The sequence below is a fragment of the Neopelma chrysocephalum genome, unplaced genomic scaffold, assembly GCF_003984885.1.
Source record: "Neopelma chrysocephalum unplaced genomic scaffold, ASM398488v2 Primary Assembly neopelma1_61b, whole genome shotgun sequence".
Taxonomy (NCBI): domain Eukaryota; kingdom Metazoa; phylum Chordata; class Aves; order Passeriformes; family Pipridae; genus Neopelma; species Neopelma chrysocephalum.
Window position 1 is genome coordinate 7,271,130 of NW_020897717.1, and position 72,089 is coordinate 7,343,218.

The 72,089-nt window shown below is 39.3% G+C and overlaps 2 protein-coding genes and 1 long non-coding RNA gene across 5 annotated transcripts; 2 read left to right on the forward strand and 1 right to left on the reverse strand.

The window, feature by feature from the left end:
* Positions 1–12,534: 12,534 nt before the first annotated feature.
* Positions 12,535–27,635, forward strand: KCNG3 (potassium voltage-gated channel modifier subfamily G member 3). 2 transcript variants are annotated; one of them, XM_027681849.1, is made up of 2 exons: positions 12,535–13,310; positions 21,858–27,635. In XM_027681849.1, exons 1-2 carry the CDS (start codon positions 12,655–12,657, stop codon positions 22,501–22,503), a joined length of 1,302 nt encoding a protein of 433 aa, XP_027537650.1. In that variant the 5' UTR covers positions 12,535–12,654; the 3' UTR covers positions 22,504–27,635. The 2 variants fall into 2 exon arrangements, with proteins under 2 accessions (XP_027537650.1, XP_027537651.1); XM_027681850.1 differs by having other exon boundaries at positions 12,535–13,277.
* On the reverse strand, positions 18,422–39,613 carry LOC113966803. The gene is made up of 3 exons (XR_003533963.1): positions 39,552–39,613; positions 20,603–20,694; positions 18,422–18,524 (listed from the first exon to the last, which is right to left on the reverse strand). It is a non-coding gene; the product is annotated as an uncharacterized LOC113966803 (long non-coding RNA).
* Positions 39,413–48,206, forward strand: LOC113966802 (cytochrome c oxidase subunit 7A-related protein, mitochondrial). Of its 2 annotated transcripts, XM_027681851.1 has the most exons (3): positions 39,413–39,769; positions 45,330–45,464; positions 46,363–48,206. In XM_027681851.1, the coding sequence occupies exons 1-3, from the start codon at positions 39,698–39,700 to the stop codon at positions 46,504–46,506; spliced, it is 351 nt and encodes a 116-aa protein (XP_027537652.1). In that variant the 5' UTR covers positions 39,413–39,697; the 3' UTR covers positions 46,507–48,206. The 2 variants fall into 2 exon arrangements, with proteins under 2 accessions (XP_027537652.1, XP_027537653.1); XM_027681852.1 differs by lacking the exon at positions 45,330–45,464 and having other exon boundaries at positions 39,430–39,769.
* Positions 48,207–72,089: the final 23,883 nt, after the last annotated feature.

Consider the following 72,089-nt stretch of genomic DNA (forward strand, 5'->3'; position numbering starts at 1 on the left):
AGACTAATAAACACACAGAATCAAAACTGTATGTTTTCATTTCCCCATCTTCCTCAAAGCTATCCAACCAACTACTCTGATATAGGGAATGGGGAGAAGTGCTAGGGTAAAAGGCCAGTTCTTGCTCTTCAGGAAGAATATGACCAAAGAAGCATCTTTTATAGTATGCTCTTTGAAAAATCCTAGATTCCTTGATCCAGTGGTTCTGCCATACAACTCTGAAAATATTTCAGGGTCCATCCTGCAAGTTCTGCTTTGGGACAGAATTTAAAAATTCCTAAAAAGAGACATGTGATAGAAAGCAGGAAGGAATCATGGGCTCACATGCACACAGTGTGCTTGTTTTCCTTTTCTTCTAAACACAAGAATAATTGATACTGGAATAACCCCCTTTTATACTGTTACAGCTACTTCCTCTTTGGGGATCTGTAAAAGTTTTTAAACTAATGCATACCCATAGAAATAAAAAACACACAACAACCCCCTCCAACAAAAAAATTTTAAAAACCCACCTAAAAAAATGCAAAAAAAACCCAAAAACAAACCAACAAAACCCCAAAACAAAACAAAACAAAGAAAAACAACCCCCAAAGAAACCCAAACCACACCAAACCAAAAAAAATCCATCCAAACAGACCACAATAAAAAAAGCCCAACCATAATTAGTCAGCAAGAAATCCAGGACTGTTTTCACTGAAGCCAGTTCCTGAACTTCACCGGAATAACCACCAGCAGCCAAATCAAAGTACAAACATTTGTGTATGTGCTATGCCCAGAAGACATCACAGAGAAAATAAACACAGCTCATACTACTAAATCACATATACTCTGAGACAGAAGAAGCCTGCTCATGCATGCTTCTCAGATCTGATTCCAGAAGTTCTGGATTTCTTCCCAAATGAAGACTCATATCCCTTTGAGGACTGTCTGGGTCCATAAATAAGTAGTGGTCAACATCCAAGCCATGACTGTAAGGCTCAGTTCTAACAAATACTGAATGCCATCTGCTTTCATGGACATCAACCAGATGATACATAACATACAGTAGAGGTAGAAGGCCTTCCAACTTTTCCATGCTGGAGACTACTGTAAAAGTTCTCATAATAATTATTCATAACATCAGTTCCCTAGGGACTTCTCCATTAAACCAGTTGAAAATAGTACACCCTGACAGGTAGGGGAAAATTGCAATAAAAATATCCTAGCCATAGTGACTGTCAAACCTTTCAGTATATAACATTTTTAATGAATATTTTAAGATTTCATGTTTTGATTGGGTCCTTTTGGGTAGTTATCCAACATTTTGGGATGAGGAAGGTTATTTATGATTGTTTGATGAATATTTTCTTCTGAACATGAGTTATTGTGTGTTTTGCTATCAATCTTTCCTGCTTAGAAAAGAAAATAACACATGACTGAATATAGCAGAGTGATCTGTTGTACCAAAGCCGGGGGAGAAGGTGCCTGGGCAGGGGCAGAGTGTTGCCTTGTGTAGGAGGGACTCCATGGACTTTACACTACTTAATCTGACATTTTACCTTAGCTCTTCTTAGCTCTTATCTTGCTCTTTAGCAAGCTTGATGCAATCTATAAAGCATTGAATATGTTATGTTAGTTCTACCTTTAAAATTTGAAGAGGTATGCTGCTTAACAGTAATCGTGACTTAAAGGACCCATCATTTGGAAAGGCCTTTTACACTTTTCCTCATACATTGAAACGTAAAAATGAGAATATTACATTGTAGTTTAAGACTTTTTTTTTAAATGGGACAAATTCTCATTCAGAGTATCTTTCTTATTCATCTACACCTTACTCACCTTTCTTATTCATGAAAATTATTTCCCCACCAAAGAAGACAAAAGTAACTACAGTTCTTCATGATCTTTCTGGTATTTTGTATTCACTTTCTGTTGGAGTCTGCTTTTCTGAATAGCAAAATGTAATGCTGCTTTTTCAGATACACCAGTTTTGCAATCCCCTCCAAGTGCAAAACTTCAAGGCACAGAGAAACTATCATGCCACCATTCATAACTCTAAAATTTTCTCCATCACTATTTCCATTACCAGCCCCTGTTCCAAGGTTTCTAACTTGGCAGTAAAAGTTCTTACTAGATTGAAATTTGCCCCGTGAGGTTTAAGGAACCCAAGAGCTATTTTCTTTTTTACTATGGAATTACTTCTCTGTTGTAGGAGACACAGAGGATTGCTTTTCCATCAACAAAACAGGCAAAGAACCTAATGCCTGCAGTTGTACCAAGCAACTTGCCCATAAGAAATAATTGTTCTGTTACTGAGAACATCTGTCTCTTGAGCCAGTTGACCTAAATTGTCACAATATCTGCAGCACATATTCCTTTCAATGCAATTTATTATCTAAAATTCCTTAAACAAAGAAAATACTGGAATATTAGACAGACCATCATTATTAGCAATACAAAAGTATTATTTTATTTGCCAACAGAGACTCAGGAATACTAAGCCATAATTAACTCTGTCACACCTCTGTAAATTGGGAAAAACTCTATTGGTACCGTTGAGTTAATTAATACACAGGAATCTCAGTCTTGGGGAAGGCAAGAGAACTTGGCTACATGATTACAAAATTCAGCAACAGGTTGACTCTTTAAGACCCAACCCTGTGAAAGGAAGACAGGAAGACTGTGCATCTCTGTTCTGCTCCCAGGATGGGATGGGAAACTGCATGCTTTAGACTGGGAACTGGTCTGCCAGACTGGTGGCGTGCTGGGAGGAGGAATAGTGATACATCTCAACAGGCTCACTCCCACAGAGCTCCCAAGAAGTGCAGGGTTAGAAATCACAGCTCCGCAGGCTTGTATTCCTCCTGGCTATTAAGGACTGCTCCTCAGGGAATAACAGAAGTGTAAGAGACTGCAAAAATAAGCTGTATGAGTAGACAATCCAACTATGTACTTGGCAGTGGCTGAGTATTTTTCACGTTCTATGAAGTCACTGAAATGCTGAATTTGAGAGATGAGGAGGTCATAAGGAACATTTTCCAAATAATCTCTGCAAATAATAAGAGAGAGCACCAGGCTTTGGTACATCCCTAATTTCTGATGGTACCCAGGCCATGGCAAGTGCACACATCTCAGAATCGTTGACCACAGCCTAGGCTGAGTGGGGAACTCCTCACCATCCTCTTTTTAGATCAGGGGATAAGATGCCTGGGGCTAAGAACAGTGAAGGAGAGCGGATGAAGGTATGACTTATTGAGAAGGACACTCAAAAGTAAGGCTCCTAGTACAGCTCCCGGAAAACAGAAGCATGAGATTTCAATCCAATGTTTTATTATCATTCTCAGTATTTGGGGGTTTTATTTTGTTCATTTTTTAGACTTTTACTTTTATTTTGTGTTGGTTTTTTTTCTAAAAAAGCTTATTTTCCCTATTCTTCTTCTCTTTTGAGGAAAAATGCAATTTTAATATATGAACTACAAAACAAGTTGGAAAGAAGACACAGAAAACCAGTGATAAAAATCAGTGATTTAAAGACAGATCTCTGAATTAAAGATTTAACTATAGGAGGAAAGAAAACAAATAAGGCACTGCAAATATGAGATGTTGGTTCCCAGTTTGAAGTCTGTTTCACAGTACAAATGTTTAAACAGATGAAATTTCTAAAAAGGAGAGAAGAAAGAGAGTGTCACATTTAAACCCGCTGAGGCAAAATTGTGTTAATGATCTGATAACAATAGTTTTCAGAAAATTTAGGAAGCAAAATGATCCTAAGGTCATGTTTTCCAGTCTTCTGCATAATACCAAAACACAAAATAAAATAAATAAATAAATAAAAATAATAAAAAGTCCAAACCTCCAAACAGAAAGAAGTTCCTCCAGCTGAATGCTGCGGTGTATAGGCAGACGCTGCTAAGGGCTTGGAGTCTTCTGAAATAAGCTTCTGTGATATTTACTATGATTTCCAACTTTTGAGAGCCAGGCCAATACAATATTCATTGAAGTGCAAGGCAGTGCATCTCATTAAATCATGTTAAGCTTTTCTAAAGAGACACATACAAATTTTTCCTTACTATGATTTCAAGATTACTGATGTCTCCTGCCTTGTTTGTCCAATAGTTTAAAAAAAAAAAAAAAAACCACAAAACAAACCTCCATGGATCAAGGGAAAAAATTATTTAGAATCTGCAATGAGCATTCTATTTTATTCTGGCTCTTGCAGTTGAAAGGCACATCTATAAACCTGCCTGGGCAGCTTAACGTGCAAAAACCCAGTTGTACTGGAAATTTACCAAAGATCTGTATGAGGATAAGTTTGCATGGCTCTGCAGACAACATTACCTATTTGTTCCTTAGCCATCATTGCCAGAAAAGATCTCGTTTTTCATCAATGTTGTGATATTTAGTTTTTTTGCTATCTCCAGGCTAGAGTCAGTTCTAACTTGATGGCAAAGTTGTGCCAAAGTCACTCCAGCTTCAGCAGCTGGGTTTCGCAGTTTATCGCCATGGGAAGCAGGGAAATTAGGGGATGACTAAATTGCTAATGTCAGTTTATTAGCTTTACATCCTGCAGGTACATCAGTAGCTGAGTCAGAGAGGTAGTGGCCATTACAGCAATGCAGGTGGCCCATTTGCAGTTTGATTTCAGCATGACGCAACTATTTTTGAGCACTGCAGAGTCCACCAGCAGCACTTTCCAACACAGCCCGTGATGGCAAAAGAATGCATCTTTTTCAACTTCAATTTCATTATAAATTTGGCACACCTTATAGAGGGATACCACTGGCAAATTGCTCCTTCTCCGAATCCCACTCCTCCATCCCCAAGGGGACAGTGTGGAGTTTACCTTTCCCTCCTATAATTAGCAGGAAAAGAACAATTAGTGAACATATTGCAGTTTTCCACAAAGCAAGTCAAGAATTGTGATGTTAGTCACACGATTTAAAACGTGGAGGCAGGTCTGCATGTAGGACCTGCAGTTGCCAGCATAGAAACAAAAGTATGTTGAAATAGGCAAAAACATGTGTTAAAAAAAATAAAACATGAAATCACTACTTGCACAAAACCAAACTGCTGTAACTTTTACCAGAGAACAGCACAGCATAAATACTGTACACAAATGAACATTTTCACAGTGTGAAACACAAAAAAAAATGTTCCCATGCAGTTGTTTTCATCTCAAGAACCAGATTCTCCGATATTTCACTGTCTTCTGTCTAAAAGGTGATCAATATATCAGATCAATCTGGTGGATTCTGTCACAAGGATTTGTACCTGATCCAGACCACCAGTGGTTACATCTTGAAGTCATAGTTGAAAAATACCCTTATGAGGAATATTATACCTTCATAAAATGAAGGCAAAGAAAGACAGAATCATTCTAGCTATGAGACATTTCTAGCTGTGTAATGGAGATAATGGTGTGATCACTTTAACTCCCAACTCTGGGACATAATCCAGTCTCTTGTGTCATTTAGGAGGGAGTCATTTGATGTAAAGGGTGAGAAGTTGCTGCTCCTGAAAGCAGATACCAGCTTGCACCAGTGGTGCAGCTGGGAACATCTACGTAATTTGTTTAGATGTTGACTGATTATGTAGGCACCTGGGGAGACCTGCATACAATCACCTACATGCAACCCAGTTTAATATATCCTGTTTGCTGGAAGCCAGAGCCCTCTCCAATATATTGCAGATAAGTTACAGAAAGTAGTGAGCTTATTCCTGCACAGCCACCAAAGGCATGCTGCTATTTAGCATCCCACACTGTGAAGTCAGGACAGAGTGGCTTTATTGGCTTCCCTATAACCGTAATGGAGCTATGCTCCAGTTGTTCCTGAACCTCCGATAATGCAAAGGTTTTAACACCTCCTTTCACTGCAGAACCAGGTCTTCCTGTGTCCTGAAGAAGGATATGAGCACCCTGCACTCTCCAGTGTCCCGAAAGGCTCAGGAAAAAAGTATTTTTACAAAGAGGTCTGATCTCATTTTCACACAGAATCAAAGGATTTACTCTAGTGGTTTATTAATTTTAATTGGATGAGTATTTGACTTCAGATTTAGTATTTTAAGAACCTGATCATCAGATTTAAGTTCTAAATAGTCATGCAAATATTTATCTAACTTAGCATGCTTGATCATTTTCATAAACTAGTATAGTAAACAGGTAGAGTTTCTGGGGCCTCTGGAAGAATATACATGATAAGCCTAAAATGCTGAATAATTCCTATTAGAAATAAAAATCTGCATGTAGGGGGTAAAAGTGACTGAATTTTGTACACTCAAATGTTATGTAAGACCTAATTCTGCATCATTTATTGTAGTTTGGTACAATTGAGTGGTTAGTAGTTAACAACACTGCATTTGTGAAGAGCAGAAGGAGGGAATATTTTCCCGACTCCTCAGGAAACAAGTGAAAAAGTTTTTCAAAATGCCTTATTTGACTTTATTTCCTCTGAAATGTGACGCTTAGGACAGTATAACAGCAAGACACAGTTTCTAACCCCTCCTCTCCTTCCCCCGGGAGTTTAGATACCTAAAATGGAAAAGTATAGCATTTCTCACTAAGGATTAAAAGAAATTAACCAGCATTTCCAGAAACTTCACTTTAGAATATTTTTTCCACAGATTCAGTAAAATCCTGCTTGCGAGACACTAACTCACTGTGATTACATCCCACCTAATTAGACCTCCAGGCTTATCACCTCCTTTAAATAAGCAGTCAGAGCTGTGTGCTGTTTTCAATGGCTCTGCAGAAGTCTCCAGCAGTAGGATTTCAGAGTCCCAGCTGTCTGAATTCCCTTCCCAAAGGCCATGGTTAACTCACCAGGGCATCTGACCTGAGTCCCAATCAACACAACTTCAAGTTCCTTGTTCTGTCCTTCACAGAGGCATAACAGTTGCCTAGGGCTCAATTCATTTACCTAAACTCATGTGCATATCCCCTGTGCAGCACGCTGGACATCCGCAGGGGCTGTCGGACAGGACAAAAAAGGCTCATGCACTACTGGAGCAGCAGATGGAGAAAAGGGTAAATCACGGAATCTCGATGCCTCTCAGATCATCGAGTCCAACCATTAACCCAGCACTGCCAAGTCCACCACTAAACCATGTCCCAGGTGCCACACCTACACGTCTTTTAAATACCTCCAGGGATGGTGACTCAACCACAACCCTGGGCAGTCTGTTCCAGTACTTAATATCCCTTTTGGTGAATCAATTTATCCTAATATCCAATCTAAACCTTCCCTGGCACAACTTGGGGCCATTTCTCTTGTCCTATAGCTTGTTACTGGGGAGAAAATGGAGGGCATCCCAAGTGACATTAACTTGTGTATGTTTAGGTAACAGAACTGAGCTCATGGCCTTTGCTGAGGGTGCAAGGGCAAAAAACCACCCCAAACCACAAGAAAAGCACAACAGTAACTCTTTATGTTAGCTAGTGCAAAAAAACAAACAAACAAAACACCAAAACAAAAACAAAACCACAAACAAACAAACCAACCAAAACAAAAAGGTAAGATTGTAAGAAAATAACATTCATATGCATTTATCTGGGGCAGTTTTCTTCCTCTTCCGAGAACATACTTTGGATTATCTCCCACACATGGCTTCTCCAAATCCCAATATTTCTCTCCATCTTCTCTGCAGATTGTTTCCCTTCCCCTTGGTAGTCATTTAGAACAGACTCTCACTGGTGTGAAAACACATTCCCATGTTGTCTTCTCCTGTGAGAATACGTTCATGCCTTTGAATTAGCAAGTCTCCTTCTAATCACCTTCCTCAGGCGAGCAATGTCCTTCTCTCTGTGCTTTGTATCTGCCTGCCTGGAGTTCAGATGTAACAGACTGGATTACCCCCAGCTAGTAACCATCGCTGTCCAAGAGGGCTTCACTTGATTCAGCGATCGTTGAAAACTTTAATAGCCTTCAGTAATTAGCCCAGCAGCAGGGACAAGAAGTTTTGCTGGGATTTTCTCAATATGGAGATGAAGGACAACAGAGAAGATAGTTGTCTCTCACATTAAAAAAAGCTCACAGTTTGACCTACAAATACATTGATTCTCCAGTATCAAATCTTAATTGTTCACAGCCAAATTTCCCAAACTGTTAGCACGTTTCATGAAGTAAGTTAGTCTCATTATAAATGTCAACTGCAGATTGTATTCTGTGCACATGTATATATATGTGAATACCCAGCTCCCTACTAAATGTCATTCATCCACTTTTAGAAACATTTATATTCAAAATTATTCAGATTTTTACAAGTGCCTCAGTGACAAGGGAACTTGTACTCTTATGTCAGGTGCCACTGACAATCCAAACTGCATCTGTCATTAGGCTGTTTGTTTGGTAATTATATGTGGCAATGGGATCATCTCCTGAAATGTTTTCTATGTAGCCCACAAATCACACTGAAGTAGAGAGGCTTTGGTGAGAAGTCAGATTTAGAAAAAAACATCTATTTGAAACCAATTTTGCCCAAGACCTAAACAAAAGATAAATGCAAATCATAGTCCATCTGTGCATGCAGAACTGCTGAAGCATTTGTTCTGCTCTTTTTCAAGTAATTAAGATAGAGATGACCAAATATGGCAGTATGTTTGATACCAAAAAGCATTGGGGTTTTCACCCCACGATTTTGCATGTTATACACTATATACTACCTATCTGAGAAGATCTTTTTGTTCTGTGTTTACAGGTCTATCATCATGGCAACCTGCTCTTCAGCTAAAGTTCCTACAGGTTATGGTCATAAAAATAATTGAGATTCCTGATAGAAGACAACCCACTAAAAGCCAATTTTGCTTGTACTGAAGTCAACAGCAGTCAGTAGCCACCTCAGTAGGAACAGAATCTCACCCAAGTTATGAAAAATGCTGCCATTAAAATATACCACTAGGTTCACACACAAAATGTAAATAAAGACTCTCTTTCCTAAAAGCAACCATAGAGCTGCACAGAACACAGAGCAATGGTCTCAGCACATGGCCAGAAAGATTTGGAAGCTGTAGAAAATATTTCAAGTTCATTAAATACCCCTAGGATGCAATAGCACAGTGCAAGCCCTGAAAATCAATGTTGACACAAAGAAAGCTAGTTTTACATAATTACTATCAACTGTAAAGTTTCTGCTGGGCAGCAAATGATAACAACTATAACACCAGGAAACGTGTTAATTGCTTTGATTCAACATCCTAGCATGTATATCCAGATCCTAAAAACTGAAACCCAACCAAGAACAAACCAACACCTTAACCACCTGAACTCAACTACTTGAAAAAGGTCTTTCTAATATTTTAGATTACTAGACCATTCAGTCCTTCTAAAGATTCCCTTAACACCTCATACTTTACCATTTAACATATAGGTTGAATACTCTATACTAATTTCTATGTTGACTTACATGGATTTATTGGCTCACCTATTTTTTTACTAATTAGGTAACATCTTTCAAATCAATACAGATGGAACTTTCAGACATGTTTTTGGTTTTGTTTTTTTTTTACACAATAATCTTTAAGAAGATCTTTTTCTTAATATATTACTAAGTGTTTTGCATATGGTCACACAAAGTTTTCAGTGTTTTATCTCTTTGAGGCTCTCTATCCTATTTTTTCAAATTTCTTAAGACATTCAGTCACTAAATTAAACACCAAAAAAACCCAACCAAACAAAAAAATTAAGACAGATATATTACAACTACTGAACTGACACTTGTAAATTCTGCGTAATTCCCATGAAAACAATGTGAATTACTACAAATTTACTACAAACCTGCTATTCCACAACTCCAGTGGGGTAACCAATCTCAAAACTGAATGACTGTAAATTCTGCCTAAAATCTGAAGTTTTGGTCATGGTAAATTGCTGCTCCTGGTGCGAGAAGATATTCTTTACAGTTGTTGACACCAGCTCATTAGAATGAATCTTCTCAATTGGAAGTCAGTAATTATAACTAAGATGACTAAATTTGAACATGCCAAACTACAGAGGAAAAGAAAACATCACTGTTTCCAGGTGAGCTTTGCTTATATTGAATGTCTGACAAAGTTATTCTGAAGGAGGAAGTAATATTATTCTGTATTTAAAAGAAACTGAAAACCAGAAGTAGGCATAGGCTTCAAATGAAATCACAACCATCCCCTTCAAATGAAACCATCAAGCAATGTATTTTAAAGATAAAAGCCTTGTCAGGCCAGCACTTTACCTGTTCTGCCATACAGCTTCTAAACACAGCCAATAGAGCTTTGTTCATCTTGAAATGATTTCTAGAACATACACTCCAACCAATGTTTCTATACAGTTAGTAAACGTAGGTCTTCAGGCCATGTTACCTGTATTCTGCCTCTTCCTCTGCAAGCTCCCTATGAGGGATGGAGGGGGATAGAACATATGGAGCAGGAAGCCTGACAAATTGCTAAGCCAAAAGCATCTGGATAATTCATTAGCACTGTCAGAGTTCTAGTCAGGTTTTGCTATTTAATTTTCTATCAGATTTTCTAGTGACTGTTCCTGAAAGAATGAAATTCAGAAGCATACACATCAAAGGAGGGTGAAGAGGTTTAAAATAGTGTTTGTTGCTTATAAAATTAACAAGCAGCCAAGATACATTAGCTGAACCAGGGCAGTGGTTGAATCACCATCCCTGGAGGTATTTAAAAGATGTGCAATTGTGGTGTTTAAGGACATGGTTTAGTGGTGGACTCTGCAGTGCTAGGTTAACAGTTGGACTCGATGATCCTAAAGGTCTTTTCCAATGGAGATGATTCTACCGTTGTATGAATGCAGCCACTGGAAGGAAAAACCTTTCCAGCTATGTGAAAACAGACATCAGCATGACTAAACAGAGATAAAAAATGAACTTACTGTACACGCTGGCATGTGTACTTGACTACGTTTTGCAACTGGAGTTTGGGTGGGTTTCTGGTAAAAACCGGGAAACGAACAGGGAAGAATGACTAACCGCGCCCTCTAGTGGCCACTCCTTATAACAACAAGAGCTCGTAGAATTCTCTTCGTGGTAAAGGGGACATTTATTCGAATCTCTCCAGAAGTATTTTTTAGAAGATGACAAATAGGCTTAAAAATAGTAGCGCTTAATCGCATTCTTCTTTAAAAAAAACCACAATTTTTACTACACAATTAGACGGCTATTCATTTATTTTGATACTCCTAAATGTGCCTTAAAAATCTCACCTGATAAAGTAACAGGACAGCAAGGACAACAAAAATCACCAAACCCAACCCACAGAGTGCATCTAGAGCGAAAAGCAATGAGGATGGTAAAACTCTGGTTTAATCTGGATGTCTTTTTAAAGACACTGTGAGTGACAAATCTTCGGCATTACTTTGGAAAAGATATACTCACCTGCCCTTTTTCCTGGCAACTGGAAGCACCTCATTGAAACGGAGAACTGTGTCTTGTCTGATTTTACCCCATGATGCTCCAGACGTTAATAAGCCTAGAAAATACCTCAAGCCTAGAGAATTGTCATGTTCGGGTAAAAAAAATGAATTAAAAAAAAATCAGTAGCAGAAATTAACTCCCTGTACTTAATGCAACCAAATGAAATTACAGCTTTAGAGTGCAGATAGGGTCGTGGCAGCTAATAGCTGTTTTAATGTTGTGGACAGGTGTAGGACACAAGAACTCAGGAAGCTGCAGGAGCAGAGACTTGAGACCGAGGTGGGCAGAAGCAGGGAAGAAGACTCTTCTGGTGGCCATACAGTATCGGAGGAGTAAAAAGAGAAGAGTCTCCCTATCCAGATGTGCACGGCGGAGGGCCGGGGCGGACAGGCTGTAACAGGAAACCTGCGTGTTGCAGGGAAGCCCGGCGCTGCAGCCGCCGCCCTGCCGTGCCGTGCCGGGGACCGGGAGCCGGGACCGCTCGCCCCGGCAGGCAAACAAACGAGACAGGAGCGACAGGCGCTGGCCGTCGGCTGCCGCGAACAAGGAGCGAGCTGAGTCGTACTCAAACGCTTCACTTCGAGCCTTTTTAGATGGGGGGGAAAAAGTGCACAAAGCGTTACTTGCGTTTGGCGGACAACTTCGGCCAAGTGCCGCTTGGCGGAGCGGACAGCGGGGCGGCGGGGACGCGGCCCCGAAACCCTCTGCTGGGAAAGGTCCGCGGCGGGCCGGGGGCGATGAGAGCCCCGGCCAGCCCCCGCCCCGCTCCGCTCCGCCATGTGCGCGGGCGGGGGAGGAGGCGTGTCCCCATCCCGCCGCACCGCCCCCCGCTCGCCTGCCAGCCGGCACCGGCACCGCCGGAGCGGAGTGAAGCGGAGCGGCGCCCGGTACGGAGCTCCCCGGTCCCGCCATGCCCGCGGCCGCGCCTCCGCCCCGGCGGGGCCCCGCGGAGCTGCCCGCCAGCCCCCGGCGCTGAGCCCGCACTGGCACCTGCGAGCGGCATCGCCGAGGCATCGCCGGGGGGACGCGCGTTCCGCTGCGCCCCGCGCCGCTCCTGCGCGGCCGCTGGGGCGCCTCTCCCGCCGTTCCTCCCTCCCTCCCTCCCTCCCTCCGTCCCCGCCTGTCGCCCGCCCCGTCGCCGAGCGGGAGCCGCCAGCGGTACGCGCAGAGCCGGAGCCGGGGCAGCCACCGTCTCCCGCGCTGCCCCCCTGCCTCGCCGCCCTGCCCTGCCCTGCCCTGCCCGCGCTTCCCCTCCTCCGTCCCGCCCAAGCCATGAACTTTGGCCGTGGCCCCCCGGTGGTGTTGAACGTCGGGGGCACCCGGTACTCCTTCTCCCGGGAGGTGTTAAAGGATTTTCCGCTCCGCCGAGTGAGCCGCCTGCACGGCTGCCTCTCGGAGAAGGACGTGCTGGAGGTGTGCGACGACTACGACCGGGAGCGGAACGAGTACTTCTTCGACCGGCACTCGGAGGCTTTCGGCTTCATCATGCTGTACGTGCGGCACGGCCACCTGCGCTTCGTGCCGCACATGTGCGAGCTCTCCTTCTACAACGAGATGATCTACTGGGGGCTGGAAGGCTCCCACCTCGACTACTGCTGCCAGCGCCGCCTCGACGACCGCATGTCCGAGACGTACACCTACTACGCGGCGGAGGAGCCGCCAGGGGAGCCGGGTGGCGGCCCCGAGGGCAAGGGGAGGCGGCCGCCGGGAACCGAGGGCGGGAAGTGGCTGGAGAGGATGAGGAGGACTTTCGAGGAGCCCACATCCTCCGTGGCCGCCCAGGTCCTGGCCACCGTCTCCATCCTCTTCGTAATCGTGTCCATGGTGGTGCTGTGCGCCAGCACCCTGCCCGAGTGGCGGGCGCCAGGGAACCGCAGCATGGAGGAGCAGAGCAGGTACACAGCAGAGTCAGTGAGGGAGCCCTCAGGGTAGGAGGATCCTTTATTTTCCCGCTGTCCGGTCCCCGTGTGTCCCGTCCGGTGTGTTCTGCCCCTCGTCTTGACCGTCTGTGGCTGTAGTTGCCGCCGGCGCAGATCGTCTGCGCGCCTAAAAACCCCGACCCTGAGCTCGGAAGCTGCTGGGGGGATGTGGGGGTGTCGGCGGAGAGGTGCTGGCTCCGCAGCTCCGGCTCCCGCCGGGCTCCGCCGGGCTCCGGTGGCCCCGAGCGCAGGGCACAGCCAGGGGGAAGCCCGGAGCGGCCACACTACAGGCGGGCCGGGGCCGGCGGCACGCTCGGGTCTGAGTGGGCTGGCAGCGGAGCGGGGCCATCGGGATACGGCTCCTATTCTCAGTAAGGGTGCCTCCCTCCGTGCAGGATCTTCGGGTTTTAAGAGGCCACGGGACTCTTTACCCACACAGAGAACTTCAGGCACTCGGAAAATCATTTTAGGCCTTACGATTGGGAGGGGGAGAAAAAAAAAGGGGAGGACTAAAACTCGAAAAGAATGCAATTCCCTTGTCTTTTCCTCTGGGAAAAGCACAATCCTGTAAGTACTCTGGATGTATTCGTACAGGTCCTTCTGATGGAGCAGATCTGGTGCTTGTTACGATTCTGCTCTGGTAAAATCATATGTGGGGGAATAGCCTTACCCCCCCGCCTTTCCATCTCAGATTCTATATGTGGGGAACACAAGAGATGATCAAACTACACACTGAGCTCTTGCAAATGCATCATATAAGCACCCCAGTGTATGAATGTAACAGTGTTTTTACATTTCTTTTAGATAAGACATATGTAAGCACACTAAACATTGCAAAACAGATGCAAAAACCAGGGCATGGGGTATAAGGCTCTATCCGGAGCCTTACTAGTAATAACAAACCTTTTTCATCTTCTTGTGACCTCAGATTAGGGTTACATTGATGCAACTCTGCTGACTTAAGTATTGTTGCACTCGCCCTCCCTCTCCTGCTCCCTCTCTTTCCCTCTCTCCTGTTCCCTAGAGAGCAAAATTGAGACCATTTCTGGTAGAATTTCTCTCATAAATAAGAGTGACATATAAAGAAAAAAGTAAACATTTCTGGTATTTCCTAGCTTCTCCCTTTTAAAACAGACAGGATACTCAACAAAAAGTTTTCAGCTTCTGGTCTGCTAAAAGGGCGCTACAGTGAAATTGCAGCCTTGTCATTATGAAATCATCATCTTTTACCATAGAGTTAATTGGAATGTGATATATTATATCTTAGTAGCCAGATTAATTCCTTGGAAAGTATTTTCATAGTTTCCATTAGCTTAATGGAAAATTGCACCTGTATTTCTTATTGTAGTTGAGCCAAAGAATTAATTGTATGAACAAAAAGCAAGCAGATGCAGACTGAGAAGCCGTTGATGCCTGCTTAGATTCAGATACGTCAAAAGTTGCTCTTATAGTTTCTTCCAGTCAAAAAACATTACTTAAGCTTTGCAAGGTTATTTCAAAGAGTGGATGCTCCTGGTGATCTTTTTGTACAGCAGCAAATTGCCAAGATGCTCCCAACAGACATGTGAAAATAGATGCAGCATTAGCATAGCATTAACCACATCTGTCATGTCTTTGTTCACATCTTCATAGTGTGGGAATTGACAAGAAGTTTTCTTTTACTGAAAGAGTTCAGCTTGCAGAAGAACATGGCATAGGATGTGTAATTTTTCTTTCATGGTGCCTTTCAAGAACATGTGTATTACTCTTCTGAAAAATTGCATATTGTATACTAAGTGTTAGAAGGATAAAGTCCTAAGTACTTGAAAGGTTCAGTATAGCTAAGCACTTCCCAGGGCAGTGAAGTTTGCTATTAAAACCAGAAGGACCACTATCAATGGTGGGGTGAGTTTCTTCGGTACCAACTGTAAAATTCCATGATTTGCAAGAAAAAAAATAGAGATAACTGTAAAAGTTGTAGCTGAAGAGTTTCTAACCATCCTCTTGCAAAAGTCTGTCATGTATAAACACTGATACAAAGTGTTTCATTTCACAAGTGGCTTAACCCATGTGCGCTCACTGCACAGGAACTGATCGCATGGGGAACATATGGAAAACAGACACAAATGTGTGCCTCTCTGTCCACAGCTGGCTACCAAGGTGGAACCACTCCTCTCTTTATTACATATGCTGCATCATGACTAAAAAGCCTGTTATAGCTGGACAAAGAGGTGTGTTAGCTATAGTTGCCTTTAAGTGAGTAATCTGGTTTAGTTACAACTAATTACACGTGCCATAGGATTGGACCTAGCATGCCCAGTTGTCATCTTTATTTCCCTTTTTTATATATTTTCTTTTGTTTGTAGTTATTTCATTTAAAATTAGTTAAGTTTCCTAAGTAAGTGGCTAAGTGGCTTATTTGAAAGCCTGACCACAGAAATCACGTAGGAGTGTCTGTGATCACATACACTGGCAATGTTGACCATCTTAGGTGAGAAGGCTTTTAAAAAACTGTCCACTAGTTTCTGCTACATTTAAAAGTTTGACACCAAATTCTGTCCTTTGTTTATTAACCAATGTTCCTCATCAAAATAACATAGTAATACAATAACTTACATTTTTTTCTCAAGAGAAATTGTAACATTAGTGCTGTACTCAAGTGAGCTTTGACTTGCATGGCACTGTAATTACTAGTATGAAGACGCTACATTATTCAAAAAACATATTTTGAAAAGCTTTAGGAGTGAAAATTGAGCGGGCTAATCTAGAAATCCTTAGGCTGTAGATTTGGATGTAATCAATTATTCAACTCAGCATAAGCTGGTGAGGTGAGAACCACCTCACGAAATTCAGTAACTCTGATAGTTTTAGTCTCTCACATTCTTGTTAATAAACCTCCTGTTCTTTCCTCAATGTGTTACAGTTCAGAAAGGTGCCACGTGGATAATTTCTGTGGCTGATTCCTGTGGTAACCAATCCCAGAACCACTTTGGGCAGCTGTAGTGAAAGCACCTGACTAGCGATGTGTCTCCAACTTACCTGGACATCATCTCCACAAATGAGAGGGTCACTAACTCTGTCATTTACAAAATCAGCCTCTTTAATGAGGTTTGCAGCAAGGGCTACTGTGGCTGCCAGCTGATACCAGCTGTGTTTGGTTTTCTCGTATGAACACCTCTCCAGCAGAAGAGGAATCGAGTCCACCAAACTCTTCTCAGAAACCATTATGTTATTATGCCTTTTCATGGTGACCATGCTCTCAAAGGGTAAACTATGGCTATTTCTCTTCCTTCAGAGTAACACCCTTTAGAGGGCAACAGAGAACTCCAGGAGTAAGCTTTAAGGAGAGAGGAATGGGGAATCTGACCTTGGAATTTCACAGATATTACAGACAGTGACAATATAATTCCCTGATTGCAGAGGGATTGCCTTCCCCAGGCCTGTTCTCAGGATGCAATCTGAGTTATTAAATTTACTTCATTTTAAGATTTTTGCTCCCTTCCCTGCCATAGCAAGTTTCACTTGTCAAAGCTAAAGATTTGCATAAGATTTGTAGAGTTTAGGAGCAGACAGCAGGAATGCCTGTCTCCCCTTCTGTTGCTTCTGGCAATTTCAAGTCATCTTTGCTCTCCTCTGAACTGTGCCAACAGATGCATACTGTAAGTCTCTGCTCAGGGACCCGTCCACACACTGATTGTGAGCGTAATCTTTTAGGAAGAGCTTCTCAAGCCTGTAATAGGAAATCATTTGAAGCTGCTTGACTTACTGCCAGCACAGTTCTATCTACTTGCCTTAAAACTATTTTTTCTAACTACGAGTAGCTTGTTAGCCCCCTTTCCACTTAATAATCATGATTAAGTTTGTACTGAAATAATCAGTGAGCCACCAAGCCTATATGATTGCTGTGTTGTTAAGCAAAAGCAGATAAACACAGTAACTTTCCCGAACAGTGTCTCCCATCAGGTGCCAGTGGACTTTTTTTCATCTCTGCAAAATATCCACCTAAAGAGTCACATTTGAATACACAAAAATCATTATTCCTTTATGGTGGTGGAATTTCAGAACACTGAAATGTTCATGTTCAACATCTGTTCAAAAAAACAGTAAGATCTCCTTTCCTGCGTAAGATCTAACCCAAACACCACATTTTTGCTAAGTTAAAACAGTAGGCTGAAAGTAAAGAATGGAACTACAAACCTAAGTTAAAAACACAGACATGGATTCTTCTATTGAATTTACAAGCTTTTTTTAAAAGAGGTAACACAATGAACAGATGTATATCACTGTCTGGCAACACGAGAATCTTAAACTCACCAGGTCTAGGTGCCAGTTATGTTCAACATATATGGAAAAGATGCTGAGGATCCCAGGGCTTGAGATCTTTGTATCCCGGTATCCCCTTCAAGCTGTGAAAGGCATTTGCCCCCTCCCTGGGGAGTGCTGGGTCATTACAGCCTCCCACATAAGGCAGCAGAGTTTAATGCATCAAGACATATTATTGCTACCAAAGCAGAGATAGAACGGGAAAAACCCAGCAAGGTTTTTAATGCAGGGAAACTGCTGTTCTGTGGCCTTTACTCCATAGCTTGTAGTGAGAAGGAAACCCTGTTGACTTTAAAAGGATTAAAAAAACCCAAACATTTGCTGAAGTTACCTAGGAGTCTTCCTGAGCAGGAATTTGATCATTCTGGCTACTGCTTGGATGTTTTTCAGGTTTAATGTGCTCTACATGGAAATAGGCTTCAGCAACAATTTAAAAAATCAGTGCTGACAGACTTTAATCTTTAATCCTGTCATATACTGTCTTTAATCGTATCATCTGTTTTCCTCATGTGTCCTGTTGGTGTGTATGTTTTATTTACAAGCTTAATAGATAATAGAGCCACTAAGGAATATTTTGGCTCTATTTCATCCAACTCACCAGGGGATATTCAAAGTACACCAATTGGCATGCTTGGGCAAAGAATATTGCTAAGTCAAAACATTCTAAGATAGTCACAATATGATTTTATTTTTTTAGTACTAGCAAACTAGTCTTGTTAGTGATTGAAAAAATTATTTCTGAAGTGGCTAAACTCTCTGTACATAAAATAGCTTATTCTGAGAGAAAGTTATCATATGCAACAGAGTAATCTTGAAAGACTATTAGGTACCAAGTGGCTTAAAATTTCAGGAGAAATACCTTCTTTGATGTGCTTAGGTCTTGGACAATGAACAGTAAGTTTGAGCAGAAATAGCCTGTAACTGAATAAAAAATATGTCTTAGTATTTTCTCTGATTATTTATAAATTTTTGGGGGGGAATCTTCAAGGAAACACTTAATGAGTTTGTTTTTAATTCCCCCTCTCCATTTTGAATGCCAGCTATATTAAAACTGAACTGATGGGGAAAAAACCAAAACTGTGATGGAAGTTTATAGGTACTACATTTTACAAAATAAAGCCACTATTTAATTAAATAGTTATAGATTTTAATACAGCATTATTCTAAGCATAGGCAATAAAAGCAGTCTGCCCTGTGAATATGCAGAAAATATTTTAAAATTGATTACAAAGAATACAGGTGCTTTAGTCTTCTGAGTACATGCCTTTTTTTTGGCTTTAACTTTACACTCAGTTAAGTTCTCTTGAGGGGTAACTGTTAAATTTGCTTTCCTTATTAGATGTTATTTACCCACTAATAAGGTTAGCTATAAAAATCACTGCAAGGAGAGGGGGACTTGATCTGAAAGTGGAAACATAGTATGTAGCATCCAGATTTCCCAACATGCTAGATGTTTCTAGTTTTTCTCACCAAAGCACGCACTTTTATGTGATTCACCAGTACTACCAAAATCCATCTACACAGGCAAAAAGGAGTGACAAGGGAGGAAAATTGAAAACTGTTTCACTGATGGCTAAAAAGTAACTAGACGAAAGAAAAAAAAAAAGGGACACCCTTCTTCATTATCTTCTTCCTAGCCTGGAGAAGGAGGGATGGATGCAAAATGCAGAAATGGTAGTGCAAGCTGTAACAGTGGCATTAACGTATCTCCCACTGTCTTGATCTTGCTTTGTCATTTTTGCATCAATGGCATTCCTTACTTTTCTTCAAATCTGTTCTACAATAAATCCTTCTTCAGTCCTTCCTATGGAATATTACTGATTTACAGTATTTCTTGTGCTAGAAACTGCCAGAGTAAAATAGTGGATTGATAATATTGAATGGATTTTTACTTGTACAACTATTCCCCAAAGTTACACTGAACCACTGAATCACGGCCGATTTATAAAGAAAACTATTATATCACAACAATCAGAACCTAAGTTCCTTAAAGCTCAACCCAGAGATGTGTCTAACATGTGACAAAAATGGAGGAGTCACACTTCCAACATTATCAGGGCATCAGGAGGAAATACCAAGTGAAAAAGCTTTAAATTGTGTAATTACAAATTTCTTTTTCATTTAAATGCTTCATGTCATAGGATACAGGCAGCACTACCAGAGAAATCTCATAAAATGTAATGAAATAGTCTGTTGGAATTGTTGAATATTCCTGGCTGCAATTTTCTATCCAAGATACAATTTTTCTTATAATCGTTACACGAGATCTCAACCAGCCAACATATAAGTACATTCAGACTTCATCACTGTGTCCATTACCATGATCTTGCTGTTTGATTTTACTGGGGAAAGTCTTACATATTTCCTTATCATATGTAAAAAAGATTTAAGTGAACTTATCCATTAACCTTTTTTCCTTTATTTGTTTTCAACATAAAGGAAGCTTTCAAAAGCTTAATTTTTAAGAGAACACCTAATTCTTGAGAGTAAACTGGTTTTGAAATTCAGAGATCTTTCCAGCAAAAGGTGCTAACATGAACTAATGTTTTATAAGCCCTTTATGAAGAATGACCACTTGCTTACAGAACTTTGTTATTCATGAAAAAATAAAAACAAGGTCTGAATTTATGTGAATAAATATTTCTATAAGTAATTAATTTATATTAATTTAAATTTGTTGCGGCTAGAATTACAGTTTACCTTATGATTTTGCATCAACTGACTGCTACTGTTTCTTCCAATTTTAGCTTAAAACTAAGGAGAATGAATGAACAAAATTAAATTAATAAAAATTTACTGTATGAAACTTAGGAAAAAGCTTATAGAGTCTGTAATTACATCAGTTAGGGGTGAATATTGCCTTTCTAACAGGCCATTCTCTTAATAATAACAATAGATTTCAGAACTGGTAAAAAATATGCAGATGTATTAGGAAAGCAAAAGTTTAGCTTTGAAATGACAGCATCACTTGCAAATCATTATATTTCAACAGACACTACCTTGTTAGGGTCCTTGCAGTAGCAAAAAACTCCGACTGTATTTTCTAGTAGTATTTTCAAATCTCCAGTCTCATACCAGTTTAGTTTCAGACCTGTTGGTATGAGAAGACATCAGTGATGGGCTTTTTCTTTGCTTAAAGTGTTGAGGAAAAAGATTAACAGAGGAATTAGGGAAATATTAGCTCCCATTCCCTCAAGTAGTAAAAAAGTGAACACAGCCTGAAATCTTAAGATCTGCAACTACATGCACAACAGTTACTAAATAATCTTTGAGCAACATTTTTATCTTCTGTTTCTACCTTACACTGGTTTCAAGTTGAGATATTCTCAAGTCACATTCAATGCACTGGGACTTGAAAATATTTAAGAACATACTGAAATCCCCTTCCAGGGTTTCTTCTGTATTTGGCAAGAAGATGATCTTGCCTATTACCTTAACATCTGGTTACTTTGGTTTTTTTTTGCAATGTAGTTTAGGTGGAATTACATTTAAAGCAAAAGAAAAAATCAATAATGCAGAGCATTGTGGTAAATGGGAGGACACAAGCTTAGTACTTTGGGTACCCAATGATGAAAAATGAAATACCATCTGTATTTAGTGGCAATACCTATAAAGTTCTGAATATAATTCTATAAGCCCCATTTCGGATGCAGATCAGATAGACTGGTTTAGGTTGATTCCTGAAGAACTAATTTGCATGAATTATCCAACGCAAAAACTGATTTCTGCCTACTCCAGTTGCACTTCCATTTTAGTTTAGCAGACTGGTTCTATAACCTGTTCATAACCTCTCAGTTCACTGACCTACAGCCCTTGGCATTCCCACATGGATCAGACCTCACAGATTTAAACAAACAAACAAAACTGAGCAAAATCCCCCAAAACTCAATGAACAAAAGAAACCCAAACCCCAGGTGTTTTAGATAATGTTACACATTGGCACTGGTGGCCTACCATTTTTTGTAGAGTTCTAGTTTCTGGCATGTTTGCCCCGTACTGTGACTAGTAGAAGTCTGTAATTCAAAGAAAACAATCAGTGAGTGAGTTCTCAGCAATTATCAGTTTAAACTCTCACTAGATCCTCAGGTTAATTGTGGAAATCCAGTGCCACATGCACAGGATGAGAATAGTGTGGCTTTCTGTTTGTTGTCTGTGAAAGTCTAAGTGTCAATTTGGTAATATCCGTGAACAAACCAAACATCCACTGAAGCTTTTGCACAGAGCATAAATACTGTACTTTGTTTCTTTTGACAGGATAATTGAAGCTATCTGCATAGGCTGGTTCACTGCAGAATGCATTGTGAGGTTCATCGTCTCCAAAAACAAGTGTGAGTTTGTCAGAAGACCTCTCAACATCATTGATTTGCTGGCAATTACTCCTTACTACATCTCTGTTCTAATGACAGTTTTCACAGGGGAAAATTCACAGCTTCAGAGGGCTGGAGTCACTCTGAGGGTCTTAAGAATGATGAGGATTTTTTGGGTGATTAAACTGGCCCGTCATTTCATTGGCCTTCAAACACTTGGTCTGACTCTGAAGCGTTGTTACAGAGAGATGGTGATGCTACTTGTCTTTATCTGTGTTGCTATGGCAATTTTCAGTGCACTTTCCCAGCTTCTTGAAAATGGGCTGGACTTGGGAACAAAGAATAAGGATTATGCCAGCATTCCTGCTGCTTGTTGGTGGGTGATCATCTCAATGACCACAGTTGGTTATGGTGACATGTGTCCCATCACTGTACCAGGAAGAATACTTGGAGGGATTTGTGTGGTTAGTGGCATCGTTTTATTAGCCTTGCCGATCACTTTCATTTATCACAGCTTTGTGCAGTGTTACCATGAGCTCAAGTTCCGATCTGCTAGGTACAGTAGAAGCCTCTCTGCTGAATTCTTAAATTGACCAAACTTGCATTCTGTTGTAGTTACTTGCTAAGCTTTGTCTTAGAAGAGAATGGTGGAAAGTCCCTTCGCGTGTCCTCCTTGACTGGATGGTCCTGTGGAACAACATTCTCGCCAGCCTGGAGAAAGCCCGTCACCATTCAGACAGGAAGGATGGCCATTTGCCTTGGGCACCTTGCAAGGAGAGGGAGTGATGTTTCAAATTTGAGAGAACAAAATTAACAAAGAGGATTCAGAAGTCCTCAACCAGACCAGTTTGCCTTCCCACACAAAAGCAGAACAAAAAATGGGCTTAACGCTGAGATCTGTCATTCCTGTAATTATATCCTAAACAATTCTAAGTGATGCGTAGCAGAAGTTGTTCAAGGATTTCAATATTTAAATGCTCCATAGATGCATTGATAACTTCTTGCCTGAAGCATCTCCACTTTTACTCAGATAACCAAGCTACATATTGGAGAATCACTGCTACTTTTGAGCTTTGCAACAAAGTACAGCTGGTTCTGTAACTCAGGAAAGATGAAGAATCTGTAGGTCTGTAGGACAAAAAACCTTGAGGCCTGATTCTGATCTTTGATGGAGCACACAAATCTTCTGTAAACCCATTGCTCTGAATTTGATAATTCACAAAGAAATGCAAGAAATGCACCTCCAAATGTTGTAGTAGGGACTTCCTTAGTCACAATTAATTTCTTTTCTGGAACCAAATTGTAAGTAGAAGCAAGTGCTGTACTTTACAAAGATCAGCATAAGAAATCAGGGATTGATACATATATTTGCTGGTAGCTTAGTGGGGGAGCTCTCCAAATTTTACATGCATTGAGTTCAACTCCATCCACATGAAATTACATACTCATAAGCATAGATTTTCCTCCTCTTTCCCCTCACCCCATTCAATTAAACATAGATATCATAATGAGAGTTCTCCAAGACAAATTATAAGATTCCATCACTTGAGCAAGCACGGGAAAACAAGAGTAGCTGCTCCCTGTCAGATGACGCTCATCATCTTTAAATTCTGTAATCCTTACCAAAGGATACACTTTAATGGAAGTTTTAAAAACAGCTGTAAAAAGCCCAGAGCATACCAAAGAAAGTAAAATACAGACATGTGAGTTGCACTTGGCAAAATGGTGTATTCTCCAGTGTAACTAGAAAATGAAAATGAATCAAGTACGGTTCTAACATATTATTTACTACATTTCTTGTGTAGTATCATAGCATCATTCCGTATAATTCTGAAATGCTACTACGTAGAAATGTGCAGTTAGATACTAACACACATTAAGGTACAGCTTTACAAATTTGGGTACCAATAAACATCAACAGGGAGCTTTCATACTAACATGGAAGTTCAGAGTCATCAGCATAGGTGAATTCGGTGCGCTTGCCTGAAAATACTGCATTTACCATTATGTGCTGTAGAGGCATCTTTTATATACGTAATTGTTAGAAGCTTTAGAAGTAAAATGAGTACCACCTAGAAAACACATCTCTGGAATTGCTCACGCAAACAGACCTGCCACATTGGTCAATAACCAGTACAATGAAGGCTCTACCCTGAGACCTGAAAAATTCATTATCATTTTAAGTGGTCTTAGTCTTAAGTAGTCTTAAAGAATTACATTGCAAACACAATTTTTCTGAAGACCTGAAGAGAACTTCCTACAGAAAAGTTTGACTTTCCCTTCAAGACTGCATTATTAAGAACCATTACAGCCATACTTCTGTTCCTTGACACTCATGTGTTCTGGTGTTCAGAAGATTAGCTCTGTAGTTCCCTATACTACTCAATTTATGCCTTTTATGTCAGAATCATGTTGCTCAGAAAACAGCATTCCACAGAGAGGTGAATATGAGATCAGCAAAAATTTCTTTCTTAGGTGAGATTCACAGCTGATGTTAGTTAGGCAAGTTGTGACTTCAGAGACACTTAGATGTTCTACACCAGCAGAGATGCTGGCTCTGTATTCCTGCATGTGTACCTATATATATCCTGCATATATTATATATTAGAGTCAGTTGAAATTTTTTTTTCTGCTCAAAAAATTTCCTCCTTGACAAAATTGAAATTTCAGACTTTAATCCAAACACAGCTGTTGAAGAAAATGACATTTTCATCTTCTAATGAAAAGTTATTTTGACAGTGTCAAAACCATTTTCAAGGAGAAAATTGCAAATTTTTTTTCTATTCTGCTCCATTTTTTTTCCATTAAAATAGGTTAAAAATCCCATGTAAGAACTTAGCCCTACAGATTTTCATGTGCAGTTTTTAATGCTTGGGAAAAATACTGTTTTTCATAAAACTCCTTAAAACCTGCTTTGTCTTCTGTCTATGTATTGTACTTAGCCAAACCAATACTCTGTCGTGAAATGAGTGTGTTAAGGTCGCCCAAAAAACCCTCCTCCACAAAACGCCCAAACCATCATCATGATGGCAATAGTTTGAAATCCATACAGAATGTGAAATGAAGTATATTGCAATCTTGATTTCAAGCAAAAAAAAATGCATTTCAGCACTACTATAAATCTAATCTTTAGATGCCTGTACAAAGGAAAAAATATAAATTAATGCACATAATAACTTGTGAATACCAATCTACACCATGAATCATTTTGTATAAGCTATTAAGGACAGGAAGTTTTCAATTATCTGGACTATACACGGTATACAAACAAAATGTTCAATCCTTTATAAAGTGCTTTTCAGCTAAAGAATTCTTTCCCAGTGTGAAAAGGTAATCCAATGAAGATAGTCATGTAAAGGAACAGGTCTGTGGAGATTATCTTAAGTTGTACTGTGGTTTTTTAACAGTTTATGTTCAATTTTTATATGGTAAAATGTGAACAGAATGACCTAATGTGTTTTTTAATTTGAGTTATAATAAAATATTTTGAAACTGCTCTATATAAGCCCACTAGGAAGAGATACTGGTGTGGAGCTTTTTGTTGGGTTGGTTTTTTTCCTCTCTGTTTTTATTGTTGTGTGGTTATCAGTGACTTATCAGGTTATCAGATTTTAGTTTCCTTACAAACCAAGTTGAAATAAAGTAATCTCAATGGTAGCCTTAAAACAGAATTGTAGGCTAAATAAAGTTCCTGACCTGTAGTAATATGTCATCTTATTTTCAACGGACCAGGTTTTTTAGTGAAACTTTACAAAAAATTAATTATATGTGTAGTCAAAAATAAGCGTAAACAGCTGAAACTGTTCTACTAAAATTTTACTTGAGACTGTATTTTACATAGATATGGGGTGCAACACTATTTTGAAGTCCGTCATTTCAAACCCAAGAGAAGACAAGCTGGTTCATCTTTAATCATTGCCAGTTTGACCTATACAATAAAAGACTTCATGGGCAGTACCTCTCTCTATCAGAAACATTCCCAGTTGGAACAAATTAGAGGAAATACAAATAGTATAAAACTGGGGATAAACAAGGACAGCTTATACAATTGTGATCTAGCATTTTGGTTCATCTAAAATGAAAAACAATATCAATGAGTTTTGAACTGCCATTGTATGGTTTGATGACAGTAAAGGTTAATCATATGTTATATACTAGGTTCAAACCTTAGGACTGATTTATTTGGAACTATATATTGGCTGTAATCATTCAAGGTACTGCGTGTCCCTTAAAAGCATTTGATCATTAATGAAATCAGTGGAATGGAAAGCTGTCTAGGATATTTTCCTTCTATAGTTCTACATGAAACATCATGCCAGATATCACAAAGAATGGACGATTATAATTTCCCTTGATGTGAGACTTGGAAACTGTATTGTCTTGATGAGTACCACAAAAAAAAATTAGTTTGGTTGACTGATGATTCGAAATAGCCTTATCAACACAAGGATCAGCAATTTAAAAATGTGATATTCATTCTTACTGTACAATGGCTTATATTGCTGTGCATAGCAGAAAGTTTGAGAAAGATAAAAATCCTGTTAATGTAAGATTTGTATCTTGATGCCCATGTATTTAAAGAAAAAGGCATTCAGTTTTCATATCATGTATGTAATTTCTGCCCATGAAGGAATTGTTATTCTGATTCCAAAATAAAACTAAAGTCCTTGTGGGTTTAAAACACTTGTTTATTCCCCTTTGGGTAACAACTACAAAAATTCTACCAGATCTGAATGTATGCCAAGAAGTGGTCATATGCACTCACCAGCCAGCTAAATTCAGCAGTCAAACCAGCCAGTTTCCTGGGAACCAGCATAACGAACAAGGTCTGCTGTGCTCTGAATGTTATCTTACCTAAGAGGTTCAGGATTACATTGATGATTAAAGCCGGATCATTTGAAGTACCTTAAAATTTTTTAAATTATTATTTCAAATGAGCTTCTAAGGAAACATTTGCTGGAAAATTAAATAAGCTGTGCATAGCAAAACAGATATCATTTTATTAAAAATAACGCTATGGTTTTAAAAAGGAAGCTGGCTCTCATTTTCTGTTACTTGTTTGTAAGAGCAAACATGCAGGTCAGGATATGTGATGCTAGTTAAACTTGCTACGTAAAACACATCCCTGTTTAAAATATGGAGACCTAGTAAGAAAGATCTTCCAGCTTTGCTAGAGCTGTAACAGTTTATACTAGCTGAAGAGTTGCCCCAGCACACAGGGAAGAAAAAACAAAACACTGGTTTCATGGTAAAAAACTAATATGATTTATGACCTGTGAAGTTCAACACAAATTAGGGAGTATCTTTTGCAGATGACAGGATAGGTTAAGAATCAAGAAGGCTCCACAGTGAGCAATCAAGACTGACAATCTGATTGACAACAAATTTCAAGAGCCACAGAAGAAGAATAATATAAATCTTTGGTCAAATTAATGAAATACGAATGCTTGCAACTACACATTTTAGAGTCCTTTATTCTTTACAAACGCAAATGTCTATAATTTTGTAGAACATTAATTTTATATATTGTTTGCTTATCTGTAAAGAAAAATGTATGCTGTAATTTTAAGGGGGAATAAATGTGGGGGGTTTTATGTGAATACAGAATTAGATAGATAAAATCACATAATAAAATTTGCTGGCTTTGTTGCTGTACTTCACGGACTTGTGGTCAAAACACAAATGTTTATAAAATATGTTCTTTTTAACAAGTGAATTCTGTGGCTATTTGTATTGGTACTGTATCTCAGAAAGAACTCTTTCCTTTAACAATTTTTGACTACTGAGAAGTCTGCCATTTAGAACCTAGGAGTTATAATCAATATAAAATTTGAATATTTGATTGAGAAATTAGTCTGAAGCAAAAAATAAAGTTAAACCTACACAGGGCTATTCTTCAGCAACTGAATATCTGTCATAATTGTGGACTGCAGAACTGTCAAAACAAAATGAAAAAACAGCCATATAACACATATATTATTCCTGAGGGAATATTTATAAAAACAAGTCTAGAAAAATGGATGGAATTTGTCTTCAAGTTCACTGAAACTTACTTATATTAAAAAACAAAACCAAAACCCAGAACAAAAAAGGAAACAAACAAAAAAACCCACAAATATCAACATAATATTCATTCCAGAATGTCAACACAACTAGAAATTTCACCAATGCAATCCTTACATCATTGTGAATGGATCTGAGACACTGCCTTGATTCTTTAAATGCAGCCATTTCAAAATACTTCCAAAAATAATCACAATTAATGTTCTTGTTAAAAAAGTTTGAATATTTTAAGAGATCACTGAATTATGAACTATACTGGCACTAGCCTGCTGCATTATTATGAAAATGAACAGACTTTTCATTTAGAAATCATGAGCGTTTTTACTTCTCATATGTTATTTATTAGTTTTAGAGGTTTTACATAAAATCAGTCAGAAAAGAAATGAAGCAGATGTCCACATAGTCATAGAAGTATGTTTTAGAAGCATTTTTCCTAAAAGAACTGCTAAAATATTTGGAAGCAGAAGGGTTTTTTTAATGTTTTAACACAGTTACTATTTTTCAAATATGCTCAGCACTTGCACCTCCCATCAATCTGAGATGCAACTGTAAATACATAGAACCCCCAAAAATAAGATTGATTCTTGCTGCCTTGGGGAACATTTTATACATTTGTTTGCCATAAGAATTTAAAACAGAAAACAGTGAAGGGGTTCACTAAAATCTAGGAAATCTAGAAGTTCAATATTGGAATTCTTTCCCACGTACTCCAGAAATCCTTCAAGATCATTTTTATACTTCTTTGCACTGCTCATTTACCAATATTGAAGTAGCAACTTGGAGCCACAGTGAGGATCAGGTTTCCATTGTTCTAAGGACTCTACAGCCACAGACCAAAATTACAATACTGCTCCCAAAAACAGTATGATCCAAGACTGAAACACAAATCAAAAACGGCATGCAGACCACAGTGCAAGCAAGCAACACGGTACTTCTCTGTAGCATGAGTGTAGCTTATCTATTGAGTCTGATATACTGTTAAGTACTAAGTGCTCAAATACAACTTTTTTTCTTCTCAATTTAGAGATCCTCCCAGAGAATGCAGCACTTAGAAGACAGTTTTTTTCTACAATGCTAAAGGCCTTATCAGCTGCACTGGCTGTGCCAAGACAGCACAGCATCTAACCATGACTTTTGTCATTAGGGTTTAATATTTGAGCTTGATGTCATTTGATGGGATGCTACGAATGAGTAAAACTGGGGCTGTTTATTAGAATGGCATCTTGAATCTTGATGCTGTTATCTAGATGCCATTAAAGACTAAAAGAGAAAAACAATTCCAACAATATATTCAATAAGTAAAGTCATGCAGAGGACGACTGAAAAGAAAAGCATCACTAACAAAATTACTTCAATAAAAAAAAATTAAATACAAATCTAAAAGTGTGGATTCCTACTAGAGATTCTTGCTTATAGGCCTCAAATTTACATGGATTCCTTGAGTATCTCTGCCTTTAGGTGCAGTATCTTTAGGCTCTACCTGTTGGGTTCTCTGATACAAACTCAGCCTACAGGTCACAGCAGCTTTTTGGTCTCCATTGACTCAAGAGGCTTAAAAATCAGATATGTTGGAAAAGAAAAATCTTCTTCAAGGGAGCAAGGCAACCAGCAGTGTATATAATCTTTAAGATGATATTTTGTTGTTTTAGAAAACTATTTTTCATCTGGGTTATGGAAGACAAAGTCCTGAATGTAAGTGCCAGGTTGCCCTCAATGCAAGACCAGGGACCATGAAACTCATCTGCTTCCCTCTTTATGGCACACTCCATCTTCAGCATCTCTATCTTGTTCCCTTAGAGCTTTCTCCTTTCACCTGATCCTCACTCAAGAAGCATTAAGGTTAAACATTAACATCCATGAACTGAAGCTGCTGTTACCTTTGCCTTCTCTTCATATAGACTGTCCCATTCACATTTGAAATGCAGTTCAGATTAGATAGCTTAGAAGAAATATCCATACATTTCTCTGTGTCAGTGTAGGATAAGAAGCTCTCTTCTCCCCCACAATAAATGTCATATATAATGGGAAGAAACAGTCACGCAAAGCAAAGCTTTTACAAAGCAATACAAAATAGCCTAAATCATATGCATCCCATCCTTGATCTACAGTCTTATCCTGGTGCTTCACATCCCACAGGCCATTCAAATCCATTCACAACTCTGCAGTAAAGATCACCTATCTGCCTTTGGCCATCTGCTTCTGCCAACAGGTGTGAACTTGACAGCTGAATTGCCCATGGGATGTCAGAGTTACAGATTTTTACTTTTTGGTTGATTACTCTTAACTTCTGTTTCTACCAAGAAGTTGTAAAACAAATTAGCCAGGCTTGGACAGTACACTTCCACTGGCTGGTCCACTTCCACCAGCATGTAGTAGAGTCATGCTAGAATCAACTACCGGTCTTGGAAACTGGTAGGATTTCACTGTTGTATTAAAAAAAAACAGTTTAAGGTCTGTAAGAGAAATCACTACATTTATATTCTCTGATTGGGGGATTTATTCCTACTTAGAGTTCAGGAGTGTCATGTGAACTAAAGGAACATTGCAGAGAGCACATGGAAGATTAATTAGTGAAAAAAGGAAATGAGATAGAGAGATATAGAGAGGTTAAAAATACTAAACCAAACAATGCAAAAGGCTCTGTGTAATGAAGTCCTTTCTAAGTGACTCACCAAAAACTAAGAACATGCAATGCAGATAGAAAAAAAAGAGAGAAAACTCTCAGACACTAAACTCAAGAGGACTTTGCTATGCTTTTCAGCCCTCTTCGCCATCACTGCTGCTGTCCTGCCACACCATCCTTGAAAATGCATCTCTGCTTTCTTCCTTTGCCAGACTTTCCATCCAACTTCTTTCCCCTTTGGTTTTTACCCTTTTCCGAACTGCCCCGTTTTCTTTCTTCTGCTAGCCACACCAGCAGGCTTCTGCGCTGGGACCAAGTATTTCTAAAATCACTGTCTGCCATCCCATCCTGCTGGAGAATGGAGCAAGAAGATAAGCACTACAGCACTTGATTAGGTATTTTCACCGCTCCAATGAGAGATACAGATCTCCTGAATCAAAAGATATTCAGCTCGAATGTTACAGTTCAGCGGGAAAACTGACTAAGTCCATTGTAGAATTGCAGTTTTTTACCAGTAGTCATCAATAATCCATAAACTCTCTACTAGGTCTTTTGTTTTCTCCTTATCTATGAAATGTGCAAATCATATTTTATGGTTTCTTTTTTTTAAACCAGCTTTAAGAAAGGTTTTTAAAGCAAAGGAAGAACTTGTAGTAATTGGGTTCCTGTTATGCCAGTGTAATCTCTACGGTACAAGGCAAATGTTTAGTGAGTGCTAAGAAGCTTGAGTTTGTAGTTTCAAATTATAATAATCTGACACTGTTTGGTGGCGACTGGATCTGGGACAAGCAATTTAACGGAGTCAAAGTGGCGCCTCCAGCAATTCTGGGGATTCATAGAACTGTTTTCATTCTATCTTTGAACAGTAAACAACAAACACTGTAGCCTAAAGGAGATGTGGAATCCTTCATGAAACCATGATCACGTCAGGTCCACACTGCAAAATCTAGAAAGAGAATTACATCAGGAAGGGGAAACAATCAAGACTATGTAAAGCAAAAAGCAAGTAAAATCATGGTGCCAAATTTCTGTTCTGAGGAGTTTGGCACCTCCTCACCACTCCTTTTCAGTTCCCTCAGGCTGCAGAATAAGATACATCATTCTTAAATGAACACGCCTGCCCCACCAATGGTACTGCAAGCTTTAATACTCTCTGCGAAAGCAGAACTCAGATTTTCTCTTTTAAAAAGCTTAGCTTCCAGATATTGAGCCAAATGAAACTCTATGTTAGCAATTGCCATCACAGAACCTACGCAAGATAAGGGAGCCAGATATGGTTCAGCAAAATTTACTGTGAAAAATCTTTAGGAGGGAGGATGTTGTCAAAAGACACGTTTTCAACAAAATTTTACTCAGACTGTGTGGTCAGCAACTGCTTCATCCACAAACAGAGACCTGCACTCACACAGGTTGTCTCTTCCTTGGGAGGAAACTATAAATAGAGATGCAATCTAACTATAGGCTCTGTAAGGCTGTGTGTGATTTACCAAAGTTCTTGCACAATGCAGAGGCAGTTGTAGCAGGCAGCATTTACTTGGAGGGCTCCCTATTTCTGCAACTATCCAACCCTTTGAAGTGTGCAAGGACTTGGCTCGGGAACAGTTCCTTTCAGCTTTCCCTGCTGTTACTCTACTCACTCCAGCACACTTCACTCCTCTTCCCAGCAGAGCTGCTACTGAGCTTCCCTCTTCCCTTCACTAGGGACTTTATCAGTGTTCTCCCACACTGTTACCTAATCTTCTGAACTTCTTTCTCCTATGCAGGGAAATGCTGTGATAAGTAGTAGATAGTTCTTTCATCTGCTTGTACTCCCAGTTTTACAGTATCCCTGTTCTGATGGCAATAAGAAAGCACAGACAACTACACAACAGCAAAGAGAGCATTTAAAAAGAAAAACACATCATTGATAATGTGGCAAGGCAAAGGGGAAACACATCAAAAAACCTTCACGACTTCCTGAAACAGACCCGAGTTACACAGCCATCTGAAGAGACTAAACCATAAAAGTAACATGCTTACAGAATATCAGTGAGACCCTATGATGCTGCAGGAAAGATAATTAGGAGACTGTCAGTTGAAAGGTATCACAGAGTAATGGTTCCTGCTGCTGGCAGAATACAATTCTCAAAAATAAATGTAGTCAAAACTGTGCATTATTTTCAATGCAGGAGACACTGATCTCATGGTAGAAATCTATTTTTATGTTACCTTTGATGTGGTAAATGATTCATAAAACAAGACTTTTTCTATGAGAAAGATTTCTTAAGTAACCAGTTAACTGACATGAATATAACTGAACTTAAATATGGTGGGGTTTTTTGTTTGGGTTTTTTTTTTTTGTTAATAGTCAAATAGAAACCCCTTAGAATACAGCCTGCTGACAAATAACCTGAGCCAAGATGGACCTTCCATCCAAGTATAGTGATAGTTTAGCCACCTCTGAATGGCTTTATCCCGTGGAAATACTTGAAAGAAGGGCTTCAAGGTAATAGCTGTGACTGGGATTCCAGGCAGGTATTAGAATCTAGAAAATCCATCCTCACATCTCATTTTCCACAATTTGCTAGACTGTACCTACTGTTGAAAGCCATGGACAGAAGAGGAGCAATGTGCTGATGTCGAGGACCTGACATTCACACTATATACATTTCAGGGGTGTTGCTTCAGACTAGTTCTGGTTTGCTCCTATTGACTGAACGCTTGTTGGCAAGTGAAATACATTATGTTTGTTACTAAAATGCATCTTACAGTCGACCAGGAAGTCCAGCTTCATCCAAAATGATATCCAATCTGGGAGCTCCAAGCCTGCTCGGTGATACAAACCAAGCCTAGATATGACTTCAAGGTTCACTTCAAAAGAATATTACTGATTAAAAGCTTCTCAGCTGAGTACATCTGGAAGAAATTTCTCTTTTTGCTCCTTATATTTCAGTTTCTCCTCTCTAACATACTGGACAACTTTTGTTTTACATTTGTGGATCCACGGAACTGCAGAACTTTCGCTAGAGTTGCAAGTTGAGGCTTTTCTTAGACTGTGTCTTGGCTGAGCAGCCATGGTGCACTGCAAGGTCCTGGTTTCTTATTCATTCAGTCTAAGAACATTGCCTCTAACATGATTGCAAGGGAGGGGTTGTTTGTTGGCTTTTGTTTGTTTGTTTGTTTTGTTTTATAATATAATCTTGCCTTATTCAGGAAAGTTTGTTATAATGCTGCACTGAGGATGTGGTTGTCTCTGGACTCCAATCCAAAATGAATTTGCATATGAAGAGAGGACAAGAAGAAATTCAATATAAGGATAATGCAGATCCTCCTAGTATCTATAACATATCTGAGATAAATAAACTTTTGCTGTGGACTGTTGACTATTTGGGAGAAATGCTTACAGCCTAGGGAGGGAGAAGGAAGAGGTGAAAGAAGACCGTGGTAGCATTGTGAAAACAGAAAACCCTGCAGATGCATTTTATCTCTCAGTCTCCAGACATACTGTTAATTTTATTTGGGAGCCTATTTTACTATGCATATAGTATATAAATAAAAAGTTTAGGAATAATAAGGTACTGCCATCATGAGATTTCCCTTCTAGTTGTAAAGGAAAAAATATGTTGCAGTAGAAAGCACACATAGAGAAACTTTGAGCTATGATTATCTCTATCAAAGTCAACAAAGAGGCAAAATATCGAACCTTACAGTACAGCTTTTCAAAACTGGAAAGTGTTGTAAGCCATAGAGATATGGCCTGGGGATTTCAAGATTATTTTCTCAAGAGTAGAATAAATAGGGCTTTTAGGTAATTATTATTTTACTGACAGCCAACACCGATGTCTCAATCAGATGAAAAATTTACCTTTGCTTCTGCAATTCTGAAAATCAAGGGGAAAAAAAAGCAATGACAACAAAGCTGAAAAATAGTGAGAGTAATATTTACTGTAGGTTCCTATAATGCTTTTCACATCTGGAAACTGGAGGATAAAAGAATACTTCATTGCTTACCTGGAATAAACCATTGTTTTCACAATTTCTATTCTGCTTTTATTCAGAGAATAACTAACTGCAGAGAAACAGTCTATTAAAAACATAACTGCCCCAGAACTATTTTTCAGTCATTAGTCTTTACAATAATTACATCATAAAGTTTTCTGTTCATTTACTTTCTCAGACAGGTTCTGCACGAGAACCTGGAAAGAATACTATATAGATTCAACAAGAGGGAGACATCCCCAGATAAGATTCAACACCTCAAAAAAGATTCCTGATCCCCATCATACTGCAGTCAACACAGCGCCCTTATTGCCAAAATTGCTATTGCTATTGAATAACTATTGCTATCAAGTATTTCACATGTAGAAGCCTTATCTCAAGACAAAGAAGTGCCCAGGAAACAGGAGTAAAATAGGAATTATTTCTAAATTCATAGAGAAGATATAAATGGCTGCCTCCTTAACACTATCTCCCTCAAAAAAACCCAAGAATAGTCTTACAAGAAAGATACACAGTAAAGCCTTTGGTTAAATGTATATTAATATTGTAAGTCTATGACAATTTTAAAATTAAAAAACTACAATTTTTAATAGTTTTCAGTATTGTTTGATCTATGAAAGAGAAATCTCTTAGCTGGCAATAGAAGCCTATTTCCAAGAGTTATCTCTGCTGCATTCAGTATGTATGGGCAATAAAGCACCAATAAATTCAGGTACAGGTTTTAGAAGTAACTAACACCTTAGTCTGTGTATAGACTGAATTTATTTCTTTTAGTTGATAATTCAAATTGAACATGTTTACAATATCAGTCTCTTGCATTAATAGTTTATGCTAGGTGATCATCTTCTAGTTTGGGGGTTTGTATATCCTATGTATACACAACACAAAGCAAACATTAAGCAAATCCAATCTAGTACTCTTAAAAATGAGTACTGCATAAACAAAACATAAATGCACATGGCAATTTAATGTTCTAAATCCACCCACACAGTTGTTCTTAGCAATTCAAGAACAGAGTTGCATGGGTAGATTGACAGAATCTGAGTTACAGACATCTGTGCTGAAATAATGATCAGCATATGAAGGTTTTGTTCATTAAGCAATCGATTAAGGTCTTGTTCTTTATCCTCAGAAAGAAAATAAATACAATAATCACAGCATCAACAACAACAACAAAAAAGCAGAATGAGCTCAAGATACTCTACTTCTTTCATTCACTCCCAGAAATCTACTTATTTTGAAACATAATCTTACTGCTATTCCAAGAACAAGCCATGATAAAAAAACTTGCATGTATAAAACCAGTGATCTTAAAAATCTGTAAAAAACTGAATAAACTACAGGATCCTATTGTCTTTAGCTGCTGCAAATACCACACTGCAGTTGAAGATATAAAATCTCTAACAGACCAGATGTCAAAATGCCAGTCGCCATGAATTGTTCATCTCAAACTCAGGGCTCACCTTAAAGTCCAGAGGAGGAAGGCTTTTCCTTCCAGGACACTTTGCTTCTATTAACTGTACACAGTTTTATGGTCTTCAAAGATGCCCCATCTTTGTTTGAACCCTGCTAGGGTGAGCGGCCTCATTATGCCCCAGTTACTTCCTATGGCAGCAAGTTTTACAGCCTAATTACCCATTAAGTCAGCAAGTCTGATAAGCAAAGCAGTCTTGGCAAAAGTCTAGAGACTAAAGCAAAAGATGAACCAAAGGTCTAAGACAAAACCAAGTTTCTTCCTTTAAAGGAAAGACTTCATGCTATTTTTTTCATAGAATGTTCCCATGCTCCTGTGGTACATGAACAACAGCAGGAGCTCCACTTGTAACTGTAATTTTATTCATGTCATCCTCCCATGCAGCTCTCTTGCAAGGTAAACAACTCCCCATCTTCAATTTTGTGAGCTAAAACAAGAGGAAGATCACACCTAGGTTTTGTTCCAACAGCTTGAAGCAGCAAAGTTTCACAGCTTACTTTTAAGCATCAAGACTTAAATTGATTAACTGAAAAAGAGGATAAATTTGTACATTTTTTACAGCCTCCTCAGAGCTCCAGGGCATGAACCTTTTCTTTCTGTGGCTTTCAATCAATACTGAGTGACTTTTCAAGAACTTGATTCAAGAAAACAACGAAGCAAGACTAGTTATACAATGGTGTTATGTCAATGCATGACCTGCCTCAAAACCTCTGCTCCTCTGGTACTGTAGCATGTATTAAGGGCAGAAAAACAAAATATAACACAACCTTAGTGAACTTACCATGCACACCTATTTTTTCTGGCAAATGCTAGAAGACCTGAGCAGGAGGAGCTATAGTGCAGCTGCAGACAAATATGCCCAGGAAAGGTTCCAGCAACATTATAATATGAGCTAGATCCCACGGATTTCAATAGGTCAGGACTGTTACCAAACAAACCTAGCCATGATTCACAGCATTACACTCTAAAGGAATATGTACATCTCATCTTCAGGGTCTTCTGCTCCATTACAGGCAGACTTGTAATCAAACATAACTTTTAGTTTATTTTTCTTGGGAATAAATTCTTTTCCACCCTAAATTATGCAGCACATCTTCCAGTTCATTAATACTGCCTACTCTTGAAAGCTACAGGGATTTCACAATTCTTCCTGTAACATTTACAAAATATTTCCATAAATTTCCTACTTGCTGAGCAAATAACATATCCTTTCCAGTTAATGTTCCTAACCCAGAGTCAGAACATTGACACAGGGTATCACGTATGGAGCATCCAGCTGGTTCTCTCTGTGAGAGGACAGCACAGACAGAGTTTGAGGGATTAAAATTTCACCAAGAAGAAAACTTGCTTTCAGGGCAACAGGCACAGGTAAAAAGCAGTGCAGCAAGGATCTACACTTCTGGTTCATAGCCCTGCTCTCAAAAGTAAATGGATGTACAGGGCTCCCAAGAGCTTTCCTCGTTACTGAGCAGTGGTTATCCTGTATAGGACATGTCTGTTCACAAGGGGATAAATCCAAGACAACTCAAGGCTCTATTTTGACTTCTCACGAATGTTAAACTCAGAAGCAGCCTCATATTACATTCCCCTGGTTCGTGATACTGATTTCATTTAACAAAAGTCTTATTTTACCCAATGAATTATACATTTCAGATGTTTTCGAAAGATGGCAGAATAGAAGGGAATCACTTGCTAGTGACACCTGAATAACTTGTTAGAGTGGACACACAGAGATTAAGTCCTAGAAAACAAAACTGCTGCTCTCCCTTTTGCAAAATGTGGAATACATAACATTTTCTTAGGAAAGGACATAATTTGATGTTTGATCATTGAGTACTTTCAGGCCCTATCAACAAGAAAGGAGATTTAATCCATGAAAAGACGGAAGCTAACAAGCAAGCTCTAAGTGACGGTGGTTTTAGAAAGAGAAATTACTTGTTGGGAGAATTGCCTTGTTAAGGTTTAGGGCTTGACACGCTCCAGTGATCTCAGGTCTAGGGGGAGATTAACAAAGCTTGGGAAGAAGGATGTACCACTGAGAGTGGACACAAAGAATGTAGAATTTATGGGCCACAAAGATATTTTGCAGAACTCCCAAGTAAGAAACCAATAAAGACAACTCAGCAACTGTGCTGAATCAGCTCCAACTGGGTGAAAGGTAATTCTTGCAGGGGGAGAGCGTGACCAAAATTACCGACTCGCAGACCACCGACTCAAGAAACCCATCGATTCAAGAGAAAGAATGAGAATGCAGACTAATTGGCATGAGAAGAGAGAGAAAAATTAACCAATAGAATCAATAAGAAAATTATGTAACTTGTAGCCACTAAATGCCTTTGTTTGCTAAAACATATAAATAGTAAGTTTTGATAGTGGGTGCGCTTGATTTGTACACCACCACCAAGCATCCAGGCTTGCACAACTCTGAAATAAATAATCAATGTATCAGCAGGAATATGGCCAGCAGGACTACGGAAGTGATACCTTCCCTGTACGCAGTACCGGTGAGGCCACACCTTGAGTCTTGTGTTCAGTTCTGGGCCCCTCGGTTCAGGAAGGACATTGAGGTGCTGGAGCACATCCAGAGAAGGGAAACAAAGCTGGGGAAGGGTCTGGAGCACAAGTCTTATGAGGAGCAGCTGAGGGAGCTGGAGGTGTTTAGCCTGGAGAAAAGGAGCCTCAGGGGAGACCTCACCCCTCTCTGCAACTACCTGTAAGGAGGCTGCAGCCAGGTGGGGGTCGGACCCTTCTCCCAGGCAACAAGTGACAGGATGAGAGGACACGGCCTCAAGACGTGCCAGCCTCAAGAAGGTTTAGCTTGGACATCAGGAAGAATTTCCTCACAGAGGGGTAATTAGACATTGGCATGGGCTGCCGAGGGAGGTGGTGCAGTCACCGTTCCCAGAGGTGTTTAAGGAAAGACTGGAAGTGGCATTCGGTGCCACGGTCTAGTTGACAAGGTGGTGTTCAGACACAGGTTGGACTCGATGACCTCACTGGTCTTTTCTAGCCTGTTTGATTCCGTGATTCTTGGCCTGCTGCACACCGGGTAACGCACCCGACTGAGCGCACACCCTCCCCGTTCAGAGTGGACCCGAACACAAACGCACCCGCTCCCTCACGCGCGGCGCGCGCTGGGCGGAGGGCGACGCGCGCGGCTCGGTCCCTGTGGCGCCGCCGCAGCCTCGCGCAAGAGCCCCGTGTGACCCGCGCGCTCCCGCGGCCCCACCCCCTGCCCCGGGGCGCCCCCATCGCACCCGCCAGGGGGCGGGGCCTCACCTCCCGCCCGAGCTGATTGGCCGACGTAAGACACACCCGCTCCCACCGCCCTTCGCGCTCCTACCCGGCTTGCTTGGGAGGCCCGGGTTTTTTGCCTGATTCAAAATTGTCGCCAGGCTCAGTTTCTTCGCGAGCGCCAGGCGTGCTTGGAAGAGAGGCGCTCCCGCTGCCTGGTACAGGCTCCTGTATTTTTCCGGATTTCTTTTGTTTGTTTGTTTTTTTACCTTATTCCTTCGGCGGTTTCCCGCGCAGGCGACCGTACCGGTTGTCCGCGAGCCGGAGGGGCCCTTGAACGGTGCGTCTCAGAGCAGCCGGCAGTGGCAAGGGGGTCCTTTCCCGGCGCGGTCGCACCGGCGCCCCCCCGCCCGCCATGTACTACAAGTTCAGCGGCTTCGCGCAGAGGCTCGTCGGGGCCACGGCGGCCGCCGCCTACAACCCGCAGGTAACACACCCCGGGCAGGGGCTGCGGCACCGGGCGGCGGCTCAGCCGGGGAGGGATCGGCCGCCCCGCCGTGTACCGAGCGCGCCCGGCCCCTCGCGTGACCTTGGGCGAGCCGGGACGCCGCGCTCGGCGGGGCGGCCCCCGAGTCGGCTGTGGGTGTATCGGGGGTCACAGCAAGGGATTAACACACCGTCATCGTACGGGACGGCCCCCGAGCTGCAGCAGTGGCTGGTGGTGTTTTAGAATCACAGAATCAATTAGGTTGGAAAAGATCTCAGGGATCATCGAGCCCAACCTGTGACCGAACACCACCCTGTCAACCGAGGCAGCGAGTGCCATGTCCAGTCTTTACTTTAACACCTCCAGGGACGGTGACTCCATCAACTCCCTGGGCACCTCCAATTTCTGATCACCCTTTCTGTGAAGAAATTCCTCCAGATGTCCAACCTAAACCCTCTCTGGCCCAGCATAATAACTGTGTTCTCTCAGTCTGTCGCTTGTTGTCTGGGAGGCCGACCCCTATCTGGCTACACCCTCCCTTCAGGCAGTTGTAGAGAGTGATAAGGTCACCACTGAGCCTCCTCTTCTCCAGGTTAAACACCCCTAGCTTCCTCAGCTGCTCCTCATAGGATTTGTGCTCCAGACCCTCATTGGATCCGTTCCCTTTCTCTGGACTCACTCCAGCACCTCAGCGTCCTTCCTGAATTGAGGTGCCCACAACTAGACACAGGACTGTAAATTGCAGGTCAGAGCAGTCCTGCAGCCAGTCCCCTCTCTTGTCTGTCAATGTAGAAGAAAAAATTACTGAAAGCATTAAAACCTTTATCGGAGAGGACACAAATCTATAAAAGTTTGTTTAAGGCAAAATAAAAAACCACCTTTCCTGTACTATATTTCATATCAGCTTATTAACACAGCTTAGTCCTCAGCTGTGTCACACAAATGTGCTGTGCAATAGAATAGCTACATTTTAAAGAGTTACCTTCAGTCCCTTTTTGCAATGTTATTAGGCTAGGCCAGATTTTTGGTAGAATTTCCTTTTTTATTTTTTCTTAGTTTGACTCAATTCCCACATCACACATTCAGATGCATCAGTCTGATAAAAATGTTTTCAATAAATAGCAGTTAAAATATGAAAAGAATCCCATGAATAAGTAGGTGTTAAGTCCAAAGTGAAATAAATTTTTGTTTATTAATTTCATTGCTCTATTTCATAAAACTATAGCTCAGAATGAAAAGTGGTTTGCTTTTTATGCTTCTGTTTATTTTGATGTTTCTGAAAAAGTGAAGGCATCCTGTGACTCAAATTCTGCTTAGGCAAATAATCAGTGTCATAATTCACTCTATTTTGTGCTGTTACATTGCAACGCTTCCCAGTGGAAATGGGAAGTGCTCTGTTTGGGTTTAGGCTTATTATGGGCTTGCAAAGTATCTGTCAGAATGTTTTTCAGAAATTCTTTTGCTGACAATAACTTAACTAGCAGCTTATTCTAAAAAAAAATTCCCTGAGTTTTAAATGTGTGTTGTTCTTTCCATCTCAGTCCTAGCATTCTTAGAAGACTTAAGTTTTACATTTAACAAAGTTACATAAAGTAGACTGAGCTTGAATGGGTACTTCCTCAGCTGGTGCAGTTGATGAGTCAAATAGGTTGAAAACTACTTCTCATATTTGGTAGGACAATGACTGCCATAACCATTACAAATGCAATAAAAAGTATTAATTCAAAGCAGTGTCTTATGTTTGAAGTACAAACAGTAGGACCAGTTTCAAATATCAGGTGAGGACAAGGATATGAACTTTTTCTGTAGAACTTTTCCCTAGTTCTTCGAGGCTGAACACAATCCAAGTAGAAATTTAGTTACACTACCGGATCTTTACTTCATACAACTTATTTTGCTTATATCTATTTAAACTCCCCATGAACCACAGGTCTTTTGATTTTTATCCCCTATGAATTGCTTGGAGTTTGTTGAGAAACTATAATGGTCAACCTTTTATGCCATAGGTGTTCCTTAATAGGTGCACAAAATCACTTTACCTTAAGTGTGTCATCCCAATACAAAGGCTCAAGTGATCCTACCTAAGAGCATCTTTGTGTTAGAGATAACAAATATATTTAACCTCATACAATGGGGTGTGTTCTACTACGGAGGACCTGCTGTTTAGGTTAGAGGTGTCTGTTCAGCAAGTTCATAAAAGTTATTTCAATGCATGTTCTGAAATACTAATTCTCAGCTTAACGTTCTCTCCCCTTTTCCTTTTGGTCCTTACCTCAGTTTTCTCTACTTTCTTATTCTCTGATCTGTTTGAGCAATGCCTCTAACATTTAAAAATTTGAGTGTGATGCTGTCTCCATTAAATTATGCTCCAAATCCTTAACTGTTCTGTGCTGTCGGGAACATGTCCATTTAACTTGCAGATTCATACTAGAAAGGGATAAATTTGTTTTAACTTTGAGCATGATGGCCAACTGACAGATATATTGTGTCCTAAGACGTTCACACCTCTGAGAGGGGAACAAACACTACAGCAGGGTAGGCAGAGAATTCTGTTTGCTATTTGGGATTAGCTACATGTCTTGACCTTTCTTTGAGGACTTCAGCATCTGACAAAGTCTTTGCTGTAGTGTGCTGATAAAATCAGCTGATGTCGACTGTTCTGCATACTACCTCTGCTGTACGTTGTCCAAAAATTGGGTAAAAACCATGTTATAGTGATTAGAAATAAAAGATAAGGACCTTAATCTCAGAAGAGGAATTATCAATGTGAAACATTTTTTTTAATGAAGCTTAGGTCAAATGTGTAGAGGCATTAATTCCTCAGTACTATCCGGACTGTAGTCAGATACTGATGTTATTAAATCTCCTAAATATAGTTTTAGTAATGTTAAATACAAGTGACAAGGGTCATTTAAGGTGTCTAAGTTCTTACTTAAAAATGATCTGCAGTGAAATTCAGCCATGACATTATACTGAGGATTTCTCTTCAGTCACGCTAAGCTTAGCGAGCAGCTGTGTCTGAGATAAAGCACTTGCCAATAACCACAGACAAATACCAAGTAGGAACAGCCAGGCAGTTACACTGATTTAGCTGAGCTTCTGAGCTTGGGTGGAGCTGACCACAAGATTCACAATTCATGGATGGAATTCAAGTGGAATTTTACATAGGTGTGAGGGACCCTGATTAACGCAGCGTTAGGCAAACTGAGTGGTCTCCCTTCTGCAGCACATGTTTTGTTGTACTCTTTCCTTGAGCCAGCAAACCACATCAGTGGTTTTTATTTAAAGTGCCATATCATGTTCTTAACTGGTGCCATGCTGCTCTAGAAGTAATTTACTGATAATTATATGAGTTTTCTGAAGTGGTTTCATTCGATTTCATGATGAAGTTGGTTATTATGAGTCGGGTCTGAATCTGCTACGGCTTCAGCAGAAGGGGGATCTTATAACTGTCTGAACAGGAATGTATTTCTAAAGCCAGAAGAAGTGTGCAATAACCAACAGTTGTTAACATGACTGATTTCACTATTCCAGTAGTAATCCATAGTGTGTCTTGCATGCAGGCAGTCTCCTGTAGGTGCAGGAATTTTAGTGCTAGTAACAAATGGTAGGGGTTGCCTCCTATCTGTGAGTTTCGGAATGATCAAAGAAATATCTTTATCATGAAACTGTTGGAAGTAGTTTGCAGCTTACTCCAATTCTCAGTATTTACATTTGTCACATGCTACAGATAGTTCATGAAATAAAGAAGACATGATCACAACAAGCAGGAATTGCAGTGATTTAGTAACTGTGGGAGTTACTAGATGGCACTGCTTCTGGTAAAAGTGGGCTCTCAGGAAGGTGAAAGTGAGATTCAGAATTGGAAATTTTAAGGCAGAGGAAAGATGCACATTTTCACATTTGTTGCAATACTAACAATCAAGAAGGCAGGAAAAGTTTTGGAGAAAAAGTCAGCTGCACATTTAGTGTAAACATCTGGTCTGTAGTTCTATCAAATCACCAACCTTTTAAAGACAAATCTAACAAAGTACCTAAAGTTCCTATAGGCAGAAAAGTGGTCCAAAATTGCTTTCTTCAAGTCTTTTGACGTAGCTGGTACTTAGCCTTGGATATATAGTCAGTAACTTCCCCTGGCTAAAAATAGTTCCTTAGATGCTTCCTTCTTACCAGTATGACCAGAACTGGTTACGGTTCTTAAATAATTCAGTCCTTACCTTCTGCACAAGCCTATTCAGTAGAAAGGCAGTAGTTACTGAATATGCCAGAGAATGCAGTTTTGGCTGCTGTATTTCAAAATATAACCAGGAAGGTCACAAATGGATTCTAATATTCATTTAGGCACTAGAACAGTGGGAAGCTGAACCCACATCTTCAGGATAGAGCGTTGATGACCATTCCATAGGCTATTTTGGAAAGTTGAGAAATCTGGTCTTTTTGCTGAAGATGCCTCTTATAGCAGAGAGTTTACATATGGAAAACATGTGTCTGGTCTATGGCAGGCATAAGGGAAAGAGTGCCAGTCTGCTTCCAGCTTCAAACACAGTTCAGGCAGTTCTCTTAAATACAAAATGCATCAACTAGTCCTTTCAACAGAAACTACAATTTCAGTGCAGTCTGAACTTGACCCATGGAGAGCACTTGCTGCTTCTGTTTGTAGTGAAAACCTGTTGCATTAATTTAACTGTACAATGTTTTTAATTCTGAGTCAACTTAGAAAAAAAAATTTTGGCTGTTTCAGGAGCCATAATATAAAAATCACTGCCATGTGTCCAGACATAACTTTTAAATCTAACTAGAATAATAAAGGCAAGGAAGACACGTCATGATGGCTGTGACTTTGTGCCCTCAGACACAGAACTGGATTATGTAGTTTTTAGTTATGGCAAACGTAGAGTACAACCATCTGAACCAAAGGGAAATTGAGTTGTGCTGCTTATGTGGAGTTCACTGAGGTATGGCAAGTTGCAGCAACATGTGAATTACACGATGTAGTTGAATCTGCATAAAATATCTACCATGTCAGAGCCTCTGGAGTGTCCTTGAGTACCACTTATGACTTCTGTATGACACAAGTGATCCTAACCTTTTTTTTTTTTGACTCAAAATATGCTTCCAAATTATTCAAGGCCAAATTATTTATGGCTACTGCTTGCAGAATTCAGGAGGTAGAGTTCATTCCTCACTCTGATCCTAGCATCAAGGATCCTTGTTTTTAATCCTACTGCTCAGAGAGAGTCCTGGATAGTCTGACTATGTGCAAAATATAAGCAGTAATTTGGACCAAGTACTAGCACTGAAAAACAATAGCTATAAGTTTATGCCATGAGGAAATTGCAAAGGAGGCTCCTATTTTCCTTGCTAAGCTCTGACCCAAAGATGTTGCTGAGAAATCAGTGGGCCATCAGTGTGTCTGGAGCTCATTGTCACAGGTCTTCATACCAGATAAATAGTCTCTGTAATGTATCCTTGTAATGATTGGCAGCGTGCCTGCCTAATGTGACAATTGGTACATTTGCAAGTGTTATATACCTTGATATTTTAATCTTTATTTATGCAGGGACTCAAACCAATAGTTTCCACTGAATCCCCAGCTCCGATTTTTGGGACAACAAGTAAACTTGCTTCAGATTTTCCAGCAACTGATTCTTACTTGGTTAAAAACAAGGTACCAGACCTACAGAAAATTTTTCAGGTAATGACAACTTTGAGAGTAACTTACAGAAAACTGGAGAGTGGGACATATCTGTCCTTATTTTAATGTAGCTAACTACTTTTGTCATTCTATAATGCCTAATTCTGTAAAGTCTAATCAAGAAATGCCAAGTGCAGTATGACCTGTACACTTGTACTGTACTACAAAGTATATATATGCCTTGTCTAGGAGATAAATACAGGAAGTGGAAAGCCTAGTAACACTGTCTTTTTGCTGGCTTCAGAAGATGTTTGTTTTATTGTTTGACTGTTAAAAGCCCTTTCTCTTTGGGAATCCAGAGAATCCAAGCGTATGCCTTAAAGCAGACCTGGAGGAGCAAAGCAGATCATTACTATTCTGTGTATAGTTATTTGAATATTACTGAAGCTGTTTATAATGCAGTATAAGAAAAGCACAGTAAAGTTTTCAAGGCCAGTTTGTTAGCTATGCAATTTCTAGGCATACTAGGATTTTTCATAAAACAAATTAGTTAAGCATTTTTCTTTTAAGCATGTGCTTCATATAATGTTCCCTTTTTTCTCTTACGTGCCACTTGAATGTGGAGTGTGTCAGTCTGACTTGGAGAATATTTTTTTATACTTATCCTTTTCATGTTCTTTTGTTAGTGACACTTTCTCCATCCAGGGCCTCTTGAGAAATATTTCAATATATTTTCTTTCTGCTTGCACTTAACAGCTTTGGCTAACAAAATTAACGTGCCTTTGCGCATTTGGCTTGCTAGATGGAAACCACAGAATACACTTGATTGTATCCTATTTGTCAGGGAGTTTCCCTCTTGGAAGTCTCTTAATTTACGCAGGGTAAGTTGTTCCTTAATGACCTTGGTACGGGCGTTAATTTCTTTTTTGTTTGTTTTCTTTTTGAACTGTTCCCACAGAAAACAGACGGATTGCCAGTACACCTGAAACGAGGAGTGCCAGACAGGCTGCTTTATCGGACCACTATGGCTCTAACAATAGGCGGGACTATCTACTGTCTGGTAGCACTGTACATGGCCTCACAACCAAGACAACAAAAATAAATGAACCACAACTCATGGGACTCTCAACACTTCTCTGAAGGACCTCCTGCATGCATCTCTTTGCACTTAATTCTGTGGTCACATAGGGTTCATTATTCAGATTAAATTTCTTGGAGAAAATGGTTTTAAATTGACTGCCTTATGTACTCTAAAAAACAATATAAATGGCCAAATACATAATTTTAACATATGGTTGTAGCTTTTGTTGTCACGCAGGAATGTATAAAGAGTTGGAGAAAGTTAAGCTTTTCCTTCCTTCCCTCCCCCAACTTAAACAATGTTAGAGAGAGGACAGGACAAATACTTTGTGGGCTATGAACCACATTTCTTAGTGGATGCTGCTAGTTTCCAAAACACTAAAAGCAAATAGTTTAATTATTATAGCATACTGGGAACTTTTTCTGTCATATACAGCTCATTTTACATAAGCAGATGGCAGTGTAACTTTTCCAAATGCTGGTATATTATTAAATATTTGTACCTCTGGTTGCAGGACAAAGGGCTTCACTCCTTGAAGCGTTTAAAGTGGATTTATTCCATCAGTGTGTGCAGCAGAGTGCACCAGTATTGTAGCATCAGTTTTACCGGGTTTTGGAACTTTCATTTGTCAAACTATATTATTGTGCAATAAAGATAACTGCATGAATATTAAACCAGGCAAATCTTGAAAGTTTCAGACCACTTCAGCTGGCCGGGTAGGGAAATAAACGTATTGGTACATTTTTAAGATCAACTTGTAGATCTCAAACCAGGCAATTGATTCAACTACCTTACTGTCTTTTTGAGATGGTATATCTCTTAAAACCCTCTCTTGGATCTCATTGAGCGTTTAACTATAAGCTTTGGTGAAACAGGCCACTGTCATAACTCAGCTGCTTATTATTTTCAGTACCCACACATTTATGTACCCACATACACATTTCCTTTGTAGTGTGAGTGGAAGAGGGACAAGTCAATAAAACCCTTTATGGATTCCCTTTCCCTTGTAATAGCATAGCCTTGGACTGCAAGGTTCATACAAGTCTTCACAAAAAGCATCCTCTAATTTGATAGATCCTCCTCTGGCCCTGAACATCGATTATTCACTCTTTGTCACCGAGGCTCTGGATAAGCATGGATTTACTGACCTCTGTAGAGACCCAGCTCTCACAGAACTCTGCATAAACAACTTTCAAAGTAAATAAGAAAAGCTGTTGATAAAGGAACCTAAAACTTCCATTTTTTCAATCTTTTACTAAAAAAATTCTGATTTTTTTTCCAGTCAAGTTACATCAAAGCCTTATTACTGTTCCGTGGGAAAAAAAATAGCTGTTTTTATTGTGATCTCAGGTTTCAATCAATGGTGGTATTTCAGGATGAGAGAGATTTAAGTCATGGAAAAATAATTCTGTAAGCACAGCAAGAGCCAAAGAATAGCATAGAATAACTTAATTCTGCAGGAATTGACAGCTGTGTTGCCTCTACTGATAAAATATTTTATCCTGAGTAGTCTGTGCTTCCATGGCACTAAGAATCTTCTGCTGTAGCCTGCTAAATCCTAGAAAAAACAAAACAACCCCCCTCCAGTCACAAAACAAAAAACCCCGAAAGAAAATAAGAAAGAGAAAACAGCATAGCAGGTTATTGTCTGTCTTCCCTACCTACCATCTATTAAGCACTGCCTACAAGAATTTTCTAATAAAGGATACTTTGCACATAAACTTGACTGGTAGATTTTCATGCAGACGAGTTTTGCTCAGTATTTCCATGCTCTTAGTTTTTTGAATTGGTTTGGGGCTTTTTTGTAGAGGGTGGGTTTGGGGTTTTTTTGTTTGTTTGTTTGTTTTGTTGGGGGGGTTGTTTGTTTTAAAGAACTGGTTTTAAAGTTTATACAGAGGATAACTTTCTGCTTGCTGGCAAAGCAGATGTGGTTAAAGTAATTAAGCTGTTGTCCCGTAGCTCATTAGCCAGTGGGAATACCCTTCAAGTACTTGTGGAAAGAAGGACCGACTTATCACTCAGGTCCAGCTTGCCTACAGGGAAATCAACTGGGAGATTGAGTTCATGTATTGCTATAGAGGTCATGGCTGAAGCTATGGATATCAGAATTGTCTTCCTATTGCCCCGGGCCTAGCTTTTTCCAGCTCTTTGTCAGCTGGTAAAATCATTTGTGCTAAAGGGAAGAGACACCACCATCAGATTTTGCAAATAAACAGAGACTACCTAATCCATCGCCTTTTTTTTTTTCTGTCCAGCATTTGGAGTTTGAAAAACTATTTTCACTTTGCCCTTCTCACAAAACTGACCCCACTGAAGGTTGAGAGTGCTGCTTCAGCTGCTCAGATTCACATCCGTGGTTCAGTTGGGGGTTAAAGAACAAAGAGGATTGTCTGCAGCCAGTGATACAGCTCCAGTCCTGAAAGAGGAGACTGCATTTCTGTATTCTGACAGCAAAGTGTTCTGAAAAACAGGAAAGCTTGCAAGCTATAACCAGGAGGTTAGGCTGTGGCAGCAAAATCTTGCCCCTTTTTTCTCAATTAGTTTTAAGATCATCATAAAGAAATTACAACATGGTAAACGCTTTTTCTTCCTAGAAAAAAAAAATCTCAGTTAAATATCTGTTTTAAAATATTTCTGATGCCAGACTTCTGAGAGGATTCAAGAGGGTTTTAGTGTTTTGAATTATTACTTGTGATAGAGACCTAATCATCATCTTAAACTGTCAATAACACCCTTACCTTTAAAAGAAGTAGTCTGACCCCCACCTGATGTGAAATAAGGTCTTAAGTAAGGAGAACTAGGGGTGACTTGCATAATCAAGAAGACTAATATGTCATCCCCAGAAGTAAGAACCTGATGAGTACTACAACTTCATCATGTGTGTTATGTTCTGCTTGTTTTTCAAGACCATCTCAGTTTTGTCTTAGAAAATATGCAACCTACCAGCAGCGAGAACTGAGGAAGAAAAAAACCAGGTGCATTTTTAAATGATAGCTTAGACTCTAGTGTTTTTTTGCTTGAAGGTACAGTAGAGAATAAATAATAATAATCTCTCATACCCCAAGGTGCTGGGTGTGGAAGGGAAAGCAGCTGAGATTTACGGTACTCTGGAACAAAATTATCTCATGGATAATCATCCATCCCCGATGGCATTATCTTATTGTTCAGAGACAGTGGTTTTCCTTCTTAAATGATTTCTCTGGCAACCTGGATTCAATAGTTAAATCTTTGTAATGTTTTTTAAATAAGATTCCTTCCTGCTACTTTTTATGTGGGAGCAGTAGAATAAATGCATTTGAGAAGATGGTAGTATGCACATATGTCTTTCAGCTGCTTTAAAAATAAAAGTATGTTAAGTAGAGGATTCCTCTACAGTATTTCAGGATGACCATACAGTCTCAACAGGCTTTTGCCTTAACATTTTAAACTGTCAATGGACTGATTATTTCAATACAAGGACATTAACTGACTGAACTTGCCTTAAAGTAAAGCTTTCAAATTAAAAGGTGCTGTAAGGAATAAAAGCAAGAGAACTAGAAATTTTGGACCAAATCTTACAGACCTAAAAAACCCAAAATGAGTGTTTAAGAACTGTTTCCTTGCACATATGTACACAGTACTTAGTTAGTTAGAGCACAGTGCTAATAATGCCAAAGCCTAATCTGTTTTAAAATGGACAGTGGGAAGAACTCGCCTGTAATCTAAGCATTAATTTTAAGCAATAGGCATGATAAACAACCTTTTAAGCATTTTGTATATTCAGTACTAATTGCATCTTCATATTTATAAAAGATTATTAATTTGAAACAATTTCAGCTAGCTGCACTGCAAGTGATGCCCAGATTGCTAAAAGATAGACGCATATTTGCTGTGAAGGGGAATGCAAGCATTCCTGTGGATCAGGAAATAGGGTATATACTGTCAAGCATCAGTTTGGCATCTCACTAACACCAGATCGTATCTCCTGGTGCTTCTCATGTGATTCCAGACTGCTTTTGGATATGGCACTAGACAGAAGGAACCATTTTTTTGTACATTAATTATCTTAAAATACAAGAAAGTGGAATTTAAGGATCTGTTTCCTCACACATATCCCTCCAGTCTGTTGCAGGCAGCCCATATCTGGGCTACAAGAAGTCAGTCATCATCCTCTGGCTCCGAAGAGACATGATACTCCATGGCAAAACATTTTTTCTAAATTATTTTGCCTAGTGGATCTAGTCCTGCAAAATCAGGGAGGTGGGAGAGAGGCGGAAGTACTTTTCCTCACTTCACATCAGCTGCATACCACTGTCGCTTTTCCCCCTTCCTCACTCCCACATTTTTATTCTGAAGACCATGACAATTTTTCTAGTTTACTTCCTTTTTTCCTACAGCATTTCTTAAATATTCTGTGCCACAAAAGGAATGAAATAGTTTCTAAGTGCTTCAAGAGAACTTCTGAAATATTCATAACAGAAGGCATATATTTGTCACATGTATTTTTTCTCTGCAAGCTGGAAGAAGCACTGAAAGTCTCCTTTGTCAAGTACATGATCCTGTCAACCCAGTGAAACCCTTCTCACTACAGTGAGAAGTCTTTGAAGAAGCTTTTTTACAGGTGTGCAAACATAGGGGCATCAAATGGCTTGCTGCTTACAAGCACCAGACTGTATTTCAAAGAAATATAGGAAATACTTCTGTCCTGCAACATTCTTACACTTAAGCCAGGCTACCTCTTAAATCTTCCTTACAATTCAGTCGCACACACTAATTTTGCTATCGAGTGCCTTATCTGCTTATGGTGTAGTGAAACCTCAAGCACCTTGGAAACCTTTCTGATTTCATCACAGACCTAATTTTTAGCACCCAAAATGAGAAATTTAGGCATTAATTATAATGTGTGTCTACTACAAAACTTCCACTTGGGGCATAGAGACAGCTGACAGCATCCATAGCAGAGGTCAGTACAACCTGCCACTGTAAACCAGATGTTCTCCCAGCTACATGAAGCCATCCTTACTATTTTGAATGGTTCTTGTCACACTTGAGGGAGATCATCTATGTAATCTTTAGTTGCTTACCTACTTACAAGAAAAGATTGAACATTGTCTAATCCACAACACTGCATAAATGCAAATTGTGTCTTCCTTTAAAATAAAAGTGCAACAGCACTTCTTTGGAAGGAAGCAAGGAGAAAATGTTTGTTGGAGTGGAGAGGTCGTAAGTGTCAATTCCACCAACTTGATGCTGACTCGTAGCCAAGAAAGCAAGACTAATGAAATGCAGCTTTCCTGACATAAAGATCAAGTACTACTTATTAAAGCTTATTCTTGCATAAACTTAAGGAAAATTTATTATCAGTTCCTTCTAATTGGAACTGATTAAGCAACTCTGCTCATATGCAAAACAAAAAACCACACTTCATCATACTCGTCGTTAGCAGCATAACCCTGCAGAATTAACAGGAGGCAAGATTGTAGACTCTCACAAAACAACAGGAGCAGCAGCAAAAGCCTACGTTGCAGTCAGGCAGGCTGGAGTCCATTTAAGGTTCACGCAGATATAGAGAAACCAAACAGATTGTAGCACTGTGCCCCTCTTACACTGTCTTTTCAGAGAAGCACACTTTCAAAACAAACTGAAAGAATGATTTCTGGCAACCTCAGAGACTTGCAGGTTTCTCAGAAGTTCACCTGGAGCCCTTTCTAAAGCTCTGTAACAGCTTTCAGTGGCCACTGAAGAATGGCTCTCTAGACAAAGGGCTGAACTTTTGTTTAGACATGTTCCAAGCTACACAAAACATCGTGGATAATGCCTGTCAAGTCTGCCTGCAGAGGAGCTGTGTCTTTGATCTCTGTACTGCAACATGTAGAAAATGTAAACATAATACAATATCCAAGTGTGACAGTATTAAAATGCTTGAATAATTCCAAAAGACGCATGCCCTCCAGGAAATTTATCATCTGTGGGTAGCATATTTTTAATTGCACTGACCAACATCTTGCAATTAAAAACTACACGGTGTGGATTTCTGGATTACAAACTCAAATTCCATATTCTTTATTAAAATTATATTAGATAAACCAAACATTGAAAACAGAAAAATCTGTCAATAGCTGTATTAACTAAAATCATCTCTTCTTGGTTTGCTGCTCCTCCTTCCCAGGAGCAGCCTATGCTTTTCCTGCCACTTTTCCTGGGAGCGAGAAGCAATGAGTAATCATGCACAGTAGGATTTTTCTTGCTTCTAGAACAAGGGAGATTGGGTGGCCATAGAGTAACCAACTTGTTTCCATGACACTCATTCCTTTCTTTATGGATGCAACCAAACAGCTAGACTCTGCAGTTTTCTACAAAACTGTAGTGTCTTACCTGCCTGACAGACCTAAGGAAGGGGAGACCATGAATAATCTGGCTGGTCAACAGTAGGCCCATTTGCCATGGCTGGCACTTAGGTACGAGCAATGAAAAGGGAAAGTGATACTCACTGTCTCTGGAAACAAAGCCATCGGGACCACATGAAGACATCACCTGTAAAAAACACCATCAAATGCCAGCAGGTCTACTACAAACACCCCTTGTGACCATCTGTCAGATGGTTATTCCATATATTTCAACTCTTAAGCTTTGGGTTCCATGCTTCCAAAATGCAGCAACTTTCACCAGCTAGATGTCAGTCTTTTGTGTGAACACTCATATATGCCATTTACTTTTTACGTCCTGTAAATTCAAATTGCCATGTGATACATACATTTAATCAGGATCACTGACCTGTGTTTATCCTTTAATCTCTTTAAATTTTAACTGTCTGCACAAGAGTCTTCAAGTGCTCAATCAAGCCCAAACTGCTCTTTTAACTGTCATTGCTTTTATTAGGTATTTCTGCTAAGCATTTCCTGGACACAGATAGAGTATCATATCTTGTATGAACAGTTCTGATCCTGATAACTGAACCTGAAAGTTGCTGAACTCAGTGCATGAATGAGCAATTATATGCTTTATTTCTCAGGATTAACATACGTATATGCATATATAGTGCCTACAGGTATAATTCTGGTTTTGAGTTGCAGTTCAGGAAAAATATATTTCCAGAAGCAGCAATAAATAAGCAAATGGAATCTAGTACCTTAACAAACATTTTGCATGGGTTGCATGCCTGACTTGAAGAAATTAAAGTTATGCAAAATGCAGCAAAACCTGTCTTCACAAGGCAAAATTTTTTAAAAAGGCACATTTTTTTATCTAACACGTTGAAATCCACTCCAGACAACTCTGAGATTGACTATTACTGCACTGTCAACCTTTGGATTTCAACACACATTAGGGAAAAATGCACTAAAAATGTACTGCAACCTGTTTTTCTCATTAAATAATTGTTTCAGTTTTACACTGTGAGGAGATGCATGACTGCCATCCTAGAGCTGCAAGTGCTTGGAGTCTCCAAGTCTGCCTGTGAAAGGCTTCAGACAAGTGTTTTTCTATTCATGCATTTTTGTGTGGCAAAATTGGAAAGATTCTGTAGGCTATCATTTTAAGAGTAAGCTTTGCTAGTACACAGAGTGTTAGGCCAGAACTAGAAGAGCCTTGCCAAGTTGCCCTGTATTGTACAGAGCCTCTCTCCTGGGGATGAATCGGAACAAATCTTGTTTCTAGCAAGGAATAAACTCATTTTAAGTTGCCTTTCCATACTCTTCACCATTTTATCAGCAGAACATATAGGTTGCATAGCAACCTAACCAAGTTTAATTCCTACTGGCAAAATCCAGACCAAAGTAGAAATGGTGCAAGTCAAAGAAAAAAGTCCTTTATGTTTCCGTTACAATGATTTGTTACACAAACATTCAAGGTTACAGTGAAGAGCAACAGAAAAAAAAACAAACCACACCAAACCACAAAACCAAAATACCCAGCAGAGTTTCTGTCCATTTTTACAGATTTTGACAGGAAATCCCTACAGATTTTTCCCCTCTCAAGATTTCTTTCACATTTTATCTCTCCCCATCAGAAAGATCAAGTAGCAGAGAGCAATTTCTTTCCTATGAAGCTGTTTGTAATAGGCCACATCTCTGCAGCTGCAGACATAAGATTTGTGTAAGATGCCAGTGGAAGTGCTAACTGTGAATTTATGCCAGTATATGTGACCCATTGTGATGCACTTTTCGGACAGAAAAGTTAACGGGATACAGCGTATAGACCAAACTATAGAGCAATTACAATAAAATTGTCCTTTTACCATACGAGCTATCCCACATAAATCTGTGTTATCATACCAGCCTGGTGAAACAAATATAGTTTGATTGTCCCATCTGCAGAGGCAATATAGCCTAGAGACTGCAAGATAACATGGCAGGGTTTTAGGTCTCCCCCCTGTTTCCTGTGATGAGACCAGAGTATTTAATAAAAGCACTGTGTACATATTGTAGACTCACAGTCTACCACTAACCAAACACTGTTATAATGATCAGAAGTTTTTTTTTTTTAATTTAAGAAGAGTTACAGGATTTTTCACGGAGTATGAAATAGTTTACAGACCTTAAATGCTGATTTGATCCTCCATACAAGGACAAACATGCTTTGCCTGAATCTGGTACTACCACATTTTTTTAATTTGTTTTGTTTTTCAGACTTGATTTTCCCTGTTGGAGTAAAAATAAAGAGTACAAGAGTGACATGAAAAATCTGTAATTGCTTAAGAGTGCAGAAGGATCAAGAACTAGTCTTATAAACTTAAAATTGAAAGTTCTTTGTGGTTATTTCATTATGTATTTCTATAGATACAAAGATCCTTGAAGCTTTAATGTTATATTTTGTATATAATACCATTTACAGGTTTTGATTTTAGTATAAGTCTTTTTGATTTACTGATAGCACTCATTAAAATACACCCAACTTTGTCACTGAAGCCAAATATTACATTCCATGTGAATCTTGCCTGGAGTTTCACCTGAGTGATATAAGAAAGAGGGTTGTGGAATCTGACATAGAAATAATTGTGAATTTGCTATAACTTTTTTTGCAACAAAAACCAATTTATGATCAGACACACTGGAATAAATCTGAAACGTATTAAATTGCTTAGATTTACTCCGAAACCACCTTCATCTTATACAAGGTCAGTTATCTGTTATAAGATACAACAGCATTTTTAAATAGTGATGGCACTAAAAATTACGAGCAACTTCACGATTGTGTTTGTGGTGAGCAGCTGAGTTCTGTGAGCCAAAAGAGACCATTGGATCTGGCAGCTTGAATGGCCATGGAGCATCATCTTGTCACTATAGATTTTACTTTTGTAGAATTTAGAACAAGCTCTAGTATTAGTTGCAACAGCTCCATTTTTAGACTAGACAAATGCAAAGTGGTCCTTTATTTCTAGCTGTTTCTATCATTTTGATTACAAATCTAGTGTGATTTACTCTAGTAATCCTTAATTAATAGCATTTTTTTTAAATGAGCTATGAGCTATTAATTTCAATACTGTAATAAAAGGCTTGAAATCTATTTCATGGCTTGCAAAAGAGGATTTGGGAAAAAAAAAAACAGAGAGGCCTGATTCTCACTCATTTTATTTGCTGCACCTGTTATATCTGCTCAAGGTAAATTAAGGATAATGCCATTCTAATTCAGTGGCCAAGTAGGGGTCAGAAAATTTTGGGGCATTTCTATTTCAAGTTGATCTTAAAGAAGTCCATTTAATTTTAAACAAAATGTACTGATCTCAGGTAATCTAACCTTGAGAAATTGTCAACTTTAAAATAAAAAGTACATGCTATTTCTGAACCTTTAAATAACACCTTACCTGCCCCCTGCCAAAGAAAAAAAAAAAAAAAAACCAAAGAAACACAGAAGAAAACTCAGACCCACACTAGAATTTCTAGGATAAAGCCATTGCACAGAAACACATGCAGTATTCCTTACTGGTTTCTTCCTCCTTGCGCAGAAGAAACTATTCACTGAATTTAGGTGAAGCTAGAGTATCATTTATATTCCAGAGAAGCTGACTCCCTTAACAGAAGGTTTGTAAGAAAACAGAATAAAATTCATCTGGCTCTTAGTGTAAGTGGCTTGATGGCGTTCTAATAAGCATATTTACCCTTCACAGGGCTAAATTACTAGAGTGCATGCTCCAGAATAGAGCATACAAAGCAGAAGAAAATAGAAAATCAGGACAGAGACTAATTTTAAGGCTAATTTAGCATAATGGAGAATGGAAGAAAAAATGAAATGTGGTTTTACAGTGAACTATTACAGATTTTAATAAAACTAGACTAGTATACATGACCTGAAACCCACACTCTGCTTCATAAAGGCACAATTGAAAATAGCATCCAAAGAACAGAAATTATATAAATTATAATGCTGAATTCCTCTGCACTGTTTCCCTAGAATGTCCAAACTACTTTGCAAAGTCATCATCCAAGTAGTTTTACTTCTTACTGTTCTATCAGGGCTAATTACATTTAAAATGGAGATACTGGTCTAGGAGTGGAGAGCAGAAGGCAGACCTTTCATTGCAGACCTTTCATTACAGACCATTAAGAGTTTTGCATGAGCAGAAGCTTGTTTCTCTCAGAAGGCAACAAGAGTACTCAGACATTTCAGTGAAGAGGGTTATTTGTTTACAAGTGTTTCTCAGATGAGCATATGCTAAGACTATAGACATCAAGATGAAGAGGTCTGGGGATGAACACTTGAAAGTGATTTGATTTCTACTATTTAGTGGAATTTTAATGTTGCAGTACACTCAAGAGTTTAATAACACAACATAAAGCAGTATTTTCTGTCTGGTACTTAAGACTTAATTATTAATTAAAGTGACTATACTACTTCTTCTAGCTAGAACGATTTGAAAATAATTTCTGATTCAACGACCTCTGTTAATAGCTGTTTAACCCTGGCTATTGAATTTGGATGTTGCAAAGTTTCATGTAAATATGTTTTTCTTCTCCTTCACAAAGAGCTGTCCTTCTCCATCCCAAAACTATGGAAAACTTCAGATAATCATATCTTCAAAATATCTTCATTTGAATTTGATAAGTACTCAATATTAACGCAACCTAAAAGTATGCCAAGACTGACCATTACTTTGAAAGAAACACATCTTCAGGAAAAAAACATTTCTGAGCACACAAAGACAACACGAGGCATTAAAAATGGACAGAAATCAAAGTCTGTTTTATACAGGGATGTATGAAAGAGGAAAAAGAAAGTCTAGTGAGATAGAATATTCTCCTTGGCTTTCTTTCATTCGTATATTCTCACTGTTGTAATAGGAGCTTTGCTAACAATCTGCAATATTTTATTTTACTATGAGCCCTGTCAACACCTCTAACCAACTCTTAGTCATTTGTCCCAGTGAAGGACTATGTCCCCTATTGGAGCACTGAACACTTGCAGTTCAGCTTTGCAAAGGGAACAGTGAACATTCATCACTTGACAGGGTTACAGCACAGTGGCCATAACAATTACTTTGCCCAAGTAATCTTGGGACCTTGGGAATTTATCCTGTTTGAAAAACATAGAGGGTTAGAAGAGGAAATAAGCTCAGTGCCTGTTTTGAACCAGCAGAATGCAAAAGTTAGGGACCATCTGCGGGAGGCAGAAATCTGTGAACAACAAGGCTTTCATCTTCAAACTATAAGAAAGGATTTGTTTCAACACACAGTTGTATGGGTGGTGATTACCTGTCTTGGGATCTCACTGTGCCCAGTGGTGTGTTTTCCCAGGGTTGTTCTTGTGTCAAAATCAAATCCATATTACATATTTGAATACATCTCTATCAAGTAACCACTTAGGAGTGGAAATTTCCAGCTAAAACTGAGAGGGCACTCCACAATCATGGGCAGAAGGACACGGGTAAGACTAAAGACAAGATGCTCTCTGTGCTGCAGAACTATTAATGCCTGCTCTTCTGTGGCAGTCACTCTTGGTCTGTCAAACATTACCTTTCCTTCAAGGTAACACTTGTCCTGGGTCCTCTTTAATATTTTAATCAGGTAATCATCATGGCTAGGCTTCGCGAATGAAGATTTGGGAAGGGCTCTACCCACATTTCTTGCAAGTGCGTTGGTGGCTAAAGAGGCCAACACGAGAAAGGCATGTCCGGTTGCAAAAGGCACAGCAGAAAGACTCCTTAGATGGTATATTCTGCAAGGCTCGATTCTTTCTGCATTGTCTTTTCTCCTCAAGGGTGATCCTGCGTGCTTTCTCAAAAGCATCAGTAGCGTTACAGATGGTGTGTCTCCAGGCCTCCCGATTGGAGGCCAGAGTAGACCAGTTATGGTGATCAATATGCCCGAGGCTGAGATGTTGTTTCAGGGAGTCCTTGCATCTTTTCTTCGGGAATCAGGTAATAGACAACATACAAATAATCTGGAGCTACCGACAGTGTGACAGACAAGATCAGAGGTTAGCCCCAACAAATCACAAACAGTAGTTGAATTCTGCTACTTTTTCTGACACTGAAAGCACAAATCTCCCAGCTTTTTACTCTGTCAAGGGATCAGTTTTAAGTTTACAGAAATTTAATTTTCTGTAATTTTATGGAGATCAACAAACAAGTTTAAATCATTATCAGTGGGGGACCAATAGATGGACAGTTAATTAAATCACATATTGCATAACTGACCTTTATATTGCAATAAACCTTAATCCTTGATAAATAAAACAGAGCTGAAGATGAGCCCTTTGGCCTAAGCAAAGGGGAATGATGGCAGTACATCAAGACGCTAATACCCTATAGGAGTGGAAGCATAACTTGTGATGGCCCACAGGACCCAAACACTATGGCCAAGTTGGTTTGAGATCATGACTGTCCTCTTTGGGGGTTGTGACTGCATTATGTCAGAGGTATTGCATCAGCATCCTCACCTGTGAGAGTACTGTAATTCAGCCGTATCTACCACCAGGCACAGCAGTACTACAAGGTCTAAATTCTTTTTTTAAATGAGGCATTGTAGTCAATGTGAAATTCTACACTGCAGTGTAAATGTGCATTTCTGATAATAATATCAATTATATATCTGAAATAAAACCAAACCCACAAACCTGAAAATTATTATTTGCCCAAGGTAAGCAAGGGAATCCTGGACAGTAAGCAGTATAAAAAGGGAGGAAGAAATGGTCTTTGCCCTAAATTCTATGCTGTTGAACCTCATCTTTGTAGGCAAAGGTGCAAGGAGATACACAGTTCATTGAGACATATAGAAATTTAGTGGCAGACAACTGCTAGAATATTGGAAAACCCTACTCACTGCATGCTACTACATCTGGAGCACTGCCGTCAGCAACCGATATTGAAAATAGCCATGCTGCAGTAAAATGCTGTTTCACTAGCCACTTAATCAGGTCAACCAATGTTAACAGAAACTGCAAACTGCATCCAAATTTGTTGGTCATCACAGAGTACTTGTGCTCAATAAAATAATAAAAAGATTTAGCAAGTTGCCATCACGCCTTAGGCATATCCTCTCCACACAGCATTTACCATGTGTCATGCAGCACCATTCCCTAGCAACATGAAGCATTATTATTAGCATCCTAAGACCCAAGGTTATTAGTGAGCTATGAACTCACAATACTCAGAAGATATAAACCTCTAATAGTATTGTTGCTCTCATTCACCAGCTGGTGTTTTAATCATGATATATTGCCTCATTAAAAATCATTACATTAATTCTGTATATGACTAGAATCCACAAAGCCTGTTGCACACTGCTGTTAAAAAGAAAAAAAAAAAGGGTCAGCTTCCTGTAGTCCCTCAGAGTGCTTTTGGGTTTACATTAAAGTCTTTTGTGAGAAAAGGTAAAAAGTAATAGCTGCACACACTATGGTTTTCCCCTAAGATAGAAACAAAGCCTGTGAAAAAAAAGGTCTAAGCAATTCAAGTAGGATGTGTGCTGAAACTGGCTTAGTGCAGTAGCAGGAGGAAGGTAGGTAGACTGCCTAAGTTTTAGCTTTAGCCACCAGGCTTTGAGCTCCCAGCTCCGAAATGCTCCCAGAAGCATTTCTCCCCATTTCTCCCAACACAGCAGTGTGTTAGCCTTATTCTCGGAAATGTTACGTGCCTGTCTGGTATTTGCTGTGTTGGACCCACACATCCATTAGGAAGTTTTTGGAATTTAATTAATTGTATTTAAAAAAGTAAAAGCATTGGTGTAGAATACAATCGTCCAGTTGCTGGCAAAACAGTTGAGGACTGCACCTATCTGCCTCACAAACACATTAGGGTAAAGGGAGACCTTCAGCTCTACATTTTGCTGGGTTGGCTACAACATGGATGGACTGGGAACTGAGACTGAAAAGGCCTTCTGTCACTCCCCCTCCTGTTCATCAGCCTTCAAAACGAAGCATCATGGCTTCCTCCCAAAACCCTGAACAGTACCACAAGGCAAATAAGGCTGCCTCCAAGTCTCAGGTCAGGCAGGCAGAGACTGTAACCTCAACACAACCCATTTGAGAAACGCTTTGCCTTGAGGGATCAGTGAGTGCCTGATGAGTCTCAGTCCTGCCATCCCACTGCCTGGGCATTGTCCCATTCCAGTGACAAGGTGAGACAGTAGCTGGCAGACTGCTATATGGCCAGGCTCATGAATTCACACAAACTCCCACTTGTTGGCATGGATCAAATAGTTGGAGTACTGCATCACAGTATTGCCAGATCCCTGACAATACAATCTCACCTAACAGTATGGATGGTATTTGTTTGCATATAGAGACATTCTGAATCTTATCAGCCTGAAGCACAGTATTTCTCACTACCAAGTCTTCCTCTCCACTCCTGATATGGAGTTGCATTTTGTCTTCTCGAAGTAGCAAAAGTATTCACTGAGTGAGATTGGTTTAGCAACCTTTCTTTCACAGGCTCAAATTCTCAGAGCCCACAGACTCTGGTTCACTGTCAATCTCTCAACAGAAACTACAAGATTTTAAATTCCTCTGTAAATAGACAATGCTGTCCCCTGGGACCAGGGAAGTTCCTAGGGCCAGGACAAGAAAGTGTTCTCCATGCAATTCAGACTAATGATGCGTTTGCAAGGAATTTGAAAAAGAAGGTTCTGTCTTACTCTCAACACCAGTCTCATCCTCACGTCTCTTCCTTTCTGTCATTGAGCCTTAAGTAGAAATCTCCTAAATTATCTTGCCAGTCGACTTCCTATTCAACATGCAGCAGCAACTTTCCAATTAGCGGCTATTCGTTCACTGTAGTCTACACTCAAAGATTCATTATTCTAAATTTACCTACAAATTGAACAGCCCTCTTTCCATCTATAATCAGGCCAGGTACTACCATGTTCCAAATCCTTTCTTATCTCATTACATTACTGCTCATTAATTTTCTTCTTTATTGTTATTATTATTCCAGCTTCGCAGCACGGGATTGATGCTGACTATTGACACAACTTCAGCTGTACAACTCAATCCCTGTATGGGTAGTCTTTAGTGTCAGTAAAATAGGCACATTTATGTTCAGATTTGTTTGTAAAGCTTAGTCCTGTTCATAAAAGTATTGCATACCACTATGTAAGAACATCTGCAGAGAAGATTGTACAAACATTTACTGTTAAATTTAAGTTTTTAATTACTTTTTCATCCTTATTTTCGTAGATGGAACATGACAAATTTCTATCTGAGGCCGCATTTAAGAATAAGAGCACTAGATATTTTAGACAAGAACTAAAGATAAAAGAAGAAAACACACCTTCTCCTAACAGGAGAACACTGAAATGATAAAAAGAAAACCGCAAAGTCAAAAAGTATTCCAGCATGAAATACGGTTTGAAATATGGAAAGAGACAGACACCCAGTGTAGTAGATCTCTTGACTATATGATGAAAATGAGTTGTAAGTTATGAAACTTAAAGAAACTCTACCCCAAAACATAAGAAACATTCATATCCAAGACTGACAGAATCTAGACCAGCAGCCAACCTGGCTTCCTCTTTCGTAGTCCACTTCTTTTTTCTGTTTTGAGAGACCTTGCATATCCCCTTTGTGAACAGTTTGTGACTCTCCTCTCAGCCCCTCACTTCTCTGTACCAGAGCCCTGTGTGAGCAGAGGCACAGGGGCATAGCCAGAACATATCCAGCAACTACATTGACTTTGAAGACATTTTTCCATTGTGGCATCTCCATATTACCCTTGCTATATAAAGCTGTATGCAAATAGCATGGGTACAAATGTATATAAATAGCAAGGGTGCAAAAAAATCCAAAAGCAGTGATGAAGTGCAGATACCTCAGTGATTCTTTCAGATAACACCAGATTGTGGCTTCCCTTTACCTCTCCAAGCATTTTTCTCTTCATCCTACTCAGTTTAAGATCAGAATTTTCTATCTAGGTCTAGTAAAGCCCTATCATCTGCAGGTTTCTCAGAAAGTCACTTCATGAAACAAAGGGTGAGTCCCTGCTGTGTTCCTTGCCCAGATGCCTCCTGGGCTACAACATCTGGCCACTTGTGAAAGGAAATCAAACTGAGCCCTTTCGGGCTGCGATAATTTAATCACCCCTTCCCAGAAGATGATGACAGCAAGCAAGAAGACACTCTTTGTCCATGTACCATTCTCAAAGGCATCAAAAACCCTTTACAAAAGCTAAACAACACTGGGAACAGACACTGTAATATTCTGAGGTTTCCTCAGGCTGACAGTTTTTAATACTGTTTCCTTCAATTTTCATGGACTTCAAATTGAACACTTTTTTAGGCTTCCAGTGAAATACCATTATTTTATCTGCCTTAAAATGCTTCTTCCAGTTGTCATACTAAAATTTCCAGCTCTTATACTCTGAACCATATAATCTATTATAGCTTTTATCTTCACACTTAACCATGTCAGAAGAAATCTGTGGATATCCTTATCTTTCCCTTCCTAAAACCATAATCTCCCAATTGTTAATAAAAAAACAAAACCAAAACCAAAACCAAAAAAAAAAAAAGAGAAAAAGATTTGCAAAGCTGTTCTGTGCCTCCTGTTCCACATTAGCAGTTGCTAAGTCACTTGGCAAAATTATTAAGAAGCCAAGCTTTTCTGCTTTATTTGATATTTTCTTTCATTTGTGCTCCTTCTGTTAACCTTCCTCTGTTGCTTCATTATGCATTGTCAATTTCAATTCCTGTATTAGATTCATAGTTCTTTATTACTCCTTACCACGGCTTGCAACACCTTACCTCAGTGCCACGTTTGTGATTAGCATGTGATGCTTTATTGTGCTAGACCAATGTAATGTGAATGCAAATGATACATTTTCCAACAGTTCCTAAAATTCTTTTTGGTTTTGTAAATGAGAACAGATTAGAGGAAGTCCATTTATACCAGGTGGGACACTTGGATGGAGCAACCTTATTTAACATTAAAGTGAGCTCTTAGGGAACAAAGCTACACTATCTGATATCCAGATGTCCCTTTCAGTGTATGGTTTTCTGCGACTGTAATCCCAAACTTACTTTTTCCTTGGCTTATTCTTCTGTCTTAATACTTTCTTTTGCCAGAGGCATAAAGTTTTTCTCAATAAGAGTATGTGTCCACGTATTGTTGAAGGGCTACACTCACAACACAGCATTTCAGGTTCAAGTCCCCTGCCTGCAACCTCAACATGTTCTCTCACACTTCCAGAGAAATGCCTGAAATCTTCCAGACACTACTCAGTGGCTTGCTTTCAATGTCTTGATGCACTTTCATTTTGTACAGAGTACACAGCACTCACCTTCTCATAGGTGAGTGCTCTCACTACCACATTGTGCATCATGTTCTCATCCTCTGCTTGCTCTTCATACACTTCTGGGTAAATATTCAACTATTTCAGTGTGGTATATAATAGATTGCAGGGGAAGAGAGAGTGCTGTCACCTTTTCTTTGTTTTTTATTATGAGTTACCATAACTGTTTCGTCTGAATGGTGCATGCACACATGCTACAATCTCTGCCTAAAGGGAAAAAATAAGTCAAGAGCAACAAATCCCTCCCTTCCTTGTCTTCCTTCTAGTTTTACAGATGAAGCCAAGACTTGTTTTTGCAGTCCCAGCAGAGTACACACTGATCATTTCTCTTTCATGGTACTAAGCCAGTGAAACAACATTGATAACCACTTTTAAGCATCATTAATGCACAAAGAATAACATTTGGGTTATTTGTCACTTAAAAACTAGCTATAAAGAATAACTTCTGCATCCAAACAGAAAAAGCTGCCACTCCTTTAGAGAGGCCACCATTTTTCCATCTATCAGAACATGCCACATAGGAATAGCAATTGCTTGTATCTAAATGCTTCCTCAAGGTGACTTCTAAGGAGAGACATAAGGTCACAGAGTTCTGTGCTTCTATCCTGCTCATTAGGTCAAGTACAAACAACAGGATATGTGGGGAATGAAGGAGATTCCACAAGCCTGAGGTTTCCACTACATTATGTAATTCAAAGCTTTCATCATTTCAAGAGGAGCTCACAGGATGGCAAGAGTCACCTCCCTCCATCTCTGCAGATCCCACTAAACAATTTTTCCACATTCTTCAGAAGAAGGTCTGTCCTGCACCCTTACACCTGCATATTGGGTGAGATAACAGTCTCTGTTACAGCCTTGGGACACTACTGCCAAAGAAAGAGCTGACAATTCAGGTTATGGTAAGGAACACAGCTGTGCCCAAAATCTTCACAGAAATATGTGAAATAACTATTAAAAACTGATATATCTTTTTTAGTACATTAATTTCTTCAGTACAACAACCAGATGAAGACTTTGAAGGAGTGTGCAAGAACATAAGTGGGAAGCCAATGAGCAAGCAGAGTGGTATTACCATGTCCCAAAGTGAATGTTATCTCTGCACTATGAAAGAAGCTAAAAATGATACCTCTCAACTATAGAACATTTGCTGTTTGAAGGAATAAGAGATTAAATAACTTCATGAAATGCCAGAAGAGATGAGTAATTACTCAGTGAGGCACCTAGACCAGCTTGGAAAGAGGAGTCTTGATAGGGATGTTTCTGTAAGTTGGCAGCACTGAAGGAAAAGCCTTAATGTTCTAGGTAACCAATAGAAGTATAATAATATTATAAATAAGAAAACCCATCACATTGACAACAGCAAAACAAGTAAACTCACCCAAACTCTTACACTACAGGGACCAGTACTTCATGAAGAAGGATGCAAGAACTATTTATCGGTGTCTATCTTTCTCCTCTAAGCCAGGAAATCCAGCTCACATATTTTGGGGTACTTTTGATGTACGCCAAAGTAACTTTTAGTAGAATATTGAGTATTACTCTTGCCCTTAAAATAGTGCAACAAAACATATCAACAACTATGCAGTGTCTGTTACAGAAAACTTAAATCCAGAAATTGTGAAGGGAAGAACTTTGGGGGACAGCAAGGAGATATGAAGGCTATAAATCCCTGCTGATTTTAGAAGAAAAGTATATTTATTCCTACCTCCCTCCATCCTCTTCTTTCCATAATGTATAAGGCAATGTTAAAGAAAGTGAATTTTCTTCTTTTGGGGAGAAACCCATCATATCATAGCAATCTCAGTCTGGGGGTATAAAGATTACTTGGAGACAATTACACTAATCTCAATTGCACTGACTGACAATTGCAGCAAGAGAAGCCCTATTTCACCAAGTATTTTATTAAAGAAAATACCAGAAACTTCAAGAGCAGATGATTACCAGAATCCTGCCCTCAAAATGAAGCAGCTAGAGTTTCTACTGGTCTTATACAAGCAATATCAAAAAAGGTCATTATACTTTCTTTAAGAATAAGCCCAACAGCCTTTTGCTTCTAATGAAAATAAATACTAAATTCAAGAAGCACCCCAATTTGCTGTCAATTTAATTTTCCAGCTGCACTACATCACACAGTATGAATACCTTAAAGCTAATGAAATTTTAAAACGTTTATTTGTGGAGATAAAAAAAAATTTGCTTCAGTTCATCCAAAAATCCCTCCCTATGCTCAGTCTCGAGACAAAATTCATCTTTTCAGCTCTCCAAGTCTAGTTTCAGGTGATTAACAAACAGCATATCTTCCACTGTGATGCCTTCAGAATTCTTTGGGTCATATCATGTCCTACCTTAACAGGATTATATTTAGTTTTAAACTCTCGTTCATGGGTGAGCACTGGCAGGTCCAGATCCTGGGATCCCATATTGTAGTCATATTCCCATGACAGACTCCCCTTGTGCTTTCAGGCTCTGAGGTGCAGCACTACCATAACCCTGTGGAAACTACCAAACTCAACTCAAAAGATCTTCACATACCTCTAAGAACAGTTGAACTCCTCCAGCACTGCTGTTCTTGGGATGAAGAAGGACTTGCAACAGGGAACCAAACAGAAAATATAGTCTGCAGGAGCAAGGAAAAGAGCAACAGCAGCAGAAACAACCTCCAAGCAGCTAATGAGGACAACACCCAGCTACTGTACCACCTACTGATTGGGCATTTATTGCCTTGCTCTCTGACTCTGTCTGGTAATCTTCTCTTCCCAGCACTATTCTGCCTGCCCTTCCACTCTTCTTCCTCTCTGGTGGAAAATCCTCGAAGTCTTACCCTAAGAACTGGGGAAAAAAACCCTCTGAAAGCCCAGTAAAATCCTCCTTTTTCAATGTAAGAGAAAAAATACGTGACTATCAGAAGAACAAGCTTACCACTACTACGGTCTCATTGACTGATTTACCTACGCCTTATGAATGACTTTCTATCCTTCCTATTTCAAGTTTGCACTCTCTGGAAGAATAAGAATTTCTAGTTTTTTTGTATTTGCAAAATTTTTAGCATATGTGGGCTTTGTTCCTGTTTGGTCTTTCATTCCATCATTATAATAATAAAAGTTGAACATTCAGAAATAATACAAAAATAACTCTTAGATAAAAGCCTGATTATTAGGAAACAACAACAAAAAATTGTCTTAAGGTCTACGCTCTTTCAGAGACTGACTTCCTCGCTCAGCAGACAAGCTGTGAAAATTAGACTTCACAGTTCAGTTTTGGGTATGAGAATTGCCAGTGTTGCTGAGAGCAATCTGGCAGATATTCTAGGATGCAACACACCTATGTTTGCAAGGACAAGTTAAGTAAGCCTAGTTTTCTTCCTTTCTCTGAGAAATTTTTTTTCTGCTTAGAAATCCATAAAGAAATGCAGCTATTAGAGCTGAAAATTTTCCATCTTTTCTTCTGGTTAAAACTGTTGCCATTTTCTATCTTTTCTTCTAGTTAAAAATCTAGTCATTGATCCCAATAAAGATTTTTGCAGAAAATGTTTGACCTTTTTAGGTATTTTTATAATTCTTAGGAAGAAAAATTGTCAGTTGTTTAAAAAAAAGCCCTTGACAACAAACTTCAACTCCTTTTCTGAGCATTTCTCTTTTTATAAGATTAAAAACAATAACATTAATTTTATAAAATTAAACCCCTCCATATTCATACTCATCTTTTTCATTTAATTTATCTTTTTCTTCAGGGATTTCTTATTCAAAAAAATCTGTTGTATTTATTTGTCATTCTGAAATCATACTTGAGGAAATGCACCACATTTTGAAGTTTTCATTCAAGGACAATTCACAAAGCAGGTCCCTCGTGGTTTGATGCCAAGTTTCAGCTGCTTTTTTCTGCCATTCTATGCCTATACAGTTAGGTGGAATTTTGCCAATTCTGCCTTGGGACAACGCGAGATATGCTTACAGCTCTGTCAGTAAATTTGACATTGAAAAAGGGACAAGGTCAAAGGTTTATTCATGAGTCACGCTAATATTTTCATGGAATTAAAGAAACTTCTTTTCTTTTTTACGGGAATCATTAGGGCAATTTTAGGAAGACATTGAAGATCTTCAAAGCTATTGTACTGTGGTGTAAGAAGTATTTTCAAGTACAAGCTAACGAATTTGGAGAATAGTATACACAGTTTAATTACTGGTTATAGGATCTGAATTTGTTTGGTACTGTCCAATAACCACTTTCAGCTGAGAAGTCCAACAGGGATTTTCCAGAGTGCTAGCCAGTCAGCATGTTTTTAATATGAACCTCTGAGTAACACTGAACAGCTCCAGATAGCTCAGGCTGTGTCCTCTTTGAGGTGCTATACTCCACACCTTCCTTTTCTCAGCCAAGCATGTTAACAAGAATTAACAATGAATAATAACATCATACAACATTTCAAATTCAAGTAATGGCTGATTGACTCAGCTAGTGAGATCTGTTTATCTTTGTTATCTTGTGCTGCTGCCTGGCCACATGGCTCTCCTGAAGTGTTGATGTTTCGTAGGCTGGTGCTAACAAACATGAATCTATTGCAATTTCCTTTGAATAAACTTAATGAATACAATAAAAATGAAAAATGTAAGTGCTAGAGTAGCAGCTATATTTGACAATAAATATACCCTTGATTATATGTCTTTTGCAAGTGCTCACTGACTGAAGACAGTCTTTGCTTTGTATTTCTAGAAAGTTTCTGCCCTGGTGAGGCTTCTCAATGGTACAAGCTATTTATATTTAGGCATCTTCTTTATCAGTTGTATTCCTGGTATCAAGTATGGTTCAGACATCTATCAGACCCAAGAAGTCTGTGTTTTAATCAGAATTTCTGATGAAAAAAATCTGGCTTCGTTACTGCTGTATGATTATTTTTGCAGAAAAAAAATCTCTTTACAGTCAAAAAGCTCTTGGAAGTGCAAACACAGCCTGGGTGTGAGCACATACTCCAAAGCCATGCTTGAATTACTAGAACTACACTGAGTCTGTGCTGCTTCTGTTGCCAGAATCTCTAGAGAAATATCTTGCTGTTATTAGTACTGTTCTAAGCCACTTTGAGATTGTTTTGTTAAAAAGACAAACGTTCAAATCCCCCTTTGGGAGACTGTGGCCAAAACCATCTCCATTTTCATGTTTTTCAGCACTCCATAAGATAGAAAATAGTTAATTTTTAAAAAATTCTTTTAAAGGTATTTTTTTTCCTGATGATTTTCTAAAGAGTAAAATGTCTCCTTGAAGAAATATCATCAATGTTCTCTTTGCAATACTAATCTCGTCCTTTTTAGTAATTTTATTTCCTTTTCTTACAAATTAAATTGATTTGCAGAGACAGAACTCTTCAAAGATATTCCCATAAGATCTCTGGTTAGATTATACCACTACTTCAAACAATAATGAATCTGTTTCTGAAAAACAAATGTTTGTCTCTTCCAAATTGTGCCTTGAGTTCCCTTGAGCTTTACAATTCAGTGAGCATTAATGTTACATAGCACAAATAATGGGACTTTTTCTGAGAAGACAGGATGCAGCTGCTTATGCTTAATTAAAACTTATAAGATTTGTTGTGTTGCTTTGATCTGTTGCTTTTTTGTTTCTGCACCTTTTGAGCAAAGGTTCTGTCAAAGTCTAAATGTATCTGCATGTTTGTCTCAGTGAATGTCATCCAAAGAATCTGTCTCTGCAGCTTTTGGAAGAAAAGGCCAATTCCTGTAGAGGTGAAAACACTGACACATTTAACTCAAATTTCTAGATCCATGTTAACAGTATACAAAGCTTATATATTCATATGATTTCAAGCAGATGACAGTGACATAGTTTGTACACACCAGCAAATATATACCTGGAAGTGTTCAAAAAAGTGTGAATATGACACATGAGGATATGGTTTACCAGTGAACACGCTTGTGGTGCTAGGTAGAAGGCCGGACTTGATGAACTTGGAGCTCTTTTCCAACCTTAACAATTTCGTGATTCTATGATATATGCCAAAAGCCATAGAACAGATATATATATCTCATTTTAGTGAATATCATTTATGCAAGAAGCCTATACCACATAATACACAATATGCATCACCCTACAGAACATCGATACAGGTATGGGGGCAGGACAAGAGTTAATCAGAAGCAGCATAAGATGATGCTGTAATAGGTAATAGGCCATTGCTTTCATATTTGCCCAGGAATTAGCACAGCTTCTAACACGATGAGGACGTTGCTTAGCATAATTTGAGGAAAAAAGGCTACTCTGTAATAAATCAAAACAGAACAAAAGCAGAGAAACCTGCAGTTCTCCCCCTCCTTTCTGTATTTTGCAAAAGACATAGCTATTTTGTGCAGTGGAGTGTAGGGCAGAACATCTCAGCTTGCAAAGACCTGAGATGAGTGTATGGACTCAGAATTGGCAAAATTCCACCTAACTGTATAGGCATAGAATGGCAGAAAAAATCAGCTGAAACTTGGCATCAAACCACGAGGGACCTGCTTTGTGAATTGTCCTTGAATGAGAACTTCAAAATGTGGTGCATTTCCACAAGTATGATTTCAGAATGACAAATAAATAAAACAGTGTATGGACCCAAGTGAGTGTATGGACTCAGGCATAGGCAGATACGACAAACCCACTTTAAACCCTGAACTGCCTCTCTAGCCAATGGTGCATTGTATTGCAAAGATGCAGCCATATGGAAATAGGTTGTGGATCTCTGCACTCTCCATTGTGCACACCCTGGATAAGCCCTTTAACGCCTGCATGTGTTGGGGCTGGTCTGTAGCCTAGGAAGGAAAGAAACCTGAATGATGTCACCTCGGTCTTTGCCTAGCACATACTACTCACTTGAACAAGTTTGTCTGATGGTGTCTCTCATCAGCTGCCAGGTTTCAGTTTCCTTGTATTCTCAGTCGGGTCCTGGAAATCTCTCTAATAAAAGCAAACCCAACATCATACTACTTCACTGTTTCAACTCAGCGGTTAGATTGTCATATTGCTCTTTCAGGCAAATAAAGTCCAAAAATAGCTGTGTTTAGAACATGACTTTGAGAAGTGCTCAGTGGATTGCCTTGATCAAGTCATATGGGATGAAGAAAAACAAAGAATTCTTTGTCATTTTTGTAGGATTTGTCTAACAAGACTCTTTGAAGGATCAAATGTTCATTTAATATAATCTTCAGCCACTCTTGTTGCCATGAAATATTTAATGAAAAAATATCCAGTGCAGTAACTTTTTATCTTTAACAGTTTTTAAACAAGCAATTATAACAGAGAATAAAACTTCACTTTCCATTGATTTTGATTAGTGATTTCCTAGGTCATTACAAACCTAACACAGCCACAGAAAAATTAACTGAAGAAGGGAGAAAATCATCTCTGAAAGAATAATTAGAAGCATATGGCTATTTTAAGAACCTTGATTTAAATTGATAGAAACATTTTAACAAAAATTAAACTGTGTAATTCATAGCTCTCTGAAACCACTGGAAAAATGCACACTTACTCTAAAATTTTGAATGGACTCCATTATATGCAAAAACATTTTTAGGGTTGCATTTACAGAAGTGCCTGTGAGATTAAGCACAGAGGAAAAGTCAGTTTAGGGTGAAAACACCAATGCATGGAGTTTGTAGGAATCTGCTCTGGCACTTCCTGCAGCCAGGATTTCATCCTAACTGCTCTTCTTAGAAAATAAAAAGACCCTTGTAACTACTCCTAATAAATTTGTATCAATAATCCTTTCAACATAGCTGCACTGTGCCCCATGCATTTTCTTCCCATGGTGCTCGCCTGTACCTCAGTGGAGGTACAGTCAGTGGGTACCATCTGTCATGAGCATTCAGAACTAGCTTTACATAGTCTTTGTACCTTACTGAAAACTCTTATATAAGAGATTATC

Excerpts from the sequence above, each read along its gene's own strand:
- KCNG3 (XM_027681849.1), top strand. The coding sequence starts at position 12,655 with ATGAACTTTGGCCGTGGCCCCCCGGTGGTGTTGAACGTCGGGGGCACC. Across the intron at positions 13,311-21,857 it reads TCAGTGAGGGAGCCCTCAGG|GATAATTGAAGCTATCTGCA; the intron begins GTAGGAGGATCC and ends TTCTTTTGACAG.
- LOC113966802 (XM_027681851.1), top strand. The coding sequence starts at position 39,698 with ATGTACTACAAGTTCAGCGGCTTCGCGCAGAGGCTCGTCGGGGCCACG. Across the intron at positions 39,770-45,329 it reads CCGCCGCCTACAACCCGCAG|GGACTCAAACCAATAGTTTC; the intron begins GTAACACACCCC and ends TTATTTATGCAG. Across the intron at positions 45,465-46,362 it reads ACCTACAGAAAATTTTTCAG|AAAACAGACGGATTGCCAGT; the intron begins GTAATGACAACT and ends CTGTTCCCACAG.